Genomic DNA, 72,089 nt, shown 5'->3' on the forward strand with positions numbered 1-72,089 from the left:
TCTCTGTCACTCTCTGGCTCTCTGTCCCTCTCTGTCCCTCTCTGACTCTCTCTGACCGTCTATCTGTGACTCTCTCTGTCTCTCTCTCTCTCTCAGTCTCTCTCTCTCTCTCAGTCTCTCTCTCTCTCTGGCTCTCAGACCCTCTCTGTCTCTCTCTGACCGTCTCTCTGTGACTCTCTCTCTGCCTCTCTCTCTCTCTCAGTCTCTCTCTCTCTCTGGCTCTCTGTCCCTCTCTGGCTCACTCTGACTCTCTCTGACCTTCTCTCTGTGAATCTCTCTCTGACGCTGTCTCTCTCTCTCTCTGTCTCTCTCTCTCTGACGCTGTCTCTCTCTCTCTCTCTGTCTCTCTCTCTGACGCTGTCTCTCTCTCTCTCTGACGCTGTCTCTCCCTCTCTCTGTCTTTCTCTCTGACTCTCTCCCTCTCAGACTCTCTCATACTCTGTCTTTCTCGCCCTACCCCTCTTTCTCACTCTCTCTCTGACTCTCTCTCCCTCTCTATGTGGCTCACTCGCTCTGACTCTTTCCCTGTGACTCTCTTTCTGACTCTGTCTCTCTCTAACTCTCTGTCTCTCTCTCTCTCTCTGTCTCTCTGACACACTCTCTCTGACTCCTCTCTCTCTGTGACTCTTTCACAGAAAGCATCCTGTCTGGCTGCATCACAGCCTGGCATGGCAACTGCTCGGCCCAGGACCGCAAGAAACTTCAGCGAGTCGTGAACACCGCCCAGTCCATCACAGGAACCTGCCTCCCATCCATTGACTCCATCTACACCTCCCGCTGCCTGGGGAAAGCGGGCAGTATAATCAAAGATCCCTCCCACCCGGCTTACTCACTCTTCCAACTTCTTCCATCGGGCAGGAGATACAGGAGTCTGAAAACACGCACGAACAGACTCAAAAACAGCTTCTTCCCCACTGTCACCAGACTCCTAAATGACCCTCTTATGGACTGACCTCATTAACACTACACCCTGTATGCTTCATCCGATGCCGGTGTTTATGTAGTCACATTGTGTACCTTGTGTTGCCCTATTATGTATTTTCTTTTATTCCCTTTTCTTCCCATGTACTTAATGATCTGTTGAGCTGCTCGCAGAAAAATACTTTTCACTGTACCTGGGTACACATGACAATAAACAAATCCAAATACAAACCTCTAACTCTCTGACTCTCTCTCTCTGACGCTATCTCTCTCTGACTCTATCTCTCTCTCTCTGACTCATCTCTCTGACTCCTCTCTCTGACGCTGTCTCTCGATCTCTCTGACTCACTCTCTCTGACTCCTCTCTCTATGTGATGCACACTCTCTCTCTCTCTGACTCTCTCCCTCTCTCTGGCTTTCTCTGTATGTCTTTCTCTCTCTCTCCGTCTCTCTCTGACAGTCTCTCTGAGACTCTCTCTCTGTCTCTCTCTCTCTCTGGCTCTGTCTCTCTCTCTCTCTCTGACTCACTCTCTCTGACTCCTCTCTCTATGTGATGCACACTCGCTCTCTCTGTCTCTCTCTCTTTCTGACTCACTCTCTCTGACACCTCTATCTATGTGATGCACACTCTCTCTCTCTCTGACTCTCTCCCTCTCTCTGGCTTTCTCTGTATGTATTTCTCTCTCTCTCTCTCTCTCTCTCCATCTCTCTCTGACAGTCTCTCTGAGACTCTCTCCCTGACTCTATCTCTCTCTCTGGCTCTCTGTCTCGCTCTCTCTGTATCTCTCTCTCTCTCTCTGTCTCTCTCTCTCTCTGTCTCTCTCTCTCTGTCTCTCTCTCTCCATCTCTCTCTGACACTCTCTCTGTGAGTCTCTCTCTGTCTCTCTCTAACTCTATCTCTCTCTCTCAGGCTCTCTCTCTCTCTGTCTCTCTCTCTCTGGCTCTGTCTCTCTCTGTCTCTCTCTCTCTGGCTCTGTCTCTCTCTATCTGACTCACTCTCTCTGACTCCTCTCTCTATGTGATGCACACTCTCTCTCTCTGACTCGCTCCCTCTCTCTGGCTTTCTCTGTATGTCTTTCTCTCTCTCTCCATCTCTCTCTGACAGTCTCTCTGTGACTCTCTCTCTCTCTCTGTCTCTCTCTAACTCTCTCTGTCTCTCTCTCTCTCTGTCTCTCTCTCTCTGGCTCTGTCTCTCTCTATATGACTCACTCCCTCTGACTCCTCTCTCTATGTGATGCACACTCTCTCTCTCTGACTCTCTCCCTCACTCTGGCTTTCTCTGTATGTCTTTCTCTCTCTCTCTCTCTCCATCTCTCTCTGACATCTCTCTCTCTGACTGTCTCTCTGTGGCTCTCTCTCTGACGCTGTCTCTCTCTCTCTCTGTCTCTCTCTCTCTCTGTCTCTCTCTGTCTCTCTCTCTCTCTGACTCACTCTCTCTGACTCCTCTCTCTATGTGATGCACACTCTCTCTCTCTGACTCTCTCCCTCACTCTGGCTTTCTCTGTATGTCTTTCTCTCTCTCTCGCCATCTCTCTCTGACATCTCTCTCATAGTGTCTCTCTTTGACTCTCTCTCTCTGTAAATCTCTCTCTGACTGTTTTTCTCTCTGACTCACTCGCTCTCGCTGACCGTCTCGCTGTGACTCTCTATCTGACCGTCTCTCTGTGACTCTCCCTCTGACCGCCTCTGTGACTCTCTCTCTGATACTGTCTCTCTCTCTCTCTCTCTGTCTCTCTCTCTGACGCTGTCTCTCTCTCTCTCTGGCTCTCTGTCTCTCTCTTACTCTCTCTCTGACCGTCTCTCTGTGAATCTCTCTCTGACGCTGTCTTTCTCTCTCTCTCTGTCTCTCTGTCTCTCTCTTACTCTCTCTCTGACTGTCTCTGTGACTCTCTCTGACGCTCTCTCTCTCTCTTACTCTCTCTCTGACCGTCTATGTGACTCTCTCTCTGACGCTCTCTCTCTCTCTCTCTGTCTCTCTCTCTGACGCTGTCTCTCTCTCTCTCTTTCTGTCTCTCTCTCTGACGCTGTCTCTCTCTCTCTCTGGCTCTCTCTGACTCTCTCTGACCGTCTCTCTGTGACTCGCTCTCTGACGCTGTCTCTCTCTCTCTCTGACTCTCTCTCTGACCGTCTCTTTGTGAATCTCTCTCTGACGCTGTCTCTCTCTCTCTCTCTGACTCTCTGTCTCTCTCTTACTCTCTCTCTGACCATCTCTGTGACTCTCTCTCTGACGCCCTCTCTCTCTCTCTGACGCTCTCTCTCTCTTACTCTCTCTCTGACGCTGTCTCTCTCTCTCTCTGACGCTCTCTCTCTCTTACTCTCTCTCTGACCGTCTCTGTGACTCTCTCTCTGACGCTCTCTCTCTCTCTGACTCTCTCTCTGACCGTCTCTCTGTGAATCTCTCTCTGACGCTGTCTCTCTGGCTCTCTGTCTCTCTCTTACTCTCTCCCTGACCGTCTCTGTGACTCTCTCTCTGACGCTCTCACTCTCTCTGTGAGTCTCTCTCTGACCGTCTCTCTGTGAATCTCTCTCTGACCGTCTCTCTGTGAATCTCTCTTTGACGCCTCTCTCTTTCTGACTCTCTTTCTAACTGTCTCTCTCACTCTGACTCTCGCTATGCCTCAATCTCTCTCTTTGACCCTCTTTCTGCAAATCTCTCTCTGACTCTACTCTCTTTGTCTGACTCTGTGTGAATCTCTCTCCCTCTCTGACTCACTCTCTCCGGCTCCTCTCTCTCTGACTCCTCTCTCTGTCTCTCTCTGTCCCTCTCTCTCTCTGACTCCTCTCTCTATGTGATGCACACTCTCTCTATCTCTGTCCAACTCTGTCTGTGACTCTCTCCCTCTCTCTGGCTTTCTCTGTATGTCTTTCTCTGTCTCTCTCTCTCTCTCTCTCCATCTCTCTCTGACTCTCTCCCTGTGTCTCTCTCTCACTGATTCTCTCTCTAACTGTCTGTCTCTCTCTCTCTGACTCTCTCTGACTCTCTGTCTCTCTCTGTCTGACTCACTCTCTCTGACTCCTCTCTCTGTGTGATGCACACTCTCTCTGACTCTCTCCCTCTCTCTGGCTTTCTCTGACTGTCTCTCTGACTCTCTCTCACTCTCTGTCTCTCTCTCTCTGACTCTCTCTCTGACTCTCTGTCTCTCTCTCTCTGACTCACTCTCTCTGACTCCTCTCTCTATGTGATGCACACTCTCTCTGACTCTCTTCCTCTCTCTGGCTTTCTCTGACTGTCTCTCTGACTCTCTCTCACTCTTTGTCTCTCTCTCTCTGACTCTCTCTCTGAGTCTCTGTCTCTCTCTCTCTGACTCACTCTCTCTGACTCCTCTCTCTATGTGATGCACACTCTCTCTCTCTGACTCTCCCCCTCTATCTGGCTTTCTCTGTATATCTTTCTCTCTCTCTCTCTCTCTCTCCATCTCTCTCTGACATCTCTCTCTGAGTGTCTCTCTTTGACTCTCTCTCTCTGTGAGTCTCTCTCTGACTGTTTTTCTCTCTGACTCACTGACTCACTCTGACCGTCTCTCTGTGGCTCTCTCTGTCTCTCTCTCTCAGTCTCTCTCTCTCTCTCAGTCTCTCTCTCTCTCTCTCTGTCTCTCAGTCTCTCTGACGCTGTCTCTCTCTCTCTCTGACGCACTCTCTCTGACTCCTCTCTCTATGTGATGCACTCTCTCTCTCTGACTCTCCCCCTCTATCTGGCTTTCTCTGTATATCTTTCTCTCTCTCTCTCTCTCTCTCCATCTCTCTCTGACATCTCTCTCTGAGTGTCTCTCTTTGACTCTCTCTCTCTGTGAGTCTCTCTCTGACTGTTTTTCTCTCTGACTCACTGGCTCTCGCTGACCGTCTCTCTGTGACTCTCTCTCTGACCGTCTCTCTGTGAATCTCTCTCTGACGCTGTCTCTCTCTCTCTCTCTCTGTCTCTCTCTCTGACGCTGTCTCTCTCTCTCTCTCTGTCTCTCTCTTACTCTCTCTCTGACCGTCTCTCTGTGAATCTCTCTCTGACGCTGTCTTTCTCTCTCTCTCTGTCTCTCTCTTACTCTCTCTCTGACTGTCTCTGTGACTCTCTCTGACGCTCTCTCTCTCTCTTACTCTCTCTCTGACCGTCTCTGTGACTCTCTCTCTGACGCTCTCTCTCTCTCTCTGTCTCTCTCTCTGATGCTGTCTCTCTCTCTCTTTCTGTCTCTCTCTCTGACGCTGTCTCTCTCTCTCTCTGGCTCTCTCTGACTCTCTCTGACCGTCTCTCTGTGACTCTCTCTCTGGCGCTGTCTCTCTCTCTCTCTGACTCTCTCTCTGTGAATCTCTCTCTGGCGCTGTCTCTCTCTCTCTCTCTGACTCTCTGTCTCTCTCTTACTCGCTCTCTGACCGTCTCTGTGACTCTCTCCCTGACGCCCTCTCTCTCTCTCTCTCTCTGACGCTCTCTCTCTCTTACTCTCTCTCTGACGCTGTCTCTCTCTCTCTGACGCTCTCTCTCTCTCTCTTACTCTCTCTGTGACCGTCTCTGTAACTCTCTCTCTGACGCTCTCTCTCTCTCTGACTCTCTCTCTGACCGTCTCTCTGTGAATCTCTCTCTGACGCTGTCTCTCTGGCTCTCTGTCTCTCTCTTACTCTCTCTCTGACCGTCTCTGTGACTCTCTCTCTGACGCTCTCACTCCCTCTGTGAGTCTCTCTCTGACCGTCTCTCTGTGAATCTCTCTCTGACGCTGTCTCTCTGGCTCTCTGTCTCTCTCTTACTCTCTCTCTGACCATCTCTGTGACTCTCTCTCTGACGCTCGCTCTCTCTCTCTGTGAGTCTGTCTCTGACAGTCTCTCTGTGAGTCTCTCTCAGACCGTCTCTCTGTGAATCTCTCTTTGACGCCTCTCTCTTTCTGACTCTCTTTCTAACTGTCTCTCTCACTCTGACTCTCGCTATGCCTCAATCTCTCTCTTTGACCCTCTTTCTGCAAATCTCTCTCTGACTCTATTCTCTCTGTCTGACTCTGTGTGAATCTCTCTCCCTCTCTGACTCACTCTCTCCGGCTCCTCTCTCTCTGACTCCTCTCTCTGTCTCTCTCTGACTCCTCTCTCTGTCTCTCTCTGTCCCTCTCTCTCTCTGACTCCTCTCTCTATGTGATGCACACTCTCTCTATCTCTGTCCAACTCTGTCTGTGACTCTCTCCCTCTCTCTGGCTTTCTCTGTATGTCTTTCTCTGTCTCTCTCTCTCTCTCTCTCCATCTCTCTCTTACTCTCTCCCTGTGTCTCTCTCTCACTGATTCTCTCTCTAACTGTCTGTCTCTCTCTCTCTCTGTCTCTCTCTCTCTGACTCTCTCTGACTCTCTGTCTCTCTCTCTCTGACTCACTCTCTCTGACTCCTCTCTCTATGTGATGCACACTCTCTCTGACTCTCTCCCTCTCTCTGGCTTTCTCTGACTGTCTCTCTGACTCTCACTCTCTGTCTCTCTCTCTCTGACTCTCTCTCTGACTCTCTGTCTCTCTCTCTCTGACTCACTCTCTCTGACTCCTCTCTCTATGTGATGCACACTCTCTCTGACTCTCTCCCTCTCTCTGGCTTTCTCTGACTGTCTCTCTGACTCTCTCTGACTCTCTGTCTCTCTCTCTCTGACTCACTCTCTCTGACTCCTCTCTCTATGTGATGCACACTCTCTCTCTCTGTCTCTCTCTCTGACTCTCTCTCTGACTCTCTGTCTCTCTCTCTCTGACTCACTCTCTCTGACTCCTCTCTCTATGTGATGCACACTCTCTCTCTCTGACTCTCTCCCTCTCTCTGGCTTTCTCTGACTGTCTCTCAGACTCTCTCTCTCTCTCTGTCTCTCTCTCTCTGACTCTCTCTCTCTCTGACTCTCTGTCTCTCTCTCTGTCTGACTCACTCTCTCTGACTCCTCTCTCTATGTGATGCACTCTCTCTCTCTGACTCTCTCCCTCTCTCTGGCTTTCTCTGACTGTCCCTCTGACTCTCTCTCTCTGTCTCTCTCTCTCTCTGGCTCTGTCTCTCTCTCTCTTTCTGACTCACTCTCTGACTCCTCTCTCTATGTGATGCACACTCTCTCTCTGACTCTCCCCCTCTCTCTGGCTTTCCCTGTATATCTTTCTCTCTCTCTCTCTCTCTCCATCTCTCTCTGACATCTCTCTCTGACTGTCTCTCTTTGACTCTCTCTCTCTGTGAGTCTCTCTCTGACTGTTTTTCTCTCTGACTCACTGGCTCTCGCTGACCGTCTCTCTGTGACTCTCTCTCTGACCGTCTCTCTGTGAATCTCTCTCTGACGCTGTCTCTCTCTCTCTCTCTGTCTCTCTCTCTGACGCTGTCTCTCTCTCTCTGTCTCTCTCTCTGACGCTGTCTCTCTCGCTCTCTCAGGCTCTCTGTCTCTCTCTCGCTCTTACTCTCTCTCTGACCGTCTCTGTGACTCTCTCTCTGACGCTCTCTCGCTCTGTGAGTCTCTCTGTGACCGTCTCTCTGTGAATCTTTCTTTGACGCCTCACTCTTTCTGAATCTCTTTCTAACTGTCTCTCTCTCTCTGACTCTCTCGCTATGACTCACTCTCTCTCTCTGGCATTCTTTGTGTGAATCTCTCTCTGACTCTACGCTCTCTGTCTGACTCTGTGTGAATCTCTCTCTCTCTCTGACTCACTCTCTCCAACTCCACTCTCTCTCTCTATCTGTCTCTGACATTTTTCTGCCTCTCCCGCTCTGTCTATGTGACTCTCTCTCTGACTCTCTCCCTGTGTCTCTCTCTCTCGGATTCTCTCTGACTCTCTCTCTCTCTCTCTCGCTGTCTCTCTCTCTCTCTGACTCTCTATGTCTTTCTCTGTCTCTCTCTGTCTCTCTGTCTCTCCATCTCTGACATATGTCTCTGACTGTCTCTTTGTGAATCTCTCTCTCTCTGACTGTCTCTCTGTGACTCTCTGTCTCTCACTCCCTCTCTCTCTCAGGCTCTCTGTCCCTCTCTCTCTCTCTGACCGTCTCTCTGTGAATCTCTCTCTGACGCTGTCTCTCTCTCTCTCTCTGTCTCTCTCTCTGACGCTGTCTCTCTCTCTCTCTCTGGCTCTCTTTCTCTCTCTCTCTTACTCTCTCTCTGACCATCTCTGTGATTCTCTCTCTGACGCTCTCTCTCTCTCTCTCTGTGAGTCTCTCTCTGACCGTCTCTCTGTGAATCTCTCTCTGACGCTGTCTCTCTCTCTCTCTCTCTGTCTCTCTCTCTGACGCTGTCTCTCTCTCTCTGTCTCTCTCTCTCTCTCTCTGGCTCTCTGTCTCTCTCTCTCTCTTACTATCTCTCTGACCGTCTCTGTGACTCTCTCTCTGACGCTCTCTCTCCCTCTCTCTCTGACTCTCTTTCTAACTATTCTAATTATTGGATAAACATATGGATGATAATGGCATAGTGTAGGTTAGATGGCTTTTGTTTTGGTGCAACATCGTGGGCCGAAGGGCCTGTACTGCGCTGTATTGTTCTATGTTCTATGTTCTAACTGTCTCTCTCTCTCTCTCTGACTCTCTCGCTATGACTCACCCTCTCTCTGACACTCTTTGTGTGAATCTCTCTCTGACTCTACTCTCTCTGTCTGACTCTGTGTGAATCTCTCTCTCTCTCTGACTCACTCTCTTTGACTCCTCTCTCTCACTCGCTCTAACTGTCTCTCTCTCTCTGACTCTCTCCGACTCCACTCTCTCTCTAACTGTCTCTGACATTTTTCTGCCTCTCCCTCTCTGTCTATGTGACTCTCTCTCTGACTCTCTCCCTGTGTCTCTCTCTCTCTCTCTCGGATTCTCTCTCTAACTCTCTGCCTCTCTCCCTCTGGCTCTCTCTCACTCTGTCTCTCTCTCTCTCTCTGTCTCTCTCTCTCTGGCTCTTCCTCACTCTCTGTCTCTCTCTCTAACTCTGTCTCTCTCTTTCTGGCTCACTCTCACTCTCTGTCTCTCTCTCTCTCTGTCTCTCTCTCTAACTCTGTCTCTCTCTCTCTCGGACTCTCTCTCTCTCTCTGTCTCACTCTCTGTCACTCTCTCACTCTCTGTCTCTGACTCTCTGTGACTCTCTCTCTGACGCTGTCTCTCTCTCTCTCTCTCTGACGCTTTCTCTCTCTTTCTCTCTCTGACGCTGTCTCTCTCTCTCTCTGACTGTCTCTCTGTGAATCTCTCTCTGACCGTCTCTCTCTCTGACTCACTCGCTCTCTCTGACCGTCTCTCTGTGAATCTCTCTCTGACAGTCTCTCTCTCTGACTCACTCGCGCACTCTGGCCGTCTCTCTGTGACTCTCTCTGACTGTCTCTCTGTGACTCTCTCTCTGATGCTCTCTCTCTCTCTGTGACTCTCCGACTGTCTATCTGTAACTCTCTCTGTCTCTCTCTTTCTCTGTCTCTCTCTCTCTCTGACTCTCTGACCGACTCTCTGTGACTCTCTCTCTGACGCTGTCTCTCTCTCTCTCTCTCTGACGCTTCCTCTCTCTCTCTCTCTCTGACGCTGTCTCTCTCTCTCTCTGACTCTCTGACCGTCTCTCTGTGAATCTCTCTCTGACCGTCTCTCTCTCTGACTCACTCGCTCTCTCTGACCGTCTCTCTGTGAATCTCTCTCTGACCGTCTCTCTCTCTGACTCACTCGCGCTCTCTGGCCGTCTCTCTGTGACTCTCTCTGACTGTCTCTCTGTGACTCTCTCTCTGATGCTCTCTCTCTCTCTGTGACTCTCCGACTGTCTATCTGTAACTCTCTCTCTGTCTCTCTCTTTCTCTGTCTCTCTCTCTCTCTGACCCTCTGACCGACTCTCTGTGACTCTCTCTCTGACGCTGTCTCTCTCTCTCTCTCTGTGACACTTTCTCTCTCTCTCTCTCTCTGACGCTGTCTCTCTCTCTCTCTGACTCTCTGACCGTCTCTCTGTGAATCTCTCTCTGACCGTCTCTCTCTCTGACTCACTCGCTCTCTCTGACCGTCTCTCTGTGAATCTCTCTCTGACCGTCTCTCTCTCTGACTCACTCGCGCTCTCTGGCCGTCTCTCTGTGACTCTCTGTGACTGTCTCTCTGTGACTCTCTCTCTGATGCTCTCTCTCTCTCTGTGACTCTCCGACTGTCTATCTGTAACTCTCTCTCTGTCTCTCTCTTTCTCTGTCTCTCTCTCTCTCTGACCCTCTGACCGACTCTCTGTGACTCTCTCTCTGACGCTGTCTCTCTCTCTCTCTCTGTGACACTTTCTCTCTCTCTCTCTCTCTGACGCTGTCTCTCTCGCTCTCTGACTCTCTGACCGTCTCTCTGTGAATCTCTCTCTGACCGTCTCTCTCTCTGACTCACTCGCTCTCTCTGACCGTCTCTCTGTGAATCTCTCTCTGACCGTCTCTCTCTCTGACTCACTCGCTCTCTCTGACCGTCTCTCTGTGAATCTCTCTCTGACCGTCTCTCTCTCTGACTCACTCGCTCTCTCTGACCGTCTCTCTGTGACTCTCTCTGACTGTCTCTCTGTGACTCCCTCTCTGATGCTCTCTCTCTCTCTCTGACTCTCTCCGACTCCACTCTCTCTCTAACTGTCTGACATTTTTCTGCCTCTCCCTCTCTGTCTATGTGACTCTCTCTGACTCTCTCCCTGTGTCTCTCTCTCTCGGATACTCTCTCTAACTCTCTGTCTCTCTCTCTCTCTCTGTCTCTCTCTCTAACTCTCTGTCTCTCTCTTTCTGGCTCACTCTCACTCTCTGTCTCTCTCTCTCTCTGTCTCTCTCTCTAACTCTGTCTCTCTCTCTCTCTGACTCTCTCTGACTCTCTGACTCTCTCTCACTCTCTGTCTCTCTCTCTCTCTCTCTGTCTCTCTCTCTGTCTCACTCTCTGTCTCTCTCGCACTCTCTGTCTCTCTGTCTCTGACTCTCTGTGACTCTCTCTCTGACACTGTCTCTCTCTCTCTCTCTGTCGCTTTCTCTCTCTCTCTCTGACGCTGTCTCTCTCTCTCTCTGACTCTCTGACCATCTCTCTGTGAATCTCTCTCTGACCGTCTCTCTCTGACTCACTCGCTCTCTCTGACCGCCTCTCTGTGACTCTCTCTCTGATGCTCTCTCTCTCTCTGTGACTCTCCGACTGTCTCTCTGTAACTCTCTCTCTGCCTCTCTCTCATTCTCTCTCTCTCTCTGGCTCTCTCTGTCTCTCTCTTTCTCTGTCTCACTCTCTCTCTGGCTCTGTCTCTCTCTCTGACTCACTCTCTCTGACTCCTCTCTCTATGTGATGCACACTCTCTCTGACTCTCCATCTCTCTCTGACATCTCTCTAAGTGTCTCTCTTTGACTCTCTCTCTCTCTCACTCCCTCTCTGACCATCTCTCTGTGAATCTCTCTCTGACCGTCTCTCTGTGATGCTTTCTCTGCCCGTCTCTCTCTGACTCTCTCTGCCCGTCTCTCTCTGACTCTCTCTCTGACCGTCTCTCTGACTCTCTCTCTGACCGTCTCTCTGTGACTCTCTCTCTGACCATCTCTCTGTGACTCTCTCTCTGACCGTCTCTCTGTAACTCTCTCTCTGACCGTCTCTCTGTGACTCTCTCTCTGACCATCTCTCTGTGACTCTCTCTCTGACGCTGTCTCTCTCTCTGTGACTCTCTCTCTGACCGTCTCTCTGTGACTCTCTCTCTGACCGTCTCTCTGTGACTCTCTCTCTGACGCTGTCTCTCTCTCTGTGACTCTCTCTCTGACCGTCTCTCTCTGACTCTCTCTCTAACCGTCTCTCTGTGACTCTCTCTCTGACCGTCTCTCTGTGACTCTCTCTCTGACCGTCTCTCTGTGACTCTCTCTCTGACCGTCTCTCTGTGACTCTCTCTGACCGTCTCTCTGTGACTCTCTCCCTGACTGTTTCTCTCTCTCCGACTCTCTCTCTGACGCTGTCTCTCTCTCTCTCTGACTCTCTCTCTGACCATCCCTCTGTGACTCTCTTTCTGGCTGTTTCTCTCTCTCTGACTCTCGCTCTGACCGTCTCCCTGTGACTCTCTCTCTGACGCTGTCTCTCTCTCTCTCTCTCTCTCTCTGACTCTCTCTCTGACCATCCCTCTGTGACTCTCTTTCTGGCTGTTTCTCTCTCTCTGACTCTCTCTCTGACTCTCTCTCTGACGCTGTCTCTCTCTCTGACCATCTCTCTGTGACTCTCTTTCTGGCTGTTTCTCTCTCTCTGACTCTCTCTCTGACTCTCTCTCTGACGCTGTCTCTCTCTCTGACCATCTCTCTGTGACTCTCTTTCTGGCTGTTTCTCTCTCTCTGACTCTCGCTCTGACCGTCTCTCTGTGACTCTCTCTCTGACGCTGTCTCTCTCTCTCTCTCTCTCTCTCTGACTCTCTCTCTAACCGTCTCTCTGTGACTCTCTCTCTGACCGTCTCTCTGTGACTCTCTCTCTGACCGTCTCTCTGTGACTCTCTCTCTGACCGTCTCTCTGTGACTCTCTCTCTGACGCTGTCTCTCTCTCTGTGACTCTCTCTCTGACCGTCTCTCTCTCTGACTCACTCGCTCTCTCTGACCGTCTCTCTGTGACTCTCTCTGACTGTCTCTCTGTGACTCCCTCTCTGATGCTCTCTCTCTCTCTCTGACTCTCTCCGACTCCACTCTCTCTCTAACTGTCTGACATTTTTCTGCCTCTCCCTCTCTGTCTATGTGACTCTCTCTGACTCTCTCCCTGTGTCTCTCTCTCTCGGATACTCTCTCTAACTCTCTGTCTCTCTCTCTCTCTCTGTCTCTCTCTCTAACTCTCTGTCTCTCTCTTTCTGGCTCACTCTCACTCTCTGTCTCTCTCTCTCTCTGTCTCTCTCTCTAACTCTGTCTCTCTCTCTCTCTGACTCTCTCTGACTCTCTGACTCTCTCTCACTCTCTGTCTCTCTCTCTCTCTCTCTGTCTCTCTCTCTGTCTCACTCTCTGTCTCTCTCGCACTCTCTGTCTCTCTGTCTCTGACTCTCTGTGACTCTCTCTCTGACACTGTCTCTCTCTCTCTCTCTGTCGCTTTCTCTCTCTCTCTCTGACGCTGTCTCTCTCTCTCTCTGACTCTCTGACCATCTCTCTGTGAATCTCTCTCTGACCGTCTCTCTCTGACTCACTCGCTCTCTCTGACCGCCTCTCTGTGACTCTCTCTCTGATGCTCTCTCTCTCTCTGTGACTCTCCGACTGTCTCTCTGTAACTCTCTCTCTGCCTCTCTCTCATTCTCTCTCTCTCTCTGGCTCTCTCTGTCTCTCTCTTTCTCTGTCTCACTCTCTCTCTGGCTCTGTCTCTCTCTCTGACTCACTCTCTCTGACTCCTCTCTCTATGTGATGCACACTCTCTCTGACTCTCCATCTCTCTCTGACATCTCTCTAAGTGTCTCTCTTTGACTCTCTCTCTCTCTCACTCCCTCTCTGACCATCTCTCTGTGAATCTCTCTCTGACCGTCTCTCTGTGATGCTTTCTCTGCCCGTCTCTCTCTGACTCTCTCTGCCCGTCTCTCTCTGACTCTCTCTCTGACCGTCTCTCTGACTCTCTCTCTGACCGTCTCTCTGTGACTCTCTCTCTGACCATCTCTCTGTGACTCTCTCTCTGACCGTCTCTCTGTAACTCTCTCTCTGACCGTCTCTCTGTGACTCTCTCTCTGACCATCTCTCTGTGACTCTCTCTCTGACGCTGTCTCTCTCTCTGTGACTCTCTCTCTGACCGTCTCTCTGTGACTCTCTCTCTGACCGTCTCTCTGTGACTCTCTCTCTGACGCTCTCTCTCTCTCTCTGACTCTCTCTCTGACCGTCTCTCTGTGACTCTCTCTCTGACCGTCTCTCTGTGACTCTCTCTCTGACCGTCTCTCTGTGACTCTCTCCCTGACTGTTTCTCTCTCTCTGACTCTCTCTCTGACGCTGTTTCTCTCTCTCTCTCTGACTCTCTCTCTGACCATCCCTCTGTGACTCTCTTTCTGGCTGTTTCTCTCTCTCTGACTCTCGCTCTGACCGTCTCCCTGTGACTCTCTCTCTGACGCTGTCTCTCTCTCTCTCTCTCTCTCTCTGACTCTCTCTCTGACCATCCCTCTGTGACTCTCTTTCTGGCTGTTTCTCTCTCTCTGACTCTCTCTCTGACTCTCTCTCTGACGCTGTCTCTCTCTCTGACCATCTCTCTGTGACTCTCTTTCTGGCTGTTTCTCTCTCTCTGACTCTCTCTCTGACTCTCTCTCTGACGCTGTCTCTCTCTCTGACCATCTCTCTGTGACTCTCTTTCTGGCTGTTTCTCTCTCTCTGACTCTCGCTCTGACCGTCTCTCTGTGACTCTCTCTGACGCTGTCTCTCTCTCTCTCTCTCTCTCTCTGACTCTCTCTCTAACCGTCTCTCTGTGACTCTCTCTCTGACCGTCTCTCTGTGACTCTCTCTCTGACCGTCTCTCTGTGACTCTCTCTCTGACCGTCTCTCTGTGACTCTCTCTCTGACGCTGTCTCTCTCTCTGTGACTCTCTCTCTGACCGTCTCTCTCTGACTCTCTCTCTAACCGTCTCTCTGTGACTCTTTCTCTGACCGTCTCTCTGTGACTCTCTCTCTGACCGTCTCTCTGTGACTCTCTCTGACCGTCTCTCTGTGACTCTCTCTCTGACCGTCTCTCTGTGACTCTCTCTCTGACCGTCTCTCTGTGACTCTCTCTCTGACCGTCTCTCTGTGACTCTCTCTCTGACCGTCTCTCTGTGACTCTCTCTCTGACCGTCTCTCTGTGACTCTCTCTCTGACCGTCTCTCTGTGACTCTCTCTGACCATCTCTCTGTGACTCTCTCCCTGACTGTTTCTCTCTCTCTGACTCTCTCTCTGACCGTCTCTCTGTGACTCTCTCTCTGACGCTGTCTCTCTCTCTCTCTCTCTCTCTCTCTGACTCTCTCTCTGACCATCCCTCTGTGACTCTCTTTCTGGCTGTTTCTCTCTCTCTGACTCTCGCTCTGACCGTCTCCCTGTGACTCTCTCTCTGACGCTGTCTCTCTCTCTCTCTCTCTCTGACTCTCTCTCTGACCATCCCTCTGTGACTCTCTTTCTGGCTGTTTCTCTCTCTCTGACTCTCTCTCTGACTCTCTCTCTGACGCTGTCTCTCTCTCTCTCACTCTCTCTCTGACCATCTCTCTGTGACTCTCTTTCTGGCTGTTTCTCTCTCTCTGACTCTCTCTCTGACTCTCTCTCTGACACTGCCTCTCTCTCTCTGACTCTCTCTCTGACCATCTCTCTGTGACTCTCTTTCTGGCTGTTTCTCTCTCTCTGACTCTCGCTCTGACCGTCTCTCTGTGACTCTCTCTCTGACGCTGTCTCTCTCTCTCTCTCTCTCTGACTTTCTCTCTAACCGTCTCTCTGTGACTCTCTCTCTGACCGTCTCTCTGTGACTCTCTCTCTGACCGTCTCTCTGTGACTCTCTCTCTGACCGTCTCTCTGTGACTCTCTCTCTGACCGTCTCTCTGTGACTCTCTCCCTGACTGTTTCTCTCTCTCTGACTCTCTCTCTGACGCTGTCTCTCTCTCTCTCTCTCTCTCTGACTCTCTCTCTGACCATCCCTCTGTGACTCTCTTTCTGGCTGTTTCTCTCTCTGTGACTCTCGCTCTGACCGCCTCTCTGTGACTCTCTCTCTGACACTGTCTCTCTCTCTCTCTCTCTCGCTCTCTGACTCTCTCTCTGACTCTCTCTCTGACCGTCTCTCTGTGACTCCCTCTCTCTGTCGCTCTCTATCTCTCTCTAAAACTCTCTCTCTGGCCGTCTCTCTGTGACTCTCTCTCTGATGCTGTCTCTCTCTCTCTCTCTCTCTGACCGTCTCTCTGTGACTCTCTCTGTGACTCTCTCTCTGACTCTCTCTCTGACCGTCTCTCTGTGACTCTCTCTCTCTGACGCTCTCTCTCTCTCTCTAAAACTCTCTCTCTGACCGTCTCTCTGTAACTCTCTCTCTGACGTTGTCTCTCCCTCTCTCTTTCTCTCTCTCTGTGACCGTCTCTGTGTCTCTTCAACGCCTCTCTCTTTCTGACTCTCTTTCTGTCTCTCTCACTCTCTGACTCTCTCGCTATGACTCAATCTCTCTCTGACCCTCTTTCTGCGAATCTCTCTCTGACTCTACTCTCTCTGTCTGACTCTGTGTGAATCTCTCTCCCTCTCTGACTCACTCTCTCCGACTCCTCTCTCTCTCTAACTGTCTCTGACATTTTTCTGCCTCTCCCTCTCTGTCTCTGTGACTCTCTCTCTGACTCTCCCGCTCTGTCTCTCTCTCCGATTCTCTCTCTAACTCTCTGTCTCTCTCTCTCTCTCTGACAGTCTCTCTCTGACGGTCTCTCTGTGACTCTTTCTCTGACCGTCTCTCTGTGACTCTCTCTCTGACCGTCTTTCGGTGACTCTCACTCTGACTGTTTCTCTCTCTGTGACTCTCTCTGACGCTGTCTCTCTCTCCGACAGTCTCTCTCTGACCGTCTCTCTGTGACTCTCTCTCTGAAGTTGTCTCTTTCTCTCGGACTCTCTCTCTGACCGTCTCTCTCTGACTCTCTCTCTGACCGTCTCTCTGTGAATTTCTCTCTGACCGTCTCTCTGTGACTCTCTCTGTGACCGTCTCTCTCTGACTCTTTCTCTGGCGCTGTCTCTCTCTCTGTGACTCTCTCTCTGACCGTCTCTCTCTGACTCTCTCTCTAACCGTCTCTCTGTGACTCTCTCTCTGACCGTCTCTCTGTGACTCTCTCCATGACTGTTTCTCTCTCTGACTCTCGCTCTGACGCTGTCTCTCTCTCTCTCTCTCTCTCTCTCTGACTCTCTCTCTGACCATCCCTCTGTGACTCTCTTTCTGGCTGTTTCTCTCTCTCTGACTCTCGCTCTGACCGTCTCTCTGTGACTCTCTCTCTGACGCTGTCTCTCTCTCTCTCTCTCTCTCTCTCTGACTCTCTCTCTGACCATCCCTCTGTGACTCTCTTTCTGGCTGTTTCTCTCTCTCTGACTCTCCCTCTGACCTCTCTGTGACTCTCTCTCTGACTGTTTCTCACCCTCTGACTCTCTCTCTGACTCTCTCTCTCTGACCGTCTCTCTGTGACTCTCTGACGCTGTCTCTCTCTCTCTGTCTCTCTCTCTGACCATCTCTGTGTCTCTTCAACGCCTCTCTCTTTCTGACTCTCTTTCTGTCTCTCTCACTCTGGCTCTTTCGCTATGACTCAATCTCTCTCCGACCCTCTTTCTGCGAATATCTCTCTGACTCTACTCTCTGTCTGACTCTGTGTGAATCTCTCTCCCTCTCTGTCTCACTCTCTCCGACTCCTCTCTCTCTCTAACTGTCTCTGACATTTTTCTACCTCTCCCTCTCTGTCTATGTGACTCTCTCTCTGACTCTCCCACTGTGTCTCTCTCTCTCCGATTCTCTCTCTAGCTCTCTGTCTCTCTCTCTCTGACTCTCTCTCACTCTCTGTGTGTCTCTCTCTCTGCCTGTCTCTCTTTCTGTCTCCCTCTCTCTCTCACTCTCACTCTCTCTGTCTCTGTCTGTATCATATTGAATCAGAGAGCCATAGAATAGGCCCCTCGGCCCAGTGGGTGTGCCCTGACAATAACCCCCCCGAATCTCACGCTAATATTGTGCGGCAGGATTCCTCGTTCCTGGGACTAAGTGTTGGCGCCTGGGCACGATTCACGACAGCAAAACGGGCGCCGCAGCTAGACTGACTCAGCGACTGTGGAGCGCTGGAACCAGTGCCGCGTGGAACACAAATCGGTTCCAATGAGAGGCGGCGCCGGATTCGCCGGGATGTGATTGATGAGGGAAGGGCTGTAGATGTCATATACATGGACTTCAGTAAGGCGTTTGATAAAGTTCCCCACGGCAGGCTGATGGAAAAAGTGAAGTCGTATAGGGTTCATGGATGGCTAGATGGATAAGGAACTGGCTGGGCAACAGGAGACAAAGAGTAGTGGTGGAAGGGAGTGTCTCAAAATGGAGAATGGTGACGAGTGGTGTTCCCACAGGGATCCGTGCTCGCACCACTGTTGTTTGTGATATACATAAATGATCTGGACGAAGGTATAGGTGACCTGATTAGCAAGTTTGCAGGTGATACTAAGATTGGTGGAGTTGCAGACAGCAAAGAACAAAGAACAAAGAAATGTACAGCACAGGAACAGGCCCTTCGGCCCTCCAAGCCCGTGCCGACCATGCTGCCCGACTAAACTACAATCTTCTACACTTCCTGGGTCCGTATCCCTCTATTCCCATCCTATTCATGTATTTGTCAAGATGCCCCTTCAATGTCACTATCGTCCCTGCTTCCACCACCTCCTCCGGCAGCGAGTTCCAGGCACCCACTACCCTCTGTGTAAAAAACACTGCCTCGTACATCTACTCTAAACCTTGCCCCTCTCACCATTAAACCTATGCCCCCTAGTAATTGACCCCTCTACCCTAGGGAAAAGCCTCTGACTATCCACTCTGTCTAAGCCCCTCATAATTTTGTAGACCTCTATCAACTCGCCCCTCAACCTCCGCCGTTCTAGTGAGAACAAACCGAGTTTATTCAACCGCTCCTCATAGCTAATGCCCTCCAGACCAGGCGACATCCTGGTAAATCTCTTCTGCACCCTCTCTAAAGCCTCCACATCCTTCTGGTAGTGTGGCGACCAGAACTGAACACTATACGCCAAGTGTGGCCTAACTCAGGTTCTATACAGCTGCAACATGACTTGCCAATTCTTATACTCAATGCCCCGGCCAATGAAGGCAAGCATGCCGTATGCCTTCTTGACTACCTTCTCCACCTCTGTTGCTGCTTTCAGTGACCTGTGGACCTGTGCTCCTAGATCTCTCTGACTTTCAATACTCTTGAGGGTTCTACCATTCATTGTATATTCCCTACCTGCATTCGACCTTCCAAAATGCATTACCTCACATTTGTCCGGATTAAACTCCATCTGCCATCTCTCCGCTCAAGTCTCCAAACAATCTAAATCCTGCTGTATCCTCTGACAGTCCTCATCGCTATCCGCAATTCCACCAACCTTTGTGTCGTCTGCAAACTTACTAATCAGACCAGTTACATTTTCCTCCAAATGATTTATATTTCCTACAAACAGCAAAGGTCCCAGCACTGATCCCTGCGGAACACCACTGGTCACAGCCCTCCAATTAGAAAAGCATCCTTCCATTGCTACTCTCTGCCTTCTATGACCTAGCCAGTTCTGTATCCCCCTTGCCAGCTCACCCCTGATCCCGTGTGACTTCACCTTTTGTACTAGTCTACCATGAGGGATCTTGTCAAAGGCCTTACTGAAGTCCATATAGACAACATCCACTGCCCTACCTGCATCAATCAACTTTGTGACCTCCTCGAAAAACTCTATCAAGTTAGTGAGACACGAGGAGGACTGTCAGAGAATACAGCAAAATATGAATGAATGAAATGAAATGAAATGAAAATGAAAATGAAAATCACTTATTGTCACAAGTAGGCTTCAAATGAAGGTACTGTGAAAAGCCCCTAGTCGCCACATTCCGGCACCTGTTCGGGGAGGCTGTTACAGGAATCGAACCGTGCTGCTGGCCTGCCTTGGTCTGCTTCAAAAGTTAGCAATTTAGCCCTGTGCTAAACCAGCCCCTAGGGTGAGCACAACAGACGTATGCAAATTGCCCCCACAACAGCCAATCAGCAGCTCCGCTCTACTGCCCTCTGCTGGATAGATAGATTGGAGAGTTGGGCACATGGAATTCAATCCAGGCAAATGCGAGGTGATGCATTTTGGAAGATCCAATTCAAGAGCGGACTATACGGTCAATGGAAGAGTCCTGGGGAAAATTGATGTACAGAGAGATCTGGGAGTTCAGGTCCATTGTACCCTGAAGGTGGCAATGCAGGTCGATAGAGTGGTCAAGAAGGCATACAGCATGCTTGCCTTCATCGGACGGGGTATTGAGTACAAGAGTCGGCAGGTCATGTTACAGTTGTATAGGACTTTGGTTAGGCCACATTTGGAATACTGCGTGCAGTTCTGGTCGCCACATTACCAGAAGGATGTGGATGCTTTAGAGAGGGTGCAGAGGGGGTTCACCAGGATGTTGCCTGGTATGGAGGGTGCTAGCTATGAAGAAAGGTTGAGTAGATTAGGATTGTTTTCGTTGGAAAGACGGAGGTTGAGGGGGGACCTGATTGAGGTCTACAAAATTATGAGAGGTGTGGACAGGGTGGATAGCAACAAGCTTTTTCCAAGAGTGGGGGTGTCAATTGCAAGGGTTCACGATTTCAAGGTGAGAGGGGGAAAGTTTAAGGGAGATGTGCGTGGAAAGTTTTTTATACAGAGGGTGGTGGGTGCCTGGAACGCTTTGCCAGCGGAGGTGGTAGAGGCGGGCACGATAGCATCATTTAAGATGCATCTCGACAGATATATGAACGGGCGGGGAACAGAGGGAAGTAGATCCTTGGAAAATAGGCGACATGTTTAGATAAAGGATCTGGGTCGGCGCAGGCTGGGAGGGCCGAAGGGCCTGTTCCTGTGCTGTAACTTTCTTTGTTGTTCTTTGTTGACTTTCGGGAGGCTGACCAGCCGCACATACACATTACACTCCCCCCCACACACACTCATGCCAGACAACAAGATGGCACTGGTCGTGCTGGAGCGTGTCCATTCCATTGATGGGTCAACAAGGGGAGTGCCCTGGGAGGACACCTATACTACCCGTGGCCCTACATTCACAGTGGGCAGTTGGCAGTGTGCACGGTTGCGTGGCTTCCTTGCCAGCTGCGGCAATGGTGTTCCGCGCCCATCCACCCCGACCCCACATCCAACCTCCTGGCACCCCCCCCGCTTCCTCCCCGGGCCTGGCAGAAGACCCCCCGGCCAGCGGCACAGCTGTCAGCAAACTCTGGCGATGTTGGACACTTTCTGTAACCCTCCCTCCCTCTCCCTCAGCAGCCACAGCGCCGGTCTCACGGTTTTCTAAAGCACGAGCGAACCGCGCCGTCGGGAGCTCGGCCCATTGGCGGCGGAGAATCGCGGCGGCCCCGGAGAACACCGGGTCAGGCCCCGCTAACGATTTACGGTGTTTACTGTACGTGCGGAGCGGATCGCATTGGCGCCGCTGTCGAGAATTGTGATTTGACGTGAAACTGGCGCCCGTCACGATTTCCCCGTCAAAACCAATCCTCCGCCCAATCACATTTCCCGATTTCGGCGTTGGCCGGCGGAGACTCCCGCCCGTGATCTTTCAAGTGCCCTGTCATGTGAGCGTACCTTTAAGAAATGGGTGTTTATCAGCGATGTCAGAGAGCGTGTGGAGCTGGGCTGTCTGTCAGCTTTTTACTTTCGTTTTAGGCTGTTTGCTGCAGGGTGTGTTTTAGTTCCGTTTTCAGCGTTGGAGCTGAAGCCAGACAGAGCAGGTGTACTGCTGATCTCTCTGCCATGAAAAGACTATCTCTTGATCATTTGGTGAATTCAGAATTATAAATGTTCTCAGTCGTGAATGTAAACCTGATGTGCTTCTGTTAAAAGGTGCTTCTTCTGTCTTCTGGATGTTGTTTGGGAAGTTATTAAGCATTACTTAGTGTTGTATTCTTTAGGGGTTGTATTTGATGGTTGCTAAGATGTTCACTGTATGTTTTAAAAAGGTTAACTTGAGTTCATAGAATAAACATTGTTTTGCTTTAAAAAATGTGTTTCCATTCCTGCTGTCCCACACCTGTAGAGTGGGCCGTGTGCTCCCCATACCACAATCTAGTAAACATTGTGGGTCAGGTGAATTCCATGACACACTTTGGGGTTCTCTAAACCCTGGCCCACAACAGCTCATCCAAGTGCTTTTTAACGGCTGTGAGGTTTCCAGCGTCCACTACCTTCCTGGGCCATGCATTCCATCACCCTCAGGGTGAATTAGATTCAGATTTATTGCCACGTGTACCGAGGTAGTGAAAAGTATTGCACTGCATAGCGACCAGGCAGGTCATTCCATACATTGAAAAACATAGGATTCGATGAATAGCCAATATAAATACATCGGCACAGAGATCAAGTGATGCAGACTCGAGTGTAGTACTACTGGGTAGAGAAGATGTGTGTAGAGACCAGGTCAGTCCATAAGAGGGTCGTTTAGGAGCCTGGTGACAGTGGGGAAGAAGCTGTTTTTGAGACTGTTCGTGCGTGTTCTCAGACTTCTGTATCTCCTGCCCGATGGAAGAAGTTGGAAGAGGGTAAGCCGGGTGGGAGGGGTCTTTGATTATGCTGCCCGCTTTCCCCAGGCAGCGGGAGATGTAGATGGAGTCAGTGGATGGGAAGCAGGTTCGCGTGATGGACTGGACGGTGTTCTCGACTCTCTGAAGTTTCTTGCGGTCCTGGGCCGAGCAGTTGCCATACCAGGTTGTGATGCAGCCCGATAGGATGCTTTCTATGGTGCATCTGTAAAGGTTGGTAAGAGTCAATGTGGACATGCCGAATTTCCTTAGTTTCCTGAGGAAGTATAGGCGCTGTTGTGCTTTCTTGGTGGTAGCGTCGACGTGGGTGGACCAGGACAGATTTTTGGAGATGTGTACCCCTAGGAATTTGAAACTGCTAACCATCTCCACCTCGGCCCCGTTGATGCTGACAGGGGTGTGTACAGTACTTTGCTTCCTGAAGTCAATGACCAGCTCTTTAGTTTCCCTGGCATTGAGGGAGAGATCACTCCACTAGGTTCTCTATTTCCCGCCTGTATTCGGACTCGTCGTTATTCGAGATCCTGCCCACTATGGTCGTGTCGTCAGCAAACTTGTAGATGGAGTTGGAACCAAGTTTTGCCACGCAGTCGTGTGTGTACAGGGAGTAGAGTAGGGGGCTAAGTACGCAGCCTTGCGGGGCGCCGGTGTTGAGGACTATTGTGGAGGAGGTGTTGTTGTTTATCCTTACTGATTGTGGTCTATAGAAACACATGTCATAGAATCCCATTTGGCTCATTGAGTCTGCACCGGCCCTTGGAAAGCGCACCCTACTTAAGCCCCCACCTCCATCCTATCCCCGTAACCCAGTAACCCCACAAACCATTTGGACACCAAGGGCAATTTAGCACGGCTCACCCACCTAACCTGTACACCTTTGGACTGTGGGAGGAAACCGGAGCACCCGGGGGAAACCCACGCAGACACGGGGAGAACGTGCAGACTCCACACGGACAGTCACCCAAGGCCGGAATCGGACCCGGGATCCTGGAGCTGTGAGGCAGCAGTGCTAACCACTGTGCTACCATGCCAAGGGTTTTTCTCAAATGCGCTTGGAATCTCCTTCCCTTCACCCTCAACCTATGCCCCCTTGTGATTGACCGCTCAATCATTATGATCCTATTTGTCCTGTCCAAACCCGTCATAATCTGACACACCCCAATCATATTCTCCCCCTCAGCCCCCTTCACATGGTTTGAGGACAATGGGCGATGAATCGCCTCTGCACCCCCTCCAGTGCAATCACATCCTTCCTATAGAGTGGCGACGAGAACGGCACCCAGTACTCCAGCTGTGGCGTAACCAGCGGTTTATGCAGCTCCATCATCAACTCCCTGCTCTGATATTCCATACCTCGGCTAATCAAGGCATATCCTATCTACCTTCTTAAGCACCTTATCGACCTGCCCTGGTGCTCACAGTGATTCATGGATTGGCTCTCCAAGGGCAGCACGGCAGCACAAGTGGACAGCACTGTGGCTTCACAGCGCCAGGGTCCCAGGTTTGATTCCCCGCTGGGTCACTGTCTGTGCGGAGTCTGCACGTTCTCCCCCGTGGCTGCGTGGGTTTCCTCCGGGTGCTCCGGTTTCCTCCCACAGTCCAAAGTCGTGCAAGGTTAGGTGGATTGGCCGTGATCAATTGCCCCTTAGTGTCTAAAAAGGCTAGGAGGGGCTATTGCGTTTCGGGGATAGGGTGGAAGTGAGGGCTTAAGCGGGTCGGTGCAGACTCGATGGGCTGAATGGCCTCCTTCTGCACTGTACGTTCTATGTTCTATGTCTAAGATCCCTCTGATTTTCAGGACTATCCAGGGGTCCTACCATTCCTAGTGTAATCCTTTGCCTTCGTCAGACCAAGCGCAATACCTCAGACTTTCCCGGGTTGAGTTCCATTCGCCACTGCTCTCCGCCTCTGACCAGTCCATTGAATTTGTCCTGCAGTTTGCGGCCATCATTTACCACCCCACCAACCTTCGTGGAGTGCACTGTAGCCATCTGGGATGGCCTCTTACAACAAGAAACATGGGTGTTCGCAAAGCCTCATGGGAAATGTGGACAATGTAAGGTTCAGGCAGGCACAGAGGCTGAATGTATATTCGTGAGCACAGAATCCAGACGGCATCGAAACCCCCAACCGATTAGCATTTTAATGACCAATCTCCGTCAGACAAAGGATTGCTACTCAGGTAACCGATACAAGCCCAGACATTTCGCCGCCACTCCCTTTACTCAGGAAGCATCAACAACAGGGTCAATGACCGCTTAGGACACGCCCAGCCATCAAGGCACCCGCTCCTTTATTGGCTCAGATCGAAGGCAGTGATCGAGGACTGCCCAATCAATTGGGTCCAAACCTGAGGACCGCCCGAAAGAGCGCGAAACTCCCCAAGGACAAAGCGAGATGACACCGCCATGCGTTCGCTCTCTCTTGGACCTGGCGCCCCGGCAACGTCCACCTCCAATCGCAGCACCAGAAGCAAGTCCAAGTTCAACGCTCGTTACCAGACGGATGAGCCCAGCTGAGCAGCCGTTACTTCTCCAGACCCGATAGATCCAGAATCGGACAGCGGCCACTGTCCCTCTGATCTAAGCCGGGTGCCTGAAGTTAAGTACAGGTTGTCATAGTTGTTGGGTGTAGTCTAACTAGTAGTGTTTATGTTACATGTATAAGTTAATCTTGTGTGTAAATAAAGTACCATTGATCTTGAACAAACTAACTGGTTGTTTGGCTCTTTGATCGATACCCAGTTGAACCTTGTGCCGGTATCATTTGATACCTGGTGACTGAGAGCATATCATATCACTATCTAGATAAAAGAAGGGCAACCTTATTGGCGGCCATATTTATAGCAGGTAAAAAAGGTAACAGTGCAGCAAAGGTTTACCAGACTGATTCTTGGGATGGCTTGACTGACGTACGAGGAGAGATTGACTCGGTTGGGATTGTTCTCGCCGGAGTGAAGAAGAATGAGGGGGGATCTGATAGAAGCCTATAAAATTCTAACAGGACTGGACAGGGGAGATGCAGGAAGGATGTTCCTGATGCTGGAACGTGACCAGAACCAGGGGTCACAGTCTGAGGATATGAGGTAAGACCATTTCGGGCAGAGATGAGGAGAGGTCTGTTTTGGGGCCACTGCTGTTTGTTATTTTTACAAATGAACTGGAGGAGGGCATAGAAGGATGGGTGAGTAAATTTGCGGATGACACTAAAGTCGGTGGAGTTGTGGACAGTGCGGAAGGATGTTACAAGTTACAGAGGGACATAGATAAGCTGCAGAGCTGGGCTGAGAAGTGGCAAATGGAGTTTAATGCAGAAAAGTGTGAGGTGATTCATTTTGGTAGGAATAACAGGAAGACAGAGTACTGGGCTAATGGTAAGATTCTTGGTAGTGTGGATGAGCAGAGAGATCTCGGTGTCCATGTACATAGATCCCTGAAATTTGCCACCCAGGTTGATAGGGTTGTTAAGGAGGCGTACAGTGTGTTAGCTTTTATTGGTAGAGGGATTGAGTTTCGGAGCCATGAGGTCATGTTGCAGCTGTACAAAACTCTGGTGCAGCCGCATTTGGAGTATTGCGTGCAATTCTGGTCGCCACATTCTAGGAAGGATGTGGAAGCATTGGAAAGGGTGCAGAGGAGATTTACCAGAATGTTGCCTGGTATGGAGGGAAGGTCTTATGAGGAAAGGCTGAGGGACTTGAGGCTGTTTTCGTTAGAGAGAAGGTTAAGAGGTGACTTAATTGAGGCAGACAAGATGATCAGAGGATTGGATAGGGTGGACAGTGAGAGCCTTTTTCCTCGGATGGTGATGTCTAGCACGAGGGGACATACCTTTAAATTGAGGGGAGATAGATATAGGACAGATGTCAGAGGTAGATTCTTTACTCAGAGGGTAGTACGGGCGTGGAATGCCCTGCCTGCAACAGTAGTGGACTCGCCAACACTAAGGACATTCAAATGGTCATTGGATAGACATATGGACAATAAGGGAATAGTGTAGATGGGCTTTAGAGTGGTTTCACAGGTCGGCGCAACATCGAGGGCCGAAGGGCCTGTACTGCGCTGGAATGTTCTAATGTCTAAATGTCTTCACCCATAGAGTGGGGAGTCTGTGGAATTCATAGTTGCGGCCAAAACATGGTGGGCGGGATTCTCTCACGGCCCACGCCGGGATCGGGAAACGCGATTGGGTGGGGAATTTGTTGCGACGCCGAAAGAGTGGCGGATGCCAGCTATGGCGGCAAATCACAATTCTCCGGTGCCGCGACGGTGGTGTCGGTGCTCTCCACTCTGCACGTAGAGGAAGCGTCGTTGGCGCATCAATAGCAGGCCCGACCCGGGATTATCCGGGGCCTACGGCATTCCTCAACTCAGAATTCCCGACGGCGTCCTTCACTTGTGCTTTTAAAACAGCTGAGGGAGAGCGAGAGAGGGGGATGGGGAGAGGGAGAGGGGGATGGGGAGAGAGGGGGGGATGGGGAGAGAGAGAGGGGGATGGGGAGAGAGAGGGGGATGGGGAGAGAGAGAGGGGGATGGGGAGAGAGAGGGGGATGGGGAGAGAGAGGGGGTGATGGGGAGAGTGAGAGGGGGATGGGGAGAGAGAGGGGGATGGGGAGAGAGAGGGGGTGATGGGGAGAGTGAGAGGGGGATGGGGAGAGAGAGGGGGGATGGGGAGAGAGAGAGGGGGATGGAGAGAGAGAGGGGGATGGGGAGAGAGAGGGGGATGGGGAGAGTGAGAGGGGGATGGGGAGAGAGAGGGGGGATGGGGAGAGAGAGAGGGGGATGGAGAGAGAGGAGGGGATGGGGAGAGAGAGGGGGATGGGGAGAGAGAGGGTGGATGGGGAGAGAGAGAGGGGGATGGAGAGAGAGGAGGGGATGGGGAGAGAGAGGGGGATGGGGAGAGAGAGGGTGGATGGGGAGAGAGAGAGGGGGATGGGGAGAGAGAGGGGGGTTGGGGAGAGAGAGGGGGGATGAGGAGAGAGGGGGGATGGGGAGAGAGAGGGGGGATGGGGAGAGAGAGGGGGATGGGGAGAGAGAGAGGGAGGGGGAGAGAGAGGGGGGGATGGGGAGAGAGAGGGGGGATGGGGAGAGAGAGGGGGGATGAGGAGAGAGGGGGGATGGGGAGAGAGAGAGGGAGGGGGAGAGAGAGGGGGGATGGGGAGAGAGAGGGGGATGGGGAGAGAGAGGGGGGATGGGGAGAGAGAGAGTGGGGTATGGGGAGAGAGAGGGGGGTGGGGAGAGAGAGGGGGGATGGGGAGAGAGAGGGGGATGGGGAGAGAGAGGGGGGATGGGGAGAGAGAGGGGGATGGGGAGAGAGAGGGTGGATGGGGAGAGAGAGAGGGGGGGATGGGGAGAGAGAGGGGGGATGGGGAGAGAGAGGGGGGATGGGGAGAGAGGGGGGGTGGGGAGAGAGAGGGGGGATGGGGGAGAGAGAGGGGGGATGAGGAGAGAGAGGGGGGATGGGGAGAGAGAGGGTGATGGGGAGAGAGAGGGGGATGGGGAGAGAGAGGGGGATGGGGAGAGAGAGGGGGTATGGGGAGAGAGAGAGGGGGATGGGGAGAGAGAGGGGGGGATGGGGAGAGTGGGGAGTTGGTGGGGAGGGGTGAGAGAGGGGGTTGGGGGAGAGAGGGGGTTGGGGAGGTGAGGGGGGTGGGGTGAGTGAGGGGGGTGGGGGAAGAGAGGGGGGATGGGGGTAGAGAGGGGGGGTTGGGGGAGAGTGGGGGGGATGGGGAAGTAGGGGGGTGGGGTGAGTGAGGGGGGATGGGGTGAGTGAGGGGGATGGGGAGTGTGAGGGTGGGGTATGGGTGGTGGGTGGGGGGTGGGGTGAGTGTGGGGGGATGGGGTGTGTGGGGGGTGGGGTGGAGTGGGTGGGTATGGGGGGTGTGGGGGGTGGGGTGTGTGTGGGGGATGGGGAGAGTGAGGGTGATGGGGTGTGAGAGGGGGTGGGGGTGTGTGGGTGATGGGGTGTGTGAGGGGGTTGGGGTGTGTGAGGGGGGGATGGTGTGGAGTGGGGGGTGTGGGGGGTGAGTGGGTGTTGGGGTGAGGGGGGGTGGGGGGATGGGTGATGGGGGTGGGAGTGTGAGGGGGATGGGGGTGTGTGGGGGTGTGGGGAGTGGTGGGGTGATGGGGATGGTGTGGGGGGTGGGGAGTGAGTGGGGGGTTGGGGGAGAGAGGGGGATGGGGTGAGTGAGGGGGGATGGGGGGAGTGGGGGGTGGGGAGGGGGTGGGGGTGGATGGGGAGAGTGGGTGGGGATGGGGGAGTGTGAGGGGGTGGGGGTGAGAGGGGGGGTGGGGGTGTGTGGGGGGTGGGGGAGAGGGGGGATGGGGGAGTGAGGGGGGTTGGGGGAGAGGTGAGTGGGGTATGGGAGAGAGAGGGGGTGATGGGGAGAGAGAGTGGGGTATGGGGAGAGAGAGGAGGGATGGGGAGAGAGAGGGCTGGGGAGAGGCCTGGAGGTGGGCTGTGTGGATGGGCATGGAACATCGTTGCCTCAGCCGGCAAGGCCGCCACGCAGCTGTCCATGCTGCTGACTGCCCACTGCCAACTTAGGCCATGGGTCTTATGGGTGTCGCCCCAGGCCACCCCCCCCAGGTGCCCTGTGGCCCTAGCTGACCCATGAATGGTATGGGCGCGCTCCAGTGCAACCAAAGAACAAAGAAAAGTACAGCACAGGAACCGGCCCTTCGGCCCTCCAAGCCCGTGCCGACCATGCTGCCCGACTAAACTACAATCGTCTACACTTCCTGGGTCCGTATCCCTCTATTCCCATCCTATTCATGTATTTGTCAAGATGCCCCTTAAATGTCACTATCGTCCCTGCTTCCACCACCTCCTCCGGCAGCGAGTTCCAGGCACCCACTACCCTCTGCGTAAAAAACTTGTCTCGTACATCTCCTCTAAACCTTGCCCCTCGCACCTTAAACCTCTGCCCCCTAGTAATTGACCCCTCTACCCCGGGGAAAAGCCTCTGACTATCCACTCTGTCTATGCCCCTCATAATTCTGTCGACCTGTGCCATCGTGTTGGCTGGGATGAGTGTGCGTGGGGAGTGTAGTTTGTATCTGGGGCTGCAGCCAACCTCCCTCGTGTCAATCGCACTGCCGGTGAATCCCACACCGTTTCGCACTCAAATTGATTGTGTTCCACGGTGCCGGTGCGAGCCCCATAAATGGTCGGTGAATTGGACCAGGCGCGTCTCCATTTTTGCTGTCGTAGAAGTCCACGAAGCCTGCCTCGGCGCCAACACTTAGGCCGGGAGTCTCCTGTGTCCGGCGGGGGCGGGACGCGCCGGCGCCAACGAGCGGCGTGAACCACTTCGGTGTCGGCCGCCCGTAAGGTGCGGAATCCTCCGGTGCGCTGAAGTGCCGGCCGGCGCGAGTGGGCGCCTGCGCAGGGGCGCCAGCGCGTACCCAGAACCGCTGCCGTGTTTCCTGCGCGCGCGCAGGGGGGTTTCTTCTCCGCCCCGGCCATGGCGGAGCTTCCACACAGGCCGCCGCGGAGGGAAAGAGCGCCCCCGCGGCACAGGCCCGCCCGCAGATCGGTGGGCCCCGGTCGCGGGTCAGGCCATAATCAGAGGCCCCTCCCACCCGGCTTACTCACTCTTCCAACTTCTTCCATCGGGCAGGAGATACAGAAGTCTGAGAACACGCACGAACAGACTCAAAAACAGCTTCTTCCCCGCTGTCACCAGACTCCTAAATGACCCTCTTATGGACTGACCTCATTAACACTACACCCTGTATGCTTCATCCGATGCCAGTGCTTATGTAGTTACATTGTATATGTTGTGTTGCCCTATTATGTATTTTCTTTTATTCCCTTTTCTTCCCATGTACTTCATGATCTGTTGAGTTGCTCGCAGAAAAATACTTTTCCCTGAGCCTCGCTACAGTGGTACAGTGTAGTGGGGACTGGGCGGATGGGCGTGGATCATCATTTCCGCAGTCGGCAAATAAACCAATCCAATCCAATCCAGAGCCAGGTCCCGCTGGTACGGACCTGGTCTAATCCACGCCGGCGGGACTGGCCGAAAACGGCGACCGCTTGGCCCATTGGGGACCGGAGAACCGCCGGCGGGGGGGGGGGGGTCGGAGAATCCCGCCCTTCGTCTCAGGAAAGGAGAAGTCGGCCCTGCACGTTTTCAAGGAGCAGTTAGGTATAGCACTGGGTGAAGGGGATCAAAGGATATGGAGGGGAAAGCGCGATTAGACTATTGAGTTGGATGATCAGCCATGATCATAATGAATGGCGGAGCAGGCTCGAAGGGCCGAATGGCCTCCTCCTGCTCCCACGCTTCTACAAACATTGAGGCTGTTTAGCACACTGGGCTAAACCGCTGGCTTTGAAGGCAGATCAAGGCAGGCCAGCAGCACGGTTCGATTCCCGTGCCAGCCTCCCCGAACAGGCGCCGGAATGTGGCGACTAGGGGCTTTTCACAGTAACTCCATTTGAAGCCTACTTGTGACAATAAGCCATTTTCATTTCATTTTCGTTTCACATTGGATTTGTGATCTGGAGAGAGACGCACCTTTGCAAATGGAGGATGTATGACTGAACGTGGCAAAATGCACAACGATGAACTTCAATTCTTTTCAAATGTATTTTATTGGCAAGCATGTCAAGAAGGACGAGACCGTTTTGAAAATCTCGCAAGCCCTTCAATAAATGGAACAACGCGAAGAAACGTTCTATCCAAAACAGCGTGCAGCATCTCATTGCAATGTCTGCATCGAAACAGGTTGATCAATGTCCTCCCGGCACAGCAAGATACATCTTCCTTTGCACCAATCTCTTAGAGTATTTACATCCTGCTGGATGAAGTTGTCTCATAAATTGACGTTGGATTAGTGGGTGACAAAGTCTTGAAACGTGGCGTGTTTGCATGAATACTTGTGAATTCCAACCGCATGCATGTGCATCCCAACTCTGGACGCCAGTCTTTCGGGGGGGATGTCAGGGCTTGTGGAGAGGGAGCGGGGGAGGTTTATTGGAAGGAAGCCGTTGTGGGTGGTTGGGTGGGGGGGGGGGGGGGGGGGAATGAGAGATTCCAGTTCATGTGGAGAGGCAGGAGGAGCTAGCATTGACGAATGTGATATAAGATAGTTACTTTCGAGATATTAGTTACTGTAATGTAGATATAGGCCGATCTAATTCTGTTAGTTCACAGACAAAGGATTTCAGACCGCATGGCAAAGCAAGGAGGAGGGGTGTCCAGCTACGGAGGAGAAAAGGATGCTGGGTAATAGGAGGCCAGAGGAAAGGTTGAGAAGTGAGCCAATTAGGATGTATGGCCAGGTCAGGAGGGGCATAGGATGACCTATAGGAATCGTGTATGTGAAACTTGATGCCATTTGAATGTGTTGGTAGAGATTTCTTTGTTCTCCAGACTCACTCGATTCGGGAGACTCAGGAGGCAGCTTGTCTCCTGTGTTTGTGTGCAACGAGTCAGACTTGCATGTCAACTAAAATTAACTAATGCTGTGCCTGCCAATCCATCTCGAGTTTTATTGAGGCCAGACTGACGGGTAAAGAATTAATGTTTCTCACCATTATTCCCCCTCCCAGCCCCAGTCGGGAGTGCAGAGGCGATTCACCAGGATGTTGCCCGGGGTGGAACATTTAAGTTTTGAGGAGAGGTTGGATAGGCTTGGGGTGTCTTCGCTGGAGCAGAGAAGACTGAGGGGGGGCGACCTGATCGAGGGGCACAAGATTGTGAGGGGCATGGACAGGGTGGATAGGGAGCAACTGTGCACCCTTAAGTTGAAGGGTCGGTTACGAGGGGTCACAGGTTCAAGGTGAGGGGTGGGATTTGGAGGATTTGCGGAAAAGCTTTTTTACCCAGAGGGCGGTGAGGGTCTGGGACGCACTGCCCGGGAGGGTGGTAGAGGGGGTTGCCTCACATCCTTTAAAAGGTACCTGGGTGAGCACTTGGCAATGTTTTAACATTCAAGGCTATGGACCAAATGCTGGCAAACGGGATTAGGTAGGCAAGTCAGGCATAGGGAGAATTATTTGCCTTCACGATAACTTCCCAAAGGATTCGGTGACTATTTGTTGAGGATACATTTCCAGGACTGTTGAGGGGGAACAGCGGACAAGTGGGATGAATTGGATAGGGCTAGCAGGACAATGAAAGGGCCGAAAGGCCTCTTTTGGTACAGGGGGGATTCTACGATTTTCCACTCTGGCCATTCGTGTCTTGGTGCGAGGGGCGGGAGTCAGGGATGTTGCAACCAGTTCAGCCATGAATAGTAGAGCAGGCTCGATGGGCTGAGTGGCCTACTTCTGCTCCGTTCTCCTATGTTCGTAGGTCCTGTTTTTATTTCCCCCGCTACCCTGGACTCCAGCACTGTAGGACGTCAATATTCTAAGAGCTCGGCCATAAGTCTTAATGTATTGCTCATAGAACAATGTTGTCGAAGCTTTTAATCTGGCACTCATCAGATTCGCGCGCAAGTGCCAAATTGTTAAGGGAACAACAATTTATACTTCAAGCACTGTACAAAAAAATGACTATACTACTTAATGTACAGAGAAGATTAAATGTACACCTTCCAATAATACAGCCTATACTGTTAATATATGTTCAGACAGCAACAAAGATACGTATGAGGAGGCTTTTACCAGAAACTGTACATACAAGAGATTAGGCTCAATAAGCGACACCGTCCTTTGAATTGGATGGATGAACATTAAGCAATCGTACATTCATTAGGATAGTTAAAACATGACTGACACATACAAACACATATATGTATTTGACATGTCGGCCTTCATTGGAGCCAGATGACATCAGTTGCACCAAGGCGGTAACAAAGGTCTTCCAGGTCTTGGCTACGGCCCTGTGGTTTGTCCTGGTCTTGTGCTCGATGGTCTATCTGGTTAGGAGAGAGAGGCAAGAAGAAGATGGTTTTAGTACAGAGCAAGATTGCCGTATAGTATCAAATAAACTGGATTAGAGTTTGCAGCACAGAAATGGGATTAGAATGGGATTAGGGGCTGGTTTAGCACATAGATGGCTTTTAAAGCAGACCAACAGCACGGTTCAATTCCCATAACAGCCTTCCCGAACAGGCGCCATTCACAGTAACTTCATTTGAAGCCTACTTGTGACAATAAGCGATTTTCATTCATTTCATTTCATAATGGATGTGCTTGATGGCTAGCACAGAGACAATGGGCCGAAGGGCCTCTTTTTGTGTTGTGAAACTATGAGGAACAGGCCTTTGGCCTCCAGTTGTCTCTGTCAATGTTAGTTCCACACCAACCTCCATTATGCCAATGCCTTGTTAATTATTTTGTTCGGGATTCCCAGCAACGGTTTTGTTGAGGGTTCACGACAATTGCCTCGTTTTTCCTTTTTAAATTTCGAGTACCCAATTATTTTTTTTCCCCAATTAAGGGGCAATTTAGCGTGGCCAATCCACCTAACCTGCACATCCTTTTGGGTTGTGGGGGCGAAAACCACGCAGACACGGGGAGAATGTGCAAACTCCACACGGACAGTGACCCGGGGCCAGGATTCGAACCCGGGTCCTCAGCGCCGCAGTCCCAGTGCTAACCACTGCGCCACACGCCGCCTTTGCCTTTGTTAAGGTTTGACAGCAGTTGCATTGTTGAACAGGCGACGGGGAATTTTTTACACCTATCAATGGTGATGGCTGGGACACTGGCCGGCTTCTGGGACTTGCTGACTGTCACCAAAGTCACTACGCTCTCTCCAGCAAAGATGGGAGCTGGGTCCAAGTCTAGACTTGGGATTCGATTGACATTCCGGGCTGCAGTAGTAATCCGGAGACCCAGGAGGCTGCCCTGGGAACCCAAGCTCGAATCCCACTATCATAGAATTTACAGTGCAGAAGGAAGCCATTCGGCCCATCGAGTCTGCACCAGCTCTTGGAAAGAGCACCCTACCCAAGGTCAACACCTCCACCCTATCCCCATAACTCAGTGACCCCACCCAACATTAAGGGCAATTGTGGTTACTATGGGCAATTTATTATGGCCAATCCACCTAACCTGCACATCTTTGGACTGTGGGAGGAAACGGGAGCACCCGGAGGAAACCCACGCACACACGGGGAGGATGTGCAGACTCCGCACAGACAGTGACCCAAGTCAGGAATCGAACCTGGGACCCTGGAGCTGTGAAGCAATTGTGCTATCCACAGTGCTACCGTTGCAATGCTCTTTCAGAGGGTTGGTGCAGACTCGATGGGCTGAATGGCCTCCTTCTGCACTGTAGAGATTCTATGATTCTATCACCCCATGAATGAATAACAAAGGAATGAGCCGGTAACACTGCTGTGCGCCTGAAGGACTGATGGGCCAACTTGGCAAAAGAGGATGTGTGTGTGAGTGTGAATCTGTGCATGCAGGGTGGTGTGTCTATGTATTCAAGTGTGTCTGTGTGTGTGAGTGTGAGTTTGCGCCTGCAGGGTGGAGTTCTGAATGTTTGGTATAGAGTTTGCTAAATGCTGTCACTCACCTTTATGAGACCCAGATCCGAAAGGTCATCAAGACGTTGAACGCGATGCTTTTTAAGAAGAGAATTCGTAAGCCAATGACTGTCAGGGAAAGGATATTCAAGTGTTCGACTGCAGGAAGAAGAAGCAATTGCAGAGAATGAGAAAACCGCCTTCGTCCCAAAGGAATGTTTCCTCTACATTGATGCGGACACAGAATGTGAGGGAAGGGGAACACTGTTTACAACTCATACACACACATACATGCTTGGACACTAAACACATCACCATGCATGCATACTCACACTCAGGCACACACACGCACTTGGACGCATAAGCACACCACCATGCACACATGGACACCACACGGACACACCCACCACAATGCACACACGCACTTGGACGCATAAAGACACCACCATGCACACGCACACACATTTGCACACATCACCATGCATGCAAAAGCTCACACTCTCACACACACACACTTGGACACGTAAACACACCACCATGTATACACACACTGGGACACATAAATACACCACCATGCATGCACAGATTCACACACACACACACAGACACACTTGAATACATAGACACACCACCATGCATGCACAGATTCACACTCACACACACACAGACACACTGGAATACATAGACACACCACCATGCATGCACAAACTCACACACACAGACATACTTGGACACATAGACACACCACCATGCATGCACAAACTCACACACACAGACATACTTGGACACATAGACACACCACCATGCATGCACAAACTCACACACACAGACATACTTGGACACATAGACACACCACCAGGCATCCACACACTCACACACGTAAAAACAAACTTGTGAAAACACATTTACAGGCACACACACACACACACAAACACCCATCAGCCTCTTTCTCAACTTCGGTGCAAACTCCCTCATATTCACAGACACGAGCACACACAAACACACCCACAAAGACTTACACACACACACTATCACTCACACACAAAGACTTAAGCACTTGAGTGTGCACAAAACTATTCACACACACACGGAAACACACACAGACAAAACATGCACAAATGCACATACACATGCACAAACACGCATACATACACATAGGTGTATAAACACGCAGACACACGCTGTACTCACCTCCATCACTATCTTCCTCAACAGGAATGCACTCTGTCTGGATTCGGGCTGAAATGAGAATGATATGGATAATTGTCTCCATCCCAATAAATGATTTGTAATTCCCATATGAGTGTTATAAAAAAACAGAGCGACATACCAGCTTCGGACAATGTCCTGGATTCTCCCCCAACTGTACATTCAAATGTCTTGTCCTGCTGGTCTGAAGGGCTGTTCAGGAATCCTACAATGCTGTAGCTGCGATCTACAATGGAGAGCAAGGCATCCGAATGGTTTCGTTCCTGGCTGGTGGCCGCATTCTTCACGGACACGCTTACATTGTTGGGGAAATAATCCGTCACCAGGCACACCGGGGAAACGTCAGGCTGATTCTCCCTTGGAGGTAGGACATAGAAGGATGGTTCTGAATAATCGGATTCTGTGGAGAGCAAAATGAGAAGGGATGAGGAAGAGGGCCCTCCTGAGTTGGGACTGGCATCATCATTGAGCAGGTGTTATAACATGCCAAACTGAGTCATCATGCTTCGTTGTCCAAAATTAATAATCGCTTGTCACCCACTACCCTCTGTGTAAAAAACGTGCCTCGTACATCTCCTCTAAACCTTGCCCCTCGCACCTTAAACCTACGTCCCCATGTAATTGACCCCTCTACCCTGGGGAAAAGCCTCTGACTATCCACTCTGTCTATGCCCCTCATAATTTTGTAGACCTCTATCAGGTCGCCCCTCAACCTCCATCGTTCCAGTGAGAACAAACCAAGTTTATTCAACCGCCCCTCATAGCTAATGCCCTCCATACCAGGCAACATCCTGGTAAATCTCTTCTGCACCCTCTCTAAAGCCTCCACATCCTTCTGGTAGTGTGGGGACCAGAATTGAACACTAAACTCCAAGTGTGGCCTAACTAAAGTTCTATAAGCTGCAACATGACTTGCCAATTTTTATACTCAAATACAGCTGCAACATGACTTGCCAATTTTTATACTCAAAAGTGCAAACTCCACACAGACAGGCCAGAATTGACCCCTAGAGCTGTGAGGCAGCAGTGCTAACCACTGTGCTACCGAGCCATCCTGATTGAATTGAAGCAGTACATTTGAGAGCGGTTTCTGATTTACCAGTTGATCATCACACTGGGTGAATTATTTTTGGTAGCTCTTTATTGAAAAGTAAACCCACACCAATCTTCTCAACTCTACCAAAGTTCTACCACTTGTAATGGGTTGCAATTGCTCACTGTCTCGACACTGTTTAGCAATGCAGAAATATAGACCAGTTTAGTTTATGTGCAATTCCTACAGAACCTTTGAGCGGAAAATTGAGAGCGATGGAGAATGTTGCAAATCAACGAAATGCATCAGCTCAACCCATCAAGGAACTGCTGTTCAATGAATGCTGCCAAAATTGTAACACCGTAGGTTGGTATCTGAGGACCAACTAACTCTTCATGTTATTTGGAGAGTCAGAAAATGTATCCGGATCAGTACTGGACAGCGTCAATTCTGCGAGACACGAGTTTGAAGTTGTCCAATTATGAAATGAATGAAATGAAAACCGCTTATTGTCACAAATAGGCTTCAAATGAAGTTACTGTGAAAAGCCCCTAGTCGCCACATTCCAGCACCTGTTCGGGGAGGCTGGTACGGGAATTGAACCGTGCTGCTGGTCTGCCTTGGTCTGCTGTCAAAGCCAGCGATTTAGCCCAGTGTGGAAATATAGAGTAAAGAACCGATTTATTAGACAGCTTATTGGAGGAAGAAAAAGAACTGATATTGAGATGAAAAATAACTTAGTGGGTGTGAGTGTTGTCCCAACTCCAAATATCATAGACTCAACAGTGCAGAAGGAGGCCATTCAGCCCATCGAGTCTGCACCGGCTCTTGGAAAGAGCACCCTACCCAATCCCACACCTCCACCCTATCCCCATAACCCAACCCAACATTAAGGGCAATTTTGGACACTAAGGGCAATTTTAGCATGACCAATCCACCTAACCTGCACATCTTTGGACTGCGGGAGGAACCGGAGTACCCGGAGGAAACCCAGGCACACACGGGGAGGATGTGCAGACTCCGCACAGAGAGTGACCCAAGCCGGAATCGAACCTGGGACCCTGGAGTTGTGAAGCAATTGTGCTATCCACAAGGCTACCGTGCTGCCCAAATATCGAGTTGTATGAATCAGTATTCACACACTATTAAACCCCGCAACAAAAATTACTTGCTCATTCTTCAATGATTCATCTGCTTAACTCCCATTAAGTCTATCTGGCCTTATTTCTCTAAAGTGGATGGGCGGCGTGGTAGCATAGTGGCTAGCACTGTCGCTTCACAGCTCCAGGGTCCCAGGTTCGATTCCTGGTTTGGGTCACTGACTGTGCGGCGCCTGCACGTCCTCCCTGTGTCTGCGTGGGTTTCCTCCGGGTGCTCCGGCTTCCTCCCACAGTCTAAAGACGTGCAGGTTAGGTGGATTGGCCAAAAAGGTGGGATGGGGTTACTGGGTTACAGGGAGGGTGGAGGTGTGGGCTTGGGTAGGGGGCTCTTTCCAAGGGCTGAGGCAGACTCGATGGGCTGAATGGCCTCCCTCTGCACTGCAAATTCTATCTATGAATCTTTCCTCATGTTGCAGTCCCTCTATCCCTGGGTTCATCCTAATAAATCCCCTCTGTGCTGCTTCCAATGATAATATATATTTCCTTAAACAAGGGAACCAAAATTGTACGCAGTAACTGTAACTATGGCCTCATTAGTACCTTGAAGTACCGCCTCTTTGTTTTTATACTCCAGTGGTAAATAACTGATGGTTTTTGCTAACAAAGTATTGTTTAGACCATTGTCATTATTGATCCTTCAGAATTAAACTTCAGTCATTAGGTTAATTTCAAATGTAAATACGAGCTTGTCAACATCATTCAGGCAGCTTTATCTGTCAGTCCAGATGTTTAACTTGACCTAGTCCAAGTGTAAATATTATCGCCAAAATGATCCACACTATAACTATTAACGAATGCTGATTTTGCTGACTCCCCTCTCTTTCCATTTACCTCAGGCACAGTAGGCGTCACAAACTTCTGGAACTATTGAGCAGAATTCAGAAATTGCTTCTAAACTTGTTGGCATATTATCTTGAAGAGCGATGAATGAGTTCTTACCAGGATTAACAATGAGCTTGGTGCCTCTCCCAAATATCATTTGGCTGCGTCCTGAAACACCCACACAGTGGCTTTTCCCTTTACAAGAACGCTGAATAGTGTTTCGTCCTAATGTACCACCGGTCTCAATGCTCACCTATTCTCAGACTCATTGCAATGGCTTGATGCGCCAAAGGGATCCAATTTTTATCTTTCCTAGATTAATCATGGCAACTCAATATTTATTTGTAATTGGCCTTCTGATGTTATTATAAGACCATAAGACCATAAGACATAGGAGCGGATGCAAGGCCATTCGGCCCATTGAGTCCACTCCACCATTCAATCATGGCTGATTTCAACTCCATTTACCCGCTCTCTCTCTCCATAGCCCTTAATTCCTCGAGAAATCAAGAATTTATCAACTTCTGTCTTAAAGACACTCAACGTCCCGGCCTCCACCGCCCTCTGTGGCAATGAATTCCACAGACCCACCACTCTCTGGCTGAAGAAATTTCTCCTCATCTCTGTTCTAAAGTGACTCCCTTTTATTCTAAGGCTGTGTCTCCGGGTCCTAGTCTCCCCTGCTAATGGAAACAACTTCCCTACATCCACCCTATCTAAGCCATTCATTATCTTGTAAGTTTCTATTAGATCTTCCCTCAACCTGCTAAACTCCAATGAATATAATCCCAGGATCCTCAGACGTTCATCGTATGTTAGGCCTACCATTCCTGGGATCATCCGTGTGAATCTCCGCTGGACCCGCTCCAGTGCCAGTATGTCCTTCCTGAGGTGTGGGGCCCAAAATTGCTCACAGTATTCTAAATGGGGCCTAACTAATGCTTTATAAAGCTTCAGAAGTACATCCCTGCTTTTATATTCCAAGCCTCTTGAGATGAATGACAACATTGCATATGCTTTCTTAATTACGGACCCAACCTGCAAGTTTACCTTTAGAGAATCCTGGACTAGGACTCCCAAGTCCCTTTGCACTTCAGCATTATGAATTTTGTCACCGTTTAGAAAATAGTCCATGCCTCTATTCTTTTTTCCAAAGTGCAAGACCTCGCACTTGCCCACGTTGAATTTCATCAGCCATTTCTTGGACCACTCTCCTAAACTGTCTAAATCTTTCTGCAGCCTCCCCACCTCCTCCATACTACCTGCCCCTCCACCTATCTTTGTATCATCGGCAAACTCAGCCAGAATGCCCCCAGTCCCGTCATCTAGATTGTTAATACATAAAGAGAACAGCTGTGGCCCCAACACTGAACCCTGTGGGACACCACTCGCCACCGGTTGCCATTCTTACAAATTCGATCACTTACTGGATTCGACAATGAGATTGGTCCCTCTTCCAAAAATAAGCTTGTCCGTATGCACACAACCCTAGAGAGCCTCACTAAAGCCTTCCGATTTAATTATCATCCTTTGCACATCTTTTTAAAAAATATAAATTTAGAGTACCCAATTCATGTTTTCCAATTAAGGGGCTATTTAGCGTGTTCAATCCACCTTTGGGCTGTGGGAGCGAAACCCACACAAACACGGGGAGAATGTGCAAACTCCACACGGACAGTGACCCAGGGCCGGGATGGAACCTGGGACCTCGGCGCCGTGAGGCCGCAGTGCTAACCCACATCCCAACAGTTAAATGAACCATGCACCTATTTCACCTTTTCATTTCCACCTATATTTTCATCTAAGCATTTGTTTTTTGATAGGAATGATGATTTAATGCAGGCATTCCTTGGCAATCATATTGGCTTAATGTTCTTGAATTATTTTTAAAATTAAGAGATATTATTACATGGGAGAGGATTTACAGCACACAGACAAGCTATTACATCCAAATCGTCTATTTCACTAGTTGAGACACATACACACCTTTCCCCATTACTTTATCTACTCCTATCAGTCATAGAGTTATAGAATTATAGAGTCATACAGCACATAAACAGGCCATTCAGCCCGCCATGCCAAACTGACCATAAGACACCAATCTATACTAACCCTATTTACTAGCGCTTGGTCCATAGCACGATTTAAGTGCTCGTCAAAATGTTGCAAGAGCACATACTCCCACCACCCTCTCAGGCAGCGCATTCCATATTTTCACCATCGTCTGGGTGAAAAAATGTTTTTCCATTTCTCCTCTAAACCCTACACCTATGCCCTCTCGTCTTCGACACCTCGTCCATGGGGAAAAAATTCTTACGAAAGGCTGAGGGACTTGAGGCTGTTTTCGTTAGAGAGAAGAAGGTTAAGAGGTGGCTTAATTGAGGCATACAAGATGATCAGAGGATTGGATAGGGTGGACAGTGAGAGCCTTTTTCCTTGGATTGTGATGTCTTGCATGAGGGGGCATACCTTTAAATTGAGGGGAGATAGGACAGATGTCAGAGGTAGGTTCTTTACTCAGAGAATAGTAAGGGCGTGGAATGCCCTGCCTGCAACAGTAGTGGACTCGCCAACACTAAGGGCATTCAAATGGTCATTGGATAGACATATGGACAATAAGGGAGTAGTGTAGATGGGCTTTAGAGTGGTTTCACAGGTCGGCGCAACATCGAGGGCCGAAGGGCCTGTACTGCGCTGTAATGTTCTATGTTCTATGATCTACCCGATCTACGCCTCGCAACATTTTTTTGCAACTCTATCAGATTTCCCCCTCCTCACCCCTCAGCCTCCTCTGGTCCGGAGAAAACAACCCCAGCCTATCCGGTCCCTCCCCACAGCTGAAACTTTCCATCCATCGCAACACCCGAATCAATCTCCTCTGCACCCCCCCCTATTTCTTGCTGCCTGTTCTAGCTTCCTTAACCACACACACACACACACACTGCTCGCCTCAAATAATCCACACAAGATAGCCCTGTGCTAAACCAGCCCCTAAATCGCTGGCTTTGAAAGCAGACCAAGGCAGGCCAGCAGCACGGTTCAATTCCCGTTCCACCCTCCCTGAACAGGCGCTGGAATGTGGCAACTAGGGGCTTTTCACAGTAACTTCATTTGAAGCCGACTTGTGACAATAAGTGATTTTCATTTTTTCACAAGAGCAAGTGCCACACTCCATTATTCAGGAATATTGCACGTACTGGAGGAAGCCCTTGATTCATTCCAGAGGACATACATGTGCACCTTACTCCCCGAGTTCAGAGACTTAAACTCGTCTCACCTCAACTTAAGGAGAGTGAAATTGAGGGAGAAATTGACACTCGGTTTATTTCCCAACATCCCAATTCCTGGATATGTTATAAATGAACTCCTACCCGGCTCCACGAATAGTTTTGTGCCCTTTCCAAATATCAGCTCATTGCCAACATTCACACAGTGTTGGGTCCTTTACCAGAAACCTCCTTCAGATTAACTCCAGGGACTTTTGTTTGTTTTTTTCTGTTGAAGGGTTAATATTTTGTCATTCCGCCGTGTTGCAAAGCAGCTTTGCTTGTGGTAGTGCATGCACTCGCTCACCACTTTCCTGAATTATTCCTTTGGTTATATATTGGGCTGCTTTAGCACACTGGGCTAAATAGCTGGCTTGTAATGCAGAACACGGCAGCAGCGTGGGTTCAATTCCTGCACTGGACTAGGGGCTTTTCACAGTAACTTCATTGAAGCCTACTTGTGACAATAAGTGATTGTTAATACTTCAGCTGGAGAGTGGGACCTCTGATGCGCCGGTGAATGAACTCAGTCTGTCCCAATTTCTGTGCACTGGCTTCGTTAAGTTGGGTTAAGTCTTGAATCGTTTGCCTGGGGAACTAAATTCATGATTCAACAGTTAATATTCACCTGTATGGGAGAGTTGCATAGATGCTGCAGGAAATTCGTACATGTACATACCAGGTCACATCTCATTTTAGTCCATCTCACACTCACTCTATGTGCCTCCTTTCTCCATCTTTCGCTTACTCAACATCCGGTTTAGCTGCATTAGTGCTATTCACCCCCAGTCGCTCCCCATGATCGGAAGTTCCACGTTTCACACAGTTCTCTGGGTGTACAAGATGATGAGGGTCAGAGATGGGGTGGATAGGAAGGCCCTTCATCCTTGGTAGAGGGGTCAATACTGTGGGGGTGGGGAGAGGGGAGGCGTAGGTTTGAGGAAAAACCTTTCTTTTATTTTAAATTTTTTCTCCAAATTTAGAGTACCCAATTCATTTTTTCCAATTAAGGGGCAATTTCGCATGGCCAATCCACCTACCCTGCACATCTTTGGGTTGTGGGGGCGAAACCCACGCAAGCACGGGGAGAATGTGCAAACTCCACATGGGCGGTCGCCCCCAGCCGGGATCGAACCTGGGACCTCGGCGCCGTGAGGCAGCAGGGCTAACCCACTGCGCCACCCTGCCGCCCGACAAACCTTTCTAACCAAAGAGGGTGGTGGGGATCTGGAGCTCACTGCTTGAACGGGTGGTTCAAGCCCGTTCAGCTTTATTTCTTCCCAAGGAAATAGTCCCCCAGCTTTGATAAATGCTTCTTTTTATTCACTTGAACAGACACTTAGCAGCAAAGAATATCAATGCAGTTACTGTGAAAAGCCCCTAGTCACCACATTCCGGTGCCTGTTCAGGGAGACCAGTACGGGAATTGAACCCGTGCTGCTGCCTTGTCCTGCATTACAAGCCAGCAATTTAGCCCAGTGTGCCCTGGACTAATGGACACCATTGCTGAACTATAATCTGGGATTTACAGACAGTTGATGCAAGAACATGGACTATCTCCAGAATTAATTGTAAATTATATTTATGGATTATCGACCTGTCAACTTATTAAAACATTTGAATATTGCACATTTGACATCTTATTCAAATCCATTCAGGTTCAACCAATGTCCTGTGGTGCCATAACTTATTTAGTCAAAGTACGAATATGTCTCATTATTCTCTCCATCAACTTGGGTGTTTGAGCATCTGTACATTTCCTGGCCAGAATCTACGACTATCTTGCAAAATAATTGATGTAATCATTCTGAGGAACTAGCCTTTTCGCCTTACCAGGGTTAACAATCACTTTGGTGCCTTGTCCAAAGACCATTTTACTGTGTCCTCCAGCATTCACACAGTAACTTGTCCTTCGACAACAACTTGCGAGGCCTGCTTCCCAACTCTCTAACTACCACTTCACCCTCAGTGTCATTTCAGTGACTCAATATCTTGTCGCAAGAGAATTATTATCCTCGTCGGATTATTCTTGACAAATCTTCCTTGCTTGCATTTGTAATAATATTCTTTCAAACAAAACGCTTACTGGGTTCCACCATGAGCTTTGTTCCGCGTCCAAAAATTGTCTTGAAGTTCCCAGTATTCACACAGCTCGACACTGGTTAACAAAAACCTCCTCATTGAATTATTGATTATTCACAGTTACAGACACCTTTTTGCCTTTGCATTGCACCCATTCATTTTCACATATCTGTCTCTCTGTCTGTTAATCTATCTGCATTTAGGAATAATCTATTGGGGATTCACAAATTGCACACAGGTACATAAATACGTCGAGGCATCAATGCATGTTAGCACTCATTTTGCAACCAAGGCAATTAGTTTTGTCTAACCTCCCTGCATGCATTTTAATCTGACAATCATCATGTTAGACCCATGGAACCAGCACAGGAGGAGGTCACTCGGCCCATCTGGTCTATGCCAGCCCAAGGACACCCAGATGCCCTTTCGAATCCCACCTTTCTGCACCCTAGCCATAGCCCTGTAGTTTACAGCACTTTAGGGGCATATCCAGATCCTGTTTAAAAGGAATGTTCCCTTCCAGTAGGGGAACACTTCAGCAGTCAAGGGCATTCAGCCTCTGATCTTCCGGTAAGCGTTCTCCAAGGCGGCCTTCAGGACGCGCGACAACGCATAATCGCCGAGCAGAAGCTTATAGCCAAGTTCCGCACACATGAGTGCGGCCTCAACCGGGACCTGGGATTCATGTCGCATTACATTCATCCCCCCCCACCATCTGGCCTGCAAAATCCTACCAACTGTCCTGGCTTGACACAATTCAAGCAGTTGTGCTAACCACTGTGCAACCGTGCTGCCCACTTTAAAAGAGTTTCGGTTCTAGATTCTCCCACAAGAGGAAACGTCCTCTCCACATCCACCCTATCAATGCCCCTCAGCATCCTAAAGGTTTTGATCGAGTCGCCTCTCACTCTTCTAAACTCCAGCGGATGCAAACCTAGCCTGCCCAACTTTCCTCACAAGACAACCTGCCCATTCCTAGGGTTGGGTTATGGGGATAGGGTGGGGGTGTGGGCTTGGGTAGGGTGCTCTTTCCAAGAGCCGGTGCAGACTTGATGGGCCGATTGGCCTCCTTCTGCACTGTAAATTCTATGATTAAAGTTTGTACGTCCCAAACTGCCCTTACACCGTCCAACAGCGCGAAAGTTCGTATTCCCATACTAACTCACCCCATATACTCTTTGGAGAGTCTGGGATGAATTAAAACTATTGCAGCACCGTTTGAGAAAGGTATTTGTTCCAGACATCAGTTTACGCTGAAGTTGCTTATTTATGAATGTGAGGATTAAACAAGAGGTTTAATGGGATTTAGTTAAGACAGAGAGAGGGAGAGGAAATATAAAATGGAGGTGACAAAGAACTTACTGGGTTCAACTGTGAGTCTTGTTCCAGCTCCAAATATCACCTTCAGAGTGTTAGTATTCACACATCATTATAGTCCTCTACAAAATCTCCCCTTAACAATGGTCCCTCACACTGACCTAATTCACCTCAAGGACACCCAGTCACGTTTCTTGACATAGACCATTTTTCCAATTGCAAATTCGCAGTGGTGAGGGCTAAATTGTGTAAATGTTAACTTTCAGCATCAGGACCATCTCCCATATCAATTATTCTTTTTTACAATTTCAAACAGAATAATAATAATCACTTATTGTCACAAGTAGGCTTCAATGAAGTTACTATGAAAAGCCCCTAGTCGCCACATTCCAGCACCTGTTCGAGGAGGCTGGTACGGGGATTGAACCCGCGCTGCTGCCTTGTCCTGCATTACAAGCCAGCCATTTAGCCCACTGTGCTAAACCAGCCCCTGGTCCATACGAATCACCACCCCTGTGCCCATGGTTATGCTACACAGAGGCGTAATTCCATCATATATTGTCTCACCTGCTCTTGTCTATCGTCTATCCCCCCCCTTTCCATTTTTCAATCGCTAGGTTATCCCCTCTCGACTTAATTATATGCCACTAAATTCCGCAGTGTCACCATTCTTTGAGTCATAGAACATAGAACATTACAGCGCAGTACGGGCCCTTCGGCCCTCGATGTTGCGCCGACCTGTGAAACCACTCTAAAGCCCATCTGCACTATTCCCTTATCGTCCACATGTCTATCCAATGACCATTTGAATGCCCTTAGTGTTGGCGAGTCCACTACTGTTGCAGGCAGGGCATTCCACGCCAGAGTCAAGAGAATTCTCCTGAACCCCCAATTGGATTTACGAATGACTGTCTTGAATTGACAAGTGAAATCCTCTCCGGAATATTGCAGACCTATACGAAATGGACCGTGGGCCGTTTGTATCCCAGAGAAGAGTTCCTCACCCCGATTCAAAATCTCTTGATGGTCGTTTCCGCGTGATGAACTCAGGAATTTTTGCGTTGATTGTTAATACCATAATAATTCAGAATTAAACTTCACTTACTCGGTTGCACAAGCAGTTTGGTGCCTGATCCGAATGATAGCTCATAGACATCATTCACACAGCATGACAGCCCAGGACACAAACTCTTATGTCCGGTTCAAAGTATACAGGCCGTCTTAGAAATTAACTCTCTGTTGTACCCATGGTGACCAAGTTAAATCGTTAACACTTGCCGAATATTGAATATTTTCTATTTCATTCAAATCAGTTTAGTTCCAATCTCTCCTGCCCATCATACCATACAGAACCACCAGTTTAATTGTGTTGCCTCGCTCTGCTTGGTGTCCATTGTTAACCAGAATGTATGATTTGCTTACAAACCAGTTTACGTGGCTCTTTTGACTGAAAGATCTTACCAGGGTGAACTGTGAGCTTTGTCCCAGCTGCAAATATGATTTGACCATATCCTGCAAAATTCACACAGTGCCTTATCCCTCTGCAAAAACTCTGGGCTCCCTCGTGTATCCTTGCCCACACTATTCCTTCACCCTCTCTCTTGTTTGTGTGATGTGAAATAATTAAACAACGTCTATCCATTCTTGCGAAGTGATAATTGTTTTTAAGCAGGAAAACAACACTGCCATTTCAGAATCTAACACTTACTGGGATCCACGTTCAGTCTGGTTCCACTTCCAAAGATAAGCTTGTACGCCCCACCCGGCACACAGCCCGACACTGTCTAACAAAAACCCTTATAGAGTTCACTATTACCCTCCGTGCATCTTGCCGGTGCAATTTGTAGCACCCACTAGTTTATGCATTGAGTGACACACATCATTTCAGCTATCTTCCTCACTCTCTCTATCTTTACCTATTTAACGATAATAATAATCGCTTATTGTCACAAGTAGGCTTCAATGAAGTTACTGTAAAAGTCGCCACATTCCGGCGCCTGTTCCGGGAGGCTGAAACGGCCTCCATATAGGATCAATAGATTTTTCTCCATATAGGATCAATAGTGTTTCCTCCAACGCCCAGTCAACCATAAGAGCATACAATTTGGAGCAGAATTTGGCCATTCGGCCCATCGAGTCTGCTCCACCATCCAATCATGGCTGACATATTTCTCACCCCCATCCTCCTGCCTTCTCCCCATAACCCCGATCCCCACATTGTTACATCGTCTATCAATGTCCCCAAAAAGGTACCACTTGGCAATTGTATTTCATCAACGGTAAAAGCATTATTTTCTTCAGATTGTGATGAGATTGCATGAGCAATATCTCAGCCACAGGAACGGGATGACCTTTCCAAATGGTCCAGGAAGAGACCAGGAAGAGATCAGCTATGATCTGATTGAATGCTGGAGCTGGCTCGAAGGGCTGAATTGCCTACTAATGCTCGTAATTCCTATGTTCCATCCCAATGTTTCGGCTCCACACCGACCCCCTTGCACCCTCCTCCTCAAACTTTTACTTTCTACCCTGCTTTACTTATCCGTTCACCGTCATGCTTCTCCTATCAACTGCCATACATCAAAAAGAAAGTGCGGACATACTCCAACATTCAGCAAGGCAGAACAAGTAGAGAAATAATTTGGTTAATGTGTGTGTACATATATGTGCACACACATATATATGTAAATAGATAATAACATATAAATAGATAGAGATAGATAGATGGATAGAGGCAGATAGATGGATAAATATAGATGGATAGCGATAGATATATGGGGATAGATAGATGGATAGAGATAGATAGTATAGATGGATAGAGGTAGATAGATGGATATATGGAGATAGATAGATGGATAGATATAGATAGAGATGTAGGTAGACAGACAGACAGATATTGAGATAGAGATAAATAGATAGATCAAGATAGATAGAGATAGATAGAAAGAGAGAGAGAGATATACAAGTAGATAGATAGAGAAGTAGATAGATAGAGAAGTAGATAGATAGACAAGTAGGTAGATAGACAGGCAGGTAGATAGACAGGCAGGTAGATAGACAGATAGAAAGATAGGTAGATAGATAGATAGATAGACAGATAGACAAGTAGATAGATAGACAGATGGATAGATCAAGATAGGTAGAGATAGATAGAAAGAGAGAGAGATAGACAAGTAGATACATAGATAGACAAGTAGATACATAGATCGACAAGTAGACAGATAGATAGACAAGTAGATAGATAGACAGACAGACAGATAGATAGGTAAAAAGATCTGCATATTACTTTTGACCAGAATTCAAAATTTGCTTGCTAAGAAATTGACATGGTCATTTTGAGAAACTGACTTCTTACCAGGAAGAACCGTGAGACTGGTTCCACCTCCAAATGTTAATTTGCCAGTTCCTCCATAATTCACACAGTAGCTGGTACCTTTACAAGAACTTAGAATAGTTCTGCTTCCAATAGTTCTGCACCACAATTACCAACCCTCATATCTGCTCAATGACTTCAAGTACCTCAACAACGTAACTATTTACTCCTTATCTTTCCCCTGTGTGGAGAAATGACATCTAAGCTGTTTTGTATTCTTTGGTAGTGCTCCCCGTCCCCCTTTAATTGTAATAAATTGAGGGAAAGCATGCACAGAATACAGGACTGATCTTCAGTTAGTAGATTACACAATCAATTCGGCCCCAGGTCCAAATGTGAGTTTATATACCGTTCAAACCTCTGTACCTAATCAAGCCTATCTGTTCAATGAACTGTGTATTACACTTCTTTCAAGATTCCAAATTAATTCATGAACAAGTGCTTAAGATTAGGTTGAAAAATAATTAACATAGTTGGTACTGAGGGACCTACTATTGAGTCCTTACCAAGATTGACAGTGAGCTTGGTTCCACTTCCAAATACCATTTTATTCAGCCCTCCAGAATTCACACAGTAACAAATCCCTTTACAATAATAATGACTTGGATGAGGGAGTTGAAGGGTGGGTCAGTAAATTCCCAGATGATACGAAGATTGGTGGAGTTGTGGATAGTGAGGAGGACTGTTGTCGGCTGCAAAGAGACATAGATAGGATTCAGAGCTGGGCCGAGAAGTGGCAGATGGAGTTTAACCCTGAAAAGTGTGAGGTTGTCCATTTTGGAAGGACAAATATGAATGCGGAATACAGGGTTAACGGTAGGGTTCTTGGCAATGTGGAGGAGTAGAGAGATCTTGGGGTCTATGTTCATAGATCTTTCAAAGTTGCCACTCAAGTGGATAGAGCTGTGAAGAAGGCCTATGGTGTGCTAGCGTTCATTAGCAGAGGGATTGAATTTAAGAGCCGTGAGGTGATGATGCAGCTGTATAAAACCTTGATAAGGCCACATTTGGAGTACTGTGTGCAGTTCTGGTCGCCTCATTTTAGGAAGGATGTGGAAGCTTTGGAAAAGGTGCAAAGGAGATTTACCAGGATGTTGCCTGGAATGGAGAGTAGGTCTTACGAGGAAAGGTTGAGGGTGCTCGGCCTTTTCTCCTTAGAACGGAGAAGGATGAGGGGCGACTTGATAGAGGTTTATAAGATGATCAGGCGAATAGATGAGTCGACAGTCAGAGACTTTTTCCCCGGGTGGAACAAACCATTACAAGGGGACATAAATTTAAGGTGAATGGTGGAAGATATAGGGGGGATGTCAGAGGTAGGTTCTTTACCCAGAGAGTAGTGGAGGCATGGAATGCACTGCCTATGGAAGTAGTTGAGTCGGAAACATTAGGGATCTTCAAGCGGCTATTGGATAGGTACATGGATTACGGTGGAATGATGGGGTGTAGATTGATTTGCTCTTAATCTAGGACAAAATGTCGGCACAACATCGTGGGCCGAAGGGCCTGTTCTGTGCTGTATTTTCTATGTTCTATGTTAACTCCAGGTACCGCAACTCCGAATGCACCACAATTAACACAACTAATTTATTCTGATTGCCATTTAAATGTCTTGAGTTGATAAAGTAATACATAGCCACTGCTTGGAATGTTACTCATTCATTGGGAATTAATTCCAACATGATGGGAAATTGGCATTGCCAAGCATTTTCACAACAGGAGCACGCTGTTTTCTCAACTACATTCTCCTTATAGCATTTCCCGTTAACACAAGACTCTTTGCATCCTCGTCATCTAACCCCATCAGGGCAATCATCCATCCCTGTCTCCCTGCTGTCCTTAACCAGCTCTCCCTCCCATCCTTACGCACTGCTGGCCTTAAATGCTCCATGCCATAGAGAGTTCCACGAGGGACTGATATTCAGGAAGATTGAACAGAGAGAGAAATTTGATTCATCGAATCATAGAATTCACAGTGCAAAAAACCATTGACCTGGAGGAGATGGACACACATATGGTTAGATAAATTGGTACAGATGGAAAAGGATACCTACTTGGTTGCACGATTAATCTTGTCCCAGTTCCAAAGATAAGCTTATCACTAGCTCCAAAGTTCACACAGCATTGCATCCTTTGGCAAAAACCCCTTTCTGACTAACTACAGCAAGCTTTCATGTTCAATCGCGCAGAGTTGTTTTTTTAATATCGCCTATGCCAGAATTGTGACACTATCCATTCAAACATGTTTTAAATGACCATTAATTAGGCATACCTAGTTTTATTCTTTAAAAAAAAAATTTAGAGGACCCAATTATTTTTTTCCAATTAAAGGGCAATTTAGCGTGGCCAATCCACCTAATCTGCACATCTTTGGGTTGTGGGGGTGAAACCCACGCAAACACGGGGAGAATGTGCAAACTCCACACGGACTGTGACGCAGAGCCGGGATTCGAACCCAGGTCCTCAGCGTCGGAGGCAGAAATGCTAACCACTGTGCCACCCTGCTGCCCAGTTTTTAATTATTCTGACTATCACTCCAGCATAACATGTTTTCTGTCATAACGCCAATATTTCGGCATGGGTCTCACCCCCACAACCCAAAGGTGCGCAGGGTAGGTGGATTGACCATGCTAAATTGCTCCTTAGTAATAAAAATAATTGGGTACTCTAAATTTGTTTTAAAAACGCCAATATTTCGATTTGTAGATCAGTTCATCAGGCCTCCTCATGCCTACCAGGTACTTCTGACTGTACCACGCTCTTAGAACCTCCATGAACTATTATCTATTTCATACAGAGATTGTGCATTCACTTCTCAAACCTTGTAACCAACAGGATGCATTGCTGGCAATTGGACCAAGTTATGATGTGTGACACTCTCTACATCTACTTTGTCAATACCTTTTTTCATCTAATATCCGTCAATTAGATCTACTTTTATTCTCCTAAACTTGAGAGTGTATAGGCTTAGACTGCTTAATCTCTCCTCATAGACAAACTCATCTCTGGAATCAATCTAGTGAACCTCCTCAGTACTGCCTCCAACACAATTACATCCCTTCTTAAATAAGGGGACTAAAACTCAACACAGTACCAATTATGGCTGTCATATCTTGGGACACCGGACACTAAATAGGTAGAAAATGGACAATGAATTGAATTAATAAAGTGGGGTGCCATTTCTTGAGTGACAGGCAGCAGGGTGGCGCAGAGGTTAGCACCGCTGGCTCACGGCGCCGAGGTCCCAGGTTCGTTCCCGGCTCTGGGTCACTGTCCGTGTGGCGTTTACATGTTTGCGTGGGTTTCACCCCCACAACCCAAAGATGTTCAAGGTAGGTGAAATGAAAATGACTTATTGTCACAAGTAGGCGTCAAATGAAGTTACTGTGAAAAGCCCCTAATCACCACATTCCGGCACCTGTTCAGGGAGGCTGGTACGGGAATTGAACCGTGCTGCTGGCCTGCTTTAAAAGCCAGCGATTTAGCCCGGTGTGCTAAACCAGCCCCAGGTGGATTGGCTATGCTAAATTGCCCCATAATTGGAAACAATGAATTGGGTACTTTAAATTTTTTTTTTAAATTCTTGAATGACAATTAACTTATTAATTCTATCCTGAACATGACCACCTTTGATAAATTAGTGCTGTAATCTTTTCCCTGAAAATTATACAGACCCAACTGGTGAAACCTATGTTTGCACAACACAACGAAATGGACTTCATAGCAGAAAGTAGACTTATGCGTTCAATGCAATTAGATTTTGCAGAGGCCAAAGACAAGATATTTTTCTTTTGAATGGAAAATTAAGAGTGATTGAAAGAATTATGATGCAAAAGGAGAGAGTGAAGTCAAACAATCTCCAGAGTCAGAGATGTGCTTCAACTAGTGCACGGATCGTTAGAGAACGCCAGCCACAATTCCGCCAAATGGCATTTCAATTTAGTTTGAAATTGAATTCATTATCCCCTCGGGAAGACATTTAACGAGATTTATGTAACCGATCAGCTATTGTAATGGAAGGGAACCAAGTCCGTAATGATGTGCAACAATGTAACTTGTCTGAAATTTGGGCTTCATCCCTATTCCAAATATCACCTTCTTTAGGTGCAGCACGGTAGCATAGTGGTTAGCAAAATTGCTTCACAGCTCCAGGGTCCCAGGTTCGATTCCTGGCTTGGGTCACTGTCTGTGTGGAGTCTGCATGTTCACCCAGTGTCTGCGTGGGTTTCCTCCGGGTACTCTGGTTTCCTCCCACAGTCCAAAAATGTGCAGGTTAGGTGGATTGGCGATGATAGATTGCCCTTAGTGTCCAAAATTGCCCTCAGTGTTGGGTGGGGATAGGGTGGAGGTGTGGGGTTGGGCAGGGTGCTCTTCCAAAGAGCTGGTGCAGACTCAATGGGCTGAATGGCCTCCTTCTACTCTGTGAAATCATCTTGCAATGATCCAAACCACTGTAAACCTGAACAAATATCCTTTCATCAAAAATGTCACATCTTCCGATCATCGCCACTTTTAATTGCTAACCTCAAAATGTTTGTTCAAGTAGATTATTCCAGAGCAGTTGTGATGGTCATGTTATTTCAAGCTTACTTTGATGAATCTGGCAATCAATGTGATTGCATATTCCTGTGTTTCTTTTAAATAAAACGTGCATCCTTACATTCCTCATTTACTTGGTTTAACCTGGAGCCTAGTCCTTGATCCCGAAGGTCAACTTCCCCTTGAGCCTCATACAATTTAATTTGCCAATATTCGAAGGTCATATTCAATTCTTGTTTCTTGAATTAAGTTTGGGATCTTTTCATAGTTGCATGTAGTCATGTTCTAGACAGATGTTTCACCCCGTCCTTGTTTTAGAGGAGGCCATTAAAGAATCAACATTCAGTGAGCCTGATGTAGGTATGGGGCATTAAGATAGGCTTCTGCAACAATTGACAATGTTCTTCATTAACTTTCCAATTTACTGGATTCAAATTTCACCATCTGCTGTGGTGGGATTCGAACCTGCATTGACCAGAACACCACTCTGGGTCTGCTGGAGTCCTCGTCCAGTGACGATGCAACTAGACCACCGCCTCCCGCCTCCTATGCTCTGTCCTTGCATACTCTTCTATTTATTTCCCCATCTTGTGTCTCTCTACAGCCTCCTCTTAACTCTATCAGTTCTATTCGCCTCACTCTCCGCAGGAATCACAACATGATTCAGGAAATGCCGCCTGAATTCCATATGAGTGACTTTCTTGACCTGAACTTTCAATCTCCCAATGAACGTGGGGAATCTTACCCGTGGTCTCCCCTCTGTCAAATTCCTTCCTGGCATTAAAACAATAACTGTTATTTGAACAGTCAGACTTTTCCTGACTTGGGAAGTGGTCCTCAGTCTGATCATCATTTCTCGACAGTTATCATTTCCCTATCTCTGTAAAGAACTGACAATACACGTCAACAAAACAATGTTTTGTTCATTCTAATCAATTATAAGGAATTGAACTGAACTTACTCGGTTGTACAATTAATTTGGTTCCAGATCCAAACGTTAGCTTAAGATTGTTATTCACACAGCAATATATATCTGCACAGAAACCTTTGAAACCAGATTCCTAGCATACGGGACACCCACACAATGGACCGTATATTACATTTAGGGTTTGTTACATTTCCAGATGAATTGTTAGCAAGAGCTGGCATCTTATTGAAATGAAATTAGGTCCAACTTTGCTCACACATTAATACAATATATTGCACTATGAATAAACTATACTTGATCTAGATATGCTGAATAACCGTTGACAAACAGTTTTGACCAACATTTGGGATTAGCTTACACAATCATTTAAGTGGTTACTTTGAGAAACAGCTGAAGGGTTCTTACCAGGATTGACAATAAGTTTGGTGCCACCTCCAAATACTAATTTGGTGTCGCCTCCAGAATACACACAATGACTTATCCCTTTACAAGAAGGTTCCGTTTCCCAACCCACCATTACTGTAACTGGTGAGTTAGTTCAATTATCTCTTGCACGATTTGACACACCCACCTTATCTTGGCTACATTCCCCATGATATTCTTTTCAATCAGGTTTGCGACTTTATTCTACCAAACTTACTGGGTTCCACGATTAGTTTAGTCCCACTTCCAAAGATAAGCTTGTTGGTCCCAACATTCACACAGCACCACACTGCCTGACAAAAACTTTCAGTCTTAATCACTGGTCTTTCTATGTCAACGTAACGTAACAGTCACCGACTGGTTTCATCTCTCTCTCCATCTCTGCCCCTCAATCTCTCTCTCTCCATCTCTCACAACCCAGCACATCATTGGGTTGTGGGAATGAGACCCACGTAGACACAGGGCGAATGTGCAAACTCCAAATGGACAGTGACCCGGGGCCGGGATCGAACGCAGGTCCTCGGCGCCGTGAGGTGGTAGCGTATCTGGCAATCAATGTGATTGCATATGCTTTATTTCAAATATAAAATATGCATCCTGACATTCCTCATTTACTTGGTTTAACCTGGAGCCTGGTCATTGATCCCAAAGGTCAACTTCCCCTTGAGCATCATACAATTTAATTTGCTAATATTCAAAGAACATATTAGATTCTTGTTTCTTGAATTAAGTTTGGGATCTTTTCACAGTTGCCTGTGGTCATGTTCTAGACAGATGTCTCACCCTGTCCTTGTTTTAGAGGAGGCCATTAAAGAATCAACATTCAGTGAGCCTGATGTAGGTATGGGGCATTAAGATAGGCTTCTGCAACAATTGACAATGTTCTTCATTAACTTTCCAATTTACTGGATTCAAATTTTATCATCTGCCGTGGTGGGATTCGAACCTACATTGTCCAGAGCATGACTCTGTGTCTGCTGGAGTCCTCGTCCAGTGACGATGCAACTAGACCACCGCCTCTCGCCTCGTATACTCTGTCCTTGCATACTCTTCTATTTATTTCCCCACCTTGTGTCTCTCTACAGCCTCCTCTTAACTCTATCAGTTCTATTCACCTCAAGCCCCACAGGAATCACAACATGATTCAGGAAATGCCGCCTGAATTCCATATGAGTGACTTCCTTGACCTGAACTTTCAATCTCCCAATGAACGTGGGGAATCTTACCAGTGGTCTCCCCTCTGTCAAATTCCTTCCTGGCATTAAAAAAATTACTGTTATTTGACCAGACAGACTTTTCCTGACTTGGGAAGTGGTCCTCAGTCAGACCATCATTTATCGACAGTTTTCATTTACCTATCATTGTAAAGAACTGACAATACACGTCAACAAAACAATGTTTTGATCATTCTAATCAATTATAAGGAATTGAACTGAACTTACTCGGTTGTACCATGAATTTGGTTCCAGATCCAAACATGACCTTAACATTGTCATTCACACAGCAATATATATCTGCACAGAAACCCTTCAAACTAGATTCCTGGTATACGGGACACCCACACAATGGACCGTATATTACATTTAGGGTTAGTTACATTTCCAGATGAATTGTTAGCAAGAGCTGGCGATTGCATCTTATTGAAATGAAATTAGGGCCAACCTTTCACACATATTAATACAATATATTGCACTATGAATGAACTATACTTGATCTAGATATGCTGAATGACCATTGACAAACAGTTTTGACCAACATTTGTGATTAGCTTACACAACCATTTAAGTGGTTACTTTGAGAAACAAGCTGAAGGGTTCTTACCAGGATTGACAATAAGTTTGGTGCCACCTCCAAATACTAATTTGGTGTAGCCTCCATAAGCCACACACTGACTTATCCCTTTACAAGAAGGTTCCGTTTCCCAATCCACCATTACTGTAACTGGTGAGGTAGTTGAATAATCTCTTGCACGATTTGACACACCCACCTTATCTTGGCTACATTCCCCATGATATTCTTTTCAATCAGGTTTGTGACTTTATTCTACCAAACTTACTGGGTTCCACGATTAGTTTAGTCCCACTTCCAAAGATAAGCTTGTTGGTCCCAACATTCACACAGCACCACACTGCCTGACAAAAACTTTCAGTCTTAATCACTGGTCTTTCTATATCAACGTAACGTAGCAACTGTTTTCATCTCTCTCTCCATCTCTGCCCCTCAATCTCTCTCTCTCTCCATCTCTCACGACCCTGCACATCATTGGGTTGTGGGAATGAGACCCACGTAGACACAGGGCGAATGTGCAAACTCCAAATGGACAGTGACCCGGGGCCGGGATCGAACCCGGGTCCTCGGCGCCGTGAGGTGGCAGCGTATCTGGCAATCAATGTGATTGCATATGCTTTATTTCAAATATAAAATATGCATCCTGACATTCCTCATTTACTTGGTTTAACCTGGAGCCTAGTCCTTGATCCCGAAGGTCAACTTCCCCTTGAGCCTCATACAATTTAATTTGCTAATATTCGAAGAACATATTTAATTCATGTTTCTTGAATTAAGTTTGGGATCTTTTCGCAGTTGTATGTGGTTATATTCTAGACAGATGTCTCACCCTGTCCTTGTTTTAGAGGAGGCCAGTTAAGAATCAACATTCAGTGAGCCTGATGTAGGTATGGGGCATTAAGATAGGCTTCTGCAACAATTGACAATGTTCTTCATTAACTTTCCAATTTACTGGATTCAAATTTCACCATCTGCTGTGGTGGGATTCGAACCTACATTGTCCAGAGCATGACTCTGTGTCTGCTGGAGTCCTCGTCCAGTGACGATGCAACGAGACCACCGCCTCCCGCCTCCTATGCTCTGTCCTTGCAAACTCTTCTATTTATTTCCCCATCTTGTGTCTCTCTGCAGCCTCCTCTTAACTCTATCAGTTCCATTCGCCTCACTCTCCGCAGGAATCACAACATGATTCAGGAAATGCCGCCTGAATTCCATATGAGTGACTTCCTTGACCTGAACTTTCAATCTCCCAATGAACGTGGGGAATCTTACCCGTGGTCTCCCCTCTGTCAAATTTCTTCCTGGCATTGAAAAAATAACTTACTTGACCAGACAGACTTTTCTTGACTTGGGAAGTGGTCCTCAGTCAGACCATAATTTCTCGACAGTTTTCAATTACCTATCATTGTAAAGAACTGACAATACACATCAACAAAACAATGTTTTGTTCATTCTAATCAATTATAAGGAATTGAACTGAACTTACTCGGTTGCACCATTAATTTGGTTCCAGATCCAAACGTTAGCTTAACATTGGTATTCACACAGCAATATATATCTGCACAGAAACCCTTCAAACTAGATTCCTTGTATACGGGACACCCACACAATGGACCGTATATTACATTTAGGGTTAGTTACGTTTCCAGATGAATTGTTAGCAAGAGCTGGCAATTGCATCTTATTGAAATGAAATTAGGGCCAACCTTTCTCACACATTAATACAATATATCGCACTATGAATAAACTATACTTGATCTAGATATGCTGAATAACCGTTGACAAACAGTTTTGACCAACATTTGGGATTAGCTTCCACAACCATTTAAGTGGTTACTTTGACAAACAAGCTGAAGGATTCTTACCAGGATTGACAATAAGTTTGGTGCCACTTCCAAACACTAAGTTGTTGTAGCCACCAGAATTCACACACTGACTTATCCCTTTACAAGAAGGTTCCGTTTCCCAAACCACCATTACTGTAACTGGTGAGTTAGTTCAATTATCTCTTGCACGATTTGACACACCCACCTTATCTTGGCTACATTCCCCATGATATTCTTTTCAATCAGGTTTGTGACTTTATTCTACCAAACTTACTGGGTTCCACGATTAGTTTAGTCCCACTTCCAAAGATAAGCTTGTTGATCCCAACATTCACACAGCACCACACTGCCTGACAAAAACTTTCAGTCTTAATCACTGGTCTTTCTATATCAACGTAACGTAACAACTGTTTTCATCTCTCTCTCCATCTCTGCCCCTCAATCTCTCACTCTCCATCTCTCCCAACCCAGCACATCTTTGGGTTGTGGGAATGAGACCCACGTAGACACAGGGCGAATGTGCAAACTCCAAATGGACAGTGACCCGGGGCCGGGATCGAACGAGGGTCCTCGGCGCCGTGAGGTGGCAGCGTATCTGGCAATCAATGTGATTGCATTTGCTTTATTTCAAATATAAAATATGCATCCTTACATTCCTCATTTATTTGGTTTAACCTGGAGCCTAGTCATTGATCCCAAAGGTCAACTTCCCCTTGAGCCTCATACAATTTAATTTGCTAATATTCGAAGAACATATTCAATTCTTGTTTCTTGAAATAAGTTTGGGATCTTTTCACAGTTGTATGTGGTTATGTTCTAGACAGATATCTCACCCTGTTCTTGTTTTAGAGGAGGCCAGTTAAGAATCAACGTTCAGTGAGCCTGATGTAGGTATGGGGCATTAAGATAGGCTTCTGCAACAATTGACAATGTTCTTCATTAACTTTCTAATTTACTGGATTCAAATTTCACCATCTGCTGTGGTGGGATTCGAACCTACATTGACCAGAACACCACTCTGGGTCTGCTGGAGTCCTCGTCCAGTGACGATGCAACTAGACCACTGCCTCTCACCTCCTATGCTCTGTCCTTGCATACTCTGCTATTTATTTTCCCATCTTGTGTCTCTCTACAGCCTCCTCTTAACTCTATCAGTTCTATTCGCCTCACTCTCCGCAGGAATCACAACATGGTTCAGGAAATGCCACCTGAATTCCATATGAGTGACTTTCTTGACCTGAACTTTCAATCTCCCAATGAACATGGGGAATCTTACCCCTGGTCTCCCCCCTGTCAAATTCCTTCCTGGCATTAAAAAAAATAACTGTTATTTAACTGGTCACACTTTTCCTGACTTGGGAAGTGGTCCTCAGTCTGATCATCATTTCTCGACAGTTTTCAATTACCTATCATTGTAAAGAACTGACAATACACATCAACAAAACAATGTTTTGATCATTCTAATCAATTATAAGGAATTGAACTGAACTTACTCGGTTGTACCATTAATTTGGTTCCAGATCCAAACGTTAGCTTAAGATTGTTATTCACACAGCAATATATATCTGCACAGAAACCTTTGAAACCAGATTCCGAGCATACGGGACACCCACACAATGGACCGTATATTACATTTAGGGTTAGTTACATTTCCAGATGAATTGTTAGCAAGAGCTGGCATCTTATTGAAATGAAATTAGGGCCAACCTTTCTCACACATTAATACAATATATTGCACTATGAATAAACTATACTTGATCTAGATATGCTGAATGACCATTGACAAACAGTTTTGACCAACATTTGTGATTAGCTTACACAATCATTTAAGTGGTTACTTTGAGAAACAGCTGAAGGGTTCTTACCAGGATTGACAATAAGTTTGGTGCCACCTCCAAATACTAATTTGGTGTCGCCTCCAGAATACACACACTGACTTATCCCTTTACAAGAAGGTTCCCTTTCCCAACCCACCATTACTGTAACTGGTGAGTTAGTTCAATTATCTCTTGCACGATTTGACACACCCACCTTATCTTGGCTACATTCCCCATGATATTCTTTTCAATCAGGTTTGTGACTTTATTCTACCAAACTTACTGGGTTCCACGATTAGTTTAGTCCCACTTCCAAAGATAAGCTTGTTGATCCTAACATTCACACAGCACCACACTGCCTGACAAAAACATTCAGTCTTAATCACTGGTCTTTCGATATCAACGTAACGTAGCAACTGTTTTCATCTATCTCTCCATCTCTGCCCCTCAATCTCTCTCTCTCTCCATCTCTCACGACCCTGCACATCATTGGGTTGTGGGAATGAGACCCACGTAGACACAGGGCGAATGTGCAAACTCCAAATGGACAGTGACCCGGGGCCGGGATCGAACCCGGGTCCTCGGCGCCGTGAGGTGGCAGCGTATCTGGCAATCAATGTGATTGCATATGCTTTATTTCAAATATAAAATATGCATCCTTACATTCCTCATTTACTTGGTTTAACCTGGAGCCTGGTCATTGATCCCAAAGGTCAACTTCCCCTTGAGCCTCATACAATTTAATTTGCTAATACTCGAAGAACATATTCAATTCCTGTTTCTTGAATTAAGTTTGGGATCTTTTCACAGTTGCATGTGGTCATGTTCTAGACAGATGTCTCACCCCATCCTTGTTTTAGCAGAGGCCAGTTAAGAATCAACATTTAGTGAACCTGATGTAGGTAAGGAACATTAAGATAGACTTCTGCAACAATTGACAATGTTCTTCATTAACTTTCCAATTTATTGGATTCAAATTTCACCATCTGCTGTGGTGGGATTCGAACCTGCATTGACCAGGACACCACTCTGGGTCTACTGGAGTCCTCGTCCAGTGACGATGCAACTAGAACACCACTTCTCGCCTCCTATGCTCTGTCCTTGCAAACTCTTCTATTTATTTCCCCATCTTGTGTCTCTCTACAGCCTCCTCTTAACTCTATCAGTTCTATTCGCCTCAAGCCCCACAGGAATCACAACATGGTTCAGGAAATGCCACCTGAACTCCATATGAGTGACTTTCTTGACCTGAACTTTCAATCTCCCAATGAACGTGGGAAATCTTACCCCTGGTCTCCCCCCTGTCAAATTCCTTCCTGGCATTAAAAAAAATAACTGTTATTTGACTGGTCACACTTTTCCTGACTTGGGAAGTGGTCCTCAGTCTGATCATCATTTCTCGACAGTTATCATTTACCTATCACTGTAAAGAACTGACAATACACGTCAACAAAACAATGTTTTGATCATTCTAATCAATTATAAGGAATTGAACTGAACTTACTCGGTTGCACCATTATTTTGGTTCCAGATCCAAACATGACCTTAACATTGTTATTCACACAGCAATATATATCTGCACAGAAACCCTTCAAACTAGATTCCTGGTATACGGGACACCCACACAATGGACCTTACATTACATTTAGGGTTCGTTACGTTTCCAGATGAATTGTTAGCAAGAGCTGGCAGTTGCATCTTATTGAAATGAAATTAGGGCCAACCTTTCTCACACATTAATACAATATATTGCACTATGAATAAACTATACTTGATCTAGATATGCTGAATGACCATTGACAAACAGTTTTGACCAACATTTGTGATTAGCTTACACAATCATTTAAGTGGTTACTTTGAGAAACAGCTGAAGGGTTCTTACCAGGATTGACAATAAGTTTGGTGCCACCTCCAAATACTAAGTTGTTGAAGCCTCCAGAAGCCACACACTGACTTATCCCTTTACAAGAAGGTTCCGTTTCCCAACCACCATTACTGTAACTGGTGAGTTAGTTCAATTATCTCTTGCACGATTTGACACACCCACCTTATCTTGGCTACATTCCCCATGATATTCTTTTCAATCAGGTTTGTGACTTTATTCTACCAAACTTACTGGGTTCCACGATTAGTTTAGTCCCACTTCCAAAGATAAGCTTGTTGATCCCAACATTCACACAGCACCACACTGCCTGACAAAAACTTTCAGTCTTAATCACTGGTCTTTCTATATCAACGTAACGTAACAACTGTTTCCATCTCTCTCTCCATCTCTCACAACTCTGCACATCTTTTGATTGTGGGAATGAGACCCACGTAGACACGGAGCGAATGTGCAAACTCCAAATGGACAGTGACCCGGGGCCGGGATCGAACCCGGGTCCTCGGCGCCGTGAGGTGGCAGCGTATCTGGCAATCAATGTGATTGCATTTGCTTTATTTCAAATATAAAATATGCATCCGTCCATAGAATTTACAGTGCAGAAGGAGGCCATTCGGCCCATTGAGTCTGCGCCGGCTCTTGGAAAGAGCACCCTACCCAAGGTCAACACCTCCACCCTATCCCGATAACCCAGTAACCCCACCCAACATTAAGGGCAATTCTGGACACTAAGGGCAATCTATCATGGACAATCCACCTAACCTGCACATCTTTGGACTGTGGGAGGAAACCGGAGCACCCGGAGAAAACCCATGCACACACGGGGAGAACGTGCAGACTCCGCAAAGTCAGTGGCCCAAGCCGGAATCAAACCTGGGACCCTGGAGCTGCAAAGCAGTTTTGCTATCCGCAATGCTACCGTGCTGCCCATTACATTCCTCATTTACTTGGTTTAACCTGGAGCCTGGTCCTTGATCCCAAAGATCAACTTATCCTTGAGCTTCATACAATTTAATTTGCTAATATTCGAAGAACATATTTAATTCATGTTTCTTGAATTAAGTTTGGGATCTTTTCGCAGTTGTATGTGGTTATGTTCTAGACAGATGTCTCACCCTGTCCTTGTTTTAGAGGAGGCCAGTTAAGAATTAACGTTCAGTGAGCCTGATGTAGGTATGGGGCATTAAGATAGGCTTCTGCAACAATTGACAATGTTCTTCATTAACTTTCCAATTTACTGGATTCAAATTTCACCATCTGCTGTGGTGGGATTCGAACCTGCATTGACCAGAACACCACTCTGGGTCTGCTGGAGTCCTCGTCCAGTGACGATGCAACTAGACCACCGCCTCCCGCCTCCTATGCTCTGTCCTTGCAAACTCTTCTATTTATTTCCCCATCTTGTGTCTCTCTACAGCCTCCTCTTAACTCTATCAGTTCTATTCGCCTCACTCTCCGCAGGAATCACAACATGATTCAGGAAATGCCGCCTGAATTCCATATGAGTGACTTTCTTGACCTGAACTTTCAATCTTCCAATAAACGTGGGGAATCTTACCCGTGGTCTCCCCTCTGTCAAATTCCTTCCTGGCATTAAAAAAATAACTATTATTTGACCAGACAGACTTTTCCTGACTTGGGAAGTGGTCCTCAGTCTGATCATCATTTCTCGACAGTTATCATTTCCCTATCTCTGTAAAGAACTGACAATACACGTCAACAAAACAATGTTTTGATCATTCTAATCATTTATAAGGAATTGAACTGAACTTACTCGGTTGTACAATTAATTTGGTTCCAGATCCAAATGTTAGCTTAAGATTCTTATTCACACAGCAATATATATCTGCACAGAAACCTTTGAAACCAGATTCCTAGCATACGGGACACCCACACAATGGACCGTATATTACATTTAGGGTTAGTTACATTTCCAGATGAATTGTTAGCAAGAGCTGGCATCTTATTGAAATGAAATTAGGGCCAACTTTGCTCACACATTAATACAATATATTGCACTATGAATAAACTATACTTGATCTAGATATGCTGAATAACCGTTGACAAACAGTTTTGACCAACATTTGGGATTAGCTTACACAATCATTTAAGTGGTTACTTTGAGAAACAGCTGAAGGGTTCTTACCAGGATTGACAATAAGTTTGGTGCCACCTCCAAATACTAATTTGGTGTCGCCTCCAGAATACACACAATGACTTATCCCTTTACAAGAAGGTTCCGTTTCCCAACCCACCATTACTGTAACTGGTGAGTTAGTTCAATTATCTCTTGCACGATTTGACACACCCACCTTATCTTGGCTACATTCCTCATGATATTCTTTTCAATCAGGTTTGTGACTTTATTCTACCAAACTTACTGGGTTCCACGATTAGTTTAGTCCCACTTCCAAAGATAAGCTTGTTGATCCCAACATTCACACAGCACCACACTGCCTGACAAAAACTTTCAGTCTTAATCACTGGTCTTTCTATATCAACGTAACGTAACAATCACCAACTGTTTTCATCTCTCTCTCCATCTCTGCCCCTCAATCTCTCACTCTCCATCTCTCCCAACCCAGCACATCTTTGGGATGTGGGAATGAGACCCACATAGACACAGGGCGAATGTGCAAACTCCAAATGGACAGTGACCCGGGGCCGGGATCGAACCCGGGTCCTCGGCGCCGTGAGGTGGCAGCGTATCTGGCAATCAATGTGATTGCATATGCTTTATTTCAAATATAAAATATGCATCCTTACATTCCTCATTTACTTGGTTTAACTGGAGCCTGGTCATTGATCCCAAAGGTCAACTTCCCCTTGAGCCTCATACAATTTAATTTGCTAATATTCAAAGAACATATTCAATTCTTGTTTCTTGAAATAAGTTTGGGATCTTTTCACAGTTGTATGTGGTTATGTTCTAGACAGATGTCTCACCCTGTCCTTGTTTTAGAGGAGGCCAGTTAAGAATCAACATTCAGTGAGCCTGATGTAGGTATGGGGCATTAATATAGGCTTCTGCAACAATTGACAATGTTCTTCATTAACTTTCCAATTTACTGGATTCAAATTTCACCATCTGCTGTGGTGGGATTCGAACCTACATTGTCCAGAGCATGACTCTGTGTCTGCTGGAGTCCTCGTCCAGTGACGATGCAACTAGACCACCGCCTCCCGCCTCCTATGCTCGGTCCTTGCAAACTCTTCTATTTATTTCCCCATCTTGTGTCTCTCTGCAGCCTCCTCTTAACTCTATCAGTTCCATTCGCCTCACTCTCCGCAGGAATCACAACATGATTCAGGAAATGCCGCCTGAATTCCATATGAGTGACTTCCTTGACCTGAACTTTCAATCTCCCAATGAATGTGGGGAATCTTACCCGTGGTCTCCCCTCTGTCAAATTTCTTCCTGGCATTGAAAAAATAACTTATTTGACCAGACAGACTTTTCTTGACTTGGGGAGTGGTCCTCAGTCAGACCATAATTTCTCGACAGTTTTCAATTACCTATCATTGTAAAGAACTGACAATACACATCAACAAAACAATGTTTTGTTCATTCTAATCAATTATAAGGAATTGAACTGAACTTACTCGGTTGCACCATTAATTTGGTTCCAGATCCAAACGTTAGCTTAACATTGGTATTCACACAGCAATATATATCCGCACAGAAACCCTTCAAACTAGATTCCTGGTATACGGGACACCCACACAATGGACCATATATTACATTTAGGGTTAGTTACATTTCCAGATGAATTGTTAGCAAGAGCTGGCAATTGCATCTTATTGAATGAAATTAGGGCCAACCTTTCTCACACATTAATACAATATATTGCACTATGAATAAACTATATTGTATCTAGATATGCTGAATGACCATTGACAAACAGTTTTGACCAACATTTGGGATTAGCTTCCACAATCATTTAAGTGGTTACTTTGACAAACAAGCTGAAGGATTCTTACCAGGATTGACAATAAGTTTGGTGCCATTTCCAAACACTAAGTTGTTGTAGCCACCAGAATTCACACACTGACTTATCCCTTTACAAGAAGGTTCCGTTTCCCAAACCACCATTACTGTCACTGGTGAGTTAGTTCAATTATCTCTTGCACGATTTGACACACCCACCTTATCTTGGCTACATTCCTCATGATATTCTTTTCAATCAGGTTTGTGACTTTATTCTACCAAACTTACTGGGTTCCACGATTAGTTTAGTCCCACTTCCAAAGATAAGCTTGTTGATCCCAACATTCACACAGCACCACACTGCCTGACAAAAACTTTCAGTCTTAATCACTGGTCTTTCTATATCAACGTAACGTAACAATCACCAACTGTTTTCATCTCTCTCTCCATCTCTGCCCCTCAATCTCTCACTCTCCATCTCTCCCAACCCAGCACATCTTTGGGTTGTGGGAATGAGACCCACGTAGACACGGAGCGAATGTGCAAACTCCAAATGGACAGTGACCCGGGGCCGGGATCGAACCCGGGTCCTCGGCGCCGTGAGGTGGCAGCGTATCTGGCAATCAATGTGATTGCATATGCTTTATTTCAAATATAAAATATGCATCCTTACATTCCTCATTTACTTGGTTTAACTGGAGCCTGGTCATTGATCCCAAAGGTCAACTTCCCCTTGAGCCTCATACAATTTAATTTGCTAATATTCAAAGAACATATTCAATTCTTGTTTCTTGAAATAAGTTTGGGATCTTTTCACAGTTGTATGTGGTTATGTTCTAGACAGATGTCTCACCCTGTCCTTGTTTTAGAGGAGGCCAGTTAAGAATCAACATTCAGTGAGCCTGATGTAGGTATGGGGCATTAAGATAGGCTTCTGCAACAATTGACAATGTTCTTCATTAACTTTCCAATTTACTGGATTCAAATTTCACCATCTGCTGTGGTGGGATTCGAACCTACATTGTCCAGAGCATGACTCTGTGTCTGCTGGAGTCCTCGTCCAGTGACGATGCAACTAGACCACCGCCTCTCGCCTCCTATGCTCTGTCCTTGCAAACTCTTCTATTTATTTCCCCATCTTGTGTCTCTCTGCAGCCTCCTCTTAACTCTATCAGTTCCATTCGCCTCACTCTCCGCAGGAATCACAACATGATTCAGGAAATGCCGCCTGAATTCCATATGAGTGACTTCCTTGACCTGAACTTTCAATCTCCCAATGAATGTGGGGAATCTTACCCGTGGTCTCCCCTCTGTCAAATTTCTTCCTGGCATTGAAAAAATAACTTATTTGACCAGACAGACTTTTCTTGACTTGGGGAGTGGTCCTCAGTCAGACCATAATTTCTCGACAGTTTTCAATTACCTATCATTGTAAAGAACTGACAATACACATCAACAAAACAATGTTTTGTTCATTCTAATCAATTATAAGGAATTGAACTGAACTTACTCGGTTGCACCATTAATTTGGTTCCAGATCCAAACGTTAGCTTAACATTGGTATTCACACAGCAATATATATCTGCACAGAAACCCTTCAAACTAGATTCCTGGTATACGGGACACCCACACAATGGACCATATATTACATTTAGGGTTAGTTACATTTCCAGATGAATTGTTAGCAAGAGCTGGCAATTGCATCTTATTGAAATGAAATTAGGGCCAACCTTTCTCACACATTAATACAATATATTGCACTATGAATAAACTATACTTGATCTAGATATGCTGAATGACCATTGACAAACAGTTTTGACCAACATTTGTGATTAGCTTACACAATCATTTAAGTGGTTACTTTGAGAAACAGCTGAAGGGTTCTTACCAGGATTGACAATAAGTTTGGTGCCACCTCCAAATACTAAGTTTTTGAAGCCTCCAGAAGCCACACACTGACTTATCCCTTTACAAGAAGGTTCCGTTTCCCAACCCACCATTACTGTAACTGGTGAGTTAGTTCAATTATCTCTTGCACGATTTGACACACCCACCTTATCTTGGCTACATTCCCCATGATATTCTTTTCAATCAGGTTTGTGACTTTATTCTACCAAACTTACTGGGTTCCACGATTAGTTTAGTCCCACTTCCAAAGATAAGCTTGTTGATCCCAACATTCACACAGCACCACACTGCCTGACAAAAACTTTCAGTCTTAATCACTGGTCTTTCTATATCAACGTAACGTAACATTTTAAAGACACATTTTCATCTCTCTCCCCACCTCTGTCCCTCTATCTTCCTCCAGATCTCTCTCTCCACCTCTCTCTCTCCCCTCTCTCTCTCCTCCGTTCTCTATCTACCTCTCTCTCTCACCTTTCTCCTCTTCATATGTCTCTCTCTCCACCTCTTTCTCCTTTCATGTCTTATCTCCATCTCTCCCTCTCTCCATCTCTCTCTCTCTCCCTCCATCTCTTTCCCTCCATCTCTGCCCCTCCATCTATCTCTCTCCTGATTTAACATGCATATTTTCATCTTTCTCCCCAACTCTCTCTCTCCATCTCTCTCTACCTCTCTGTCTATCTCCCTCTCTACATCTCCCTCTCTCCATCTCTCCCTCCCTCCGTCCCTCTCTCCCTCCCTCGTTTAATATCACACATGTACACATAGGAATAACATGCCAATCACAGAAAATCACACATGTACACAAACATATTGAAGTTTCAGTGCAGAAATAACCTCGATGTCATTATATTAATGTTCAGGCATGAATTATAACATGATAATACTTTATATTCCAAATAAATGTCTACCACAGTCTCTGGTTCTTGGCCCAACGGGTTTATTCCAGAGTTTTTGCTCCATACGAGAATAATCCCACCATCTTTATCTAATTGTATCAGTCCATTCTTCCATTCCTATAACCATGCTGTACTAATCATTTTCTCCTTAAATCCAGACATGAAATTATTAAATGGCAAATTAAATGGCATAAATGTTCCAAATTCAAGGGCTAATTGAACACATGAACACACAAAGACACACACATACAACTCAAACACACATACACACAGACAAACACAAACATAGACATACATACAGACACACACATACAGACAGGCACACACACACATATATATGGATAAACACGAATAGGTAAGTAATCTAGAATTATTAATAAATACCTACTTGGTACCACAGTAAGTTTTGTCCCCCCTCCAAATATAAGCTTCGTACCACTTCCAAAATTCACACAGCATTGTACCCTTTGGCAAAAACCCCCATCAGATCAACTATATTAATTTCTGCCCCTTCTGCAGCTAAAGTTAATACTTAACACCAACCATAATAGTGACACTATTTGTGCAAATTCTTTGGAATGATGTATTCGGATTATGGCTCAAGTTTAACTTATTTTCCATTCAAAAAAATTTGACGACTCCAATCTATGTATCGGTGCGTCGAAAATTTAGAAATGCTGAAGCAGGGCTGAAGAACTGAGGGTAGATTGGGGGGGGGGGCGGTTGTCCTTGGAAAAAGGAAGGCCGAGAGGGGACGTGAAAGAGATTTTCAAGGACTTGAGGGGTGTGGACAGGGTAAATGGTGACAGGTTGCTCCCTCTCAAAGTAGTGCCAAGGATTGGATTGTACAGATTCAGAGTAATGGACAATAGGAGTGAAAGAGTGATGTGAGGAACGCATTTTTTGACCCAGGTGGTTGGAGATTGGACTAGACTGCCTGAGAGGGTGGTGGAGGTAAGTTAGATCGAGGTAACGAAAGGGGAATTGGATTTCTATCGGAAAATAAAGAATTACTCAAGGTTAAGGGGCTGAGGTGGGGGGAGAGAGGGATTAGGTGGAATGTTCTTTCAGGGAGACAATGCAGACTCGATGGGCCGAATGGACTATTTCTGCTCCTACATCTTATGGTCTAAGCAGCAAAGTCCTCTCTTTGCTAACCCCATCGACCCCTTCCGTATATTAATGACCTCTATTAGAAAACCCCCCCTCAACCTTCATTTTCTTTGAGGTAGTTACTTTGTTTACCTTTGTTGTAAGGGGCTGACAACACATTACAACAAAAACAATTGTTTTGCTGACTATCGTGCTAATTTAAAACCCTATTGCGTGACATCAAACACTACAGACCATTTGCGAGGTCAGCTAAATGTTTTTTTGTGTGGATAAATTGTCCACGTTCAAAATTGAACAAGCGCCTGATGGTGAATTATTCCCACCTGAAGCAATTTAATTTCGATAAATTCTCACATTTTCTGCTTCGCAATCGCAGAATGTAACATTCTCGTGGAACTTTTTACACCTCCGCTTGTTGTTCATTGACGCTCTGCACGTTATTTTGACCGGAACTTATCGTTTGCTTAAGAAGCTAATTTGCTGACTCGGTCCCCACCAGGATTAACAAACATCTCGGTCCAAATTCCATTTTACCAGCATAACCAGATTCCACACTACACCGTGGCCCTTTACAATAATTCAAAATAGCATTGTATCCCAAATGCATGGCTGATTGATGCTCACTACCATCCCAGTGTATTGAAATCACTGACTTTAATTGCTATCTCTACTGGCTTATTCACGCCGATTCATAATATGAAAATTGTGACCTTATTCTTTCAGAATCCAACACTCACTGGGTTCCACGATCAGTCTGGTCCCACTTCCAAAAACCTGCTTGTTGGTCACATCATTCCACAGCCCCACACTGCCTTACAAAAACCCCTCGAGTCAGAAACCGCCCTTTGCTTTTCTGACTGATGCGGCACCCATTTTCATTAAGGGACTCATTCACACATAACTGGCGACTTTCTAGCATAACTTGCGTCTTTCTATCATAAGAGAACATAGGAACAGGAGTCGGCCATTCAGCCCCTCTAGCCTGCCCTGCCATTCAATGAAATCATGGCTCATCTGTGACTATCCATTGGTCCATATCCACCAATACAGTTGCTGAGCAAAAATCTATCTGTCTCAGATTTAAAATGAGCAACTTCAGCTGCTGTGTGTGGGAGAGAGTTCCAAACCTCTACCACCCTTTGAATGAAGAGGTTATCCTAATATTTCTCTTGAATGGCCAAGCTCTAATTTTTAGACAATGCTCCCCTCGTATTAGAATCTCCGACCAATGGAATCCACTTGGTAAATAATTTAAAACGGTCATTGGTAATTTTTAGGGGTCTAACTCTTTATATTCACTTTGCCTGGTTAGATGTTAACAATAGCATTTCTGTTCATTAGAGCTGGAATTTTATAGATGTGACGAAATGCACATTGACCACAAAGTTGGACTCTAAAATGAATTGTTTTGTTTTGTAAGTGACACGGTGTAATCTGGAGCCTGCTCTGCCCAAGACCACAGGAAACTACAAAAGGTCGTGAATGTAGTCGCCCAGTCCATCAGGCAAACCAGCCTCCCATCCATCGACTCTGTCCACAATTCCCGCTGCCTCGGAAAGGCAGCCAGCGTAATTAAGGACCCCACGCACCCCGGACATACTCTCTTCCACCTTCTTCCGTCAGGAAAAGGGTTGAGGTCACACACCAACCGACTCAAGAACAGCTTCTTCCCTACTGCCATCAGACTTTTGAATGGACCTACCCTGTATTAAGTTGATCTTTCCTCTACACCTTGCTATAACTGCAACATTATATTCTGCAGTCTCTCCTTCCTTCCCTATGTACGGTATGCATTGTTTGTACAGCATGCAAGAAGCGATACTTTTCACTGTATCCCAATACATGTGACAGTAATAAATCAAATCAAACGTCATTCCCCAGTGCAGAGGTTTGAATTAGTGCCGAAAAGATTTATCGACTGTTGCACATATTCACAGAATTATTAGGGCTTAGAAGGAGGCACATTGTATCTGCACTGACTCTCTAAGTGAGCAACATGGTTTAATGCTATTCCCCTGCCTTTACTTGTACCTTTACACACCAATAAGCATCCAATTCCCTTTTGAAAGCCTCGACTGAATCTGCCTCCACCACACTTGCAGACAGTACGTTCCAGACTCCAACCTCTCCCTGTGCGATTGATTTAGTTTCCCACATCACATTTGCCCCTTTTGCAAATCACTTTAAATCTGCGCCCTCTCGTTCTCGATCCTTTTCCAATGGGGTGCACTTTCTCCCTCGTCTACTCTGTCCAGTCCCCTCGTGGCTTTGAACACCTCTATCAAATCTCCTCTTAGCCTTCTCCTCTCCGTGGAGCACAGACCCAACCTCTCCA

At 47.2% G+C, this 72,089-nt stretch overlaps 1 gene segment (V, D, J or C); it reads right to left on the minus strand.

Moving 5' to 3' along the window:
* Positions 1 to 30,592: 30,592 nt before the first annotated feature.
* On the minus strand, positions 30,593 to 57,921 carry LOC140418182 (T cell receptor alpha chain constant-like). The segment is given in 5 exon segments: positions 30,593 to 32,884; positions 34,495 to 34,603; positions 35,636 to 35,683; positions 35,775 to 36,053; positions 57,871 to 57,921. Coding segments are annotated over 4 exon segments (447 nt in total).
* Between the last annotated feature and the right edge of the window lie 14,168 nt (positions 57,922 to 72,089).

The sequence above is a fragment of the Scyliorhinus torazame genome, chromosome 5 (assembly GCF_047496885.1).
Source record: "Scyliorhinus torazame isolate Kashiwa2021f chromosome 5, sScyTor2.1, whole genome shotgun sequence".
NCBI lineage: Eukaryota > Metazoa > Chordata > Chondrichthyes > Carcharhiniformes > Scyliorhinidae > Scyliorhinus > Scyliorhinus torazame.